Here is a 72089-nt window from a genome sequence, read left to right on the forward strand (position 1 = left end):
CAATGGATTTCAGCTGCTTTTTGATTCAGTGACCAGATTTTACACTTGACATCAAGTTGTACCCTTTTACATTACCCAACTGATTATCATACAAAATTAAATTGTGATCCTCTCATGCAGCCAATAACTGAACTTTCATTACACACTATTGTCAACACCACCTAAGTTTATTCTCATTGCAAATGAGCCCACATTGAAGTTGTTTCCACTTAGCACAGTTTTGTTCATAGTTTTTGAGAAAGAGGGAGTCACACAGCCAGTCCATGTTATTTTTTATTTAATAGAAGAGGAATATATATAAATTTTATCTTTTAAAAGGTGATGTCTGTTCAAGATAGTAAGCCTATGACAGTAACCAATTTGTTATTTGCGTTTAGCAAATAATAGGCTCCTTGGATTGTACCTATAATAAGAATAAACTGTATATAGGCTATACATATAATTCACTGCAGTTTTCAGGTGAAATGAACATTAGTACCAGTAAAATACCAACAACTTTTATTCTTTTTCAAACAAATTATGACTACAGGATCATATTTTTTATAAATAAAGGCTTATTTTCATGCAGTTAATTGCACAGTTCTATGTCATGACATCAAAAGCATTTATTAATTTGTATATCTATATCTATCTATCTATCTATCTATCTATCTATCTATCTATCTATCTATCTATCTATATATATATATATATATATATATATATATATATATATATTTGATATATATATATATATATATATTTGATATACATCACAACCAGCTCCATATGTGTTATCTATCCATGTCTTTTCTGACATCGTAAACTTGCTCGGTAGCTCACCTGGTATAGCATTGCACTTGCCATGTGAATCACTTGAGTACGAGTCCATTTTGAAAAGAATATCCTGGAATATGTTTCCAATTTTTAAGTCTAACAGGTTAATTTACTTTTTTTTTTCATAAAAATACCCAAAAATGGTCAGGGAAATGCTATTACAATCCTGTTAATTGTTTTATTTAGGGAATTCAAGAGCTCAGTCAGTGCCATTTGTTTTAGTTTAGGAGTGGAAATGGGTCTTTCATTTTAAAACACAATTAATTTCATTTAAACAAGTGAAAGTGATTGCACTCAATCTACTCTACAGCAGTGCACCTCAGTAGATTCTGACTGCAGAAGACATCTGACTGAGCGTTTCTGTAAACACTGAGTCATTGTATCGATCACCGTCATATGCTCTTTGCGATTGTGCGTCAAAGCCCAGCATGAGTCCTCAGAGGAGTCATGATCTCATGATTTCCTCCCCAGGGTGAGTTCAGCTTTTAGATCCTGGCTGTCAGGTCTTATACCATTAACTTCTCATTCATGTATGAAGTAATGCTTCCTTATTTAGGTCGTAATTTTCTTTTTTTTTTTTTCAATGTAGAAAATGAATAAGAATCAATCTCTTAAGTGCTGTCTGTTGGAATGAAGAATCTAATTAGATGTCTTTGTGAAGTGTTAGTTCCAAGCCATTGAAGACAGTTCAGCTCCAGAAAGCTCAGCACACCGCATAATAAATACAGAAAATATAATGATTTAATTACTCTAGATAAAAGCTCATACTTCCTAAAGTAAGAACCAATAGTAAACAGCTGTCTCACTTTTATGTGGGGTGTATCAGCATCTTTTTCACAAAAAAAAAAAAAATGAAAATAAATATGTTTAATTGTACTGAATGTAAAAAATCAGTACTTGCACTACTTAATATTAATTAAATAAAAAACAACTTATTTGCACTGAAAAGTACACTTAAATGACTGTTAAAAAAAAAAAAAAACCTTAAGTACCCTTTTAAGTGTACTTTGTAATAACGACAAATAAAAAAACAATACTGATAACTGCTTTAATAATCGTTTGATGTATTGACTAACACACATAAGCACATGTACTGTACTTCAGTTTAATTTGAACTGTAGTGTTATTTGATATTACAATTAAAGCTAATATATTTTAAATGTACTAAACCTCAACTTCATCATTAGAAAATGACATTTCAAGTAAATACGTTTGGAATTTGTAAACCATTAATGTCTGGCAGTAGAATGGGCTGTGCATTTTCACTATATTTCAAAGACAATAGAGATATTTATGAAATTACATATAAAGAAGTGCATTTAATATAAATTTAAACCATAATACCTTTTCATTTAATTCCAATTACAATGCAGTTAAGTGTCCAAAAATATTGCATTCAGTTCACACTTACATATTTTCTTTAATTAAATATTTTCATATACTATTTTCATAATTCTCTTTTTAAATGCTAAAATTTACTTCTTTTCACAAGTGTTGAACCATGAGTATTTGTCATTGTTATTAATTGTATACATTTTTTTGTGTGTGTATCAAAATTCAAGAATTAATAACGTGTGTGTGTGTGTGTGTGTATGTGTGTGTGTGTTCTCTGAGAGGAACAGAGATGTGGCACAGGGTAGTCAAGCTTGAAGGAAACAGGAAATGACATGGAAACATTGCTCCTCAAAGCATTTAAGTGGCTAAATGCTACATGGCACTTGGAGTTGCTTAGGCGTGAAGAATTTTATTTGTTTGTGTTAGTGTGGTGAGTTTGAACAAGGGTTGTGTTACAGGTGCACACAAACACATGTGGGGGCAGCTTCTAGCCCTCCATCCTCTGTTTTAAAGCGATAGTTCATCCAAAAACGACATGACGGTGAGTAAATGATGACAGAATTTTCATTTTTGGGTGAACTATCCCTTTAAGTCCTGACTCAATGATCTATTAATTATTAATTTAATTAATTAATTAGACATTAGATTATTTTCACCCTTTATTGACCATTGTAACTGCAGAATAGGACAAAATCATTACATTTCTAATTCTTTTCATACTGTAGTAAATTTATTCAGCTCTTTATTATGAATATAAATTCATATTGTATTTTCTTTCCCATATAAAGAGAGCTAAGACAGAAAGCTAACCCCCCTGAGAAACAAACTTCAAATCAGTACATCATTTACAGTCCTGCAGAGTTACCATAACTTCCACCTTGAGAGAGACAGAGATTGAAGAGAAAGCTCCATCACGCCTCAGGGTGTGACAGGTTTTGTCCTTGATAGGTTCTAAGACAGAGAGCACACTGAAAGTTCCACCTCGCCCTCGTCTGCTTCTTTACTTCATCTGCATTTATCATCCTTTCAGAAGCTGACCTCACGTACAAATTCCAGATGTCATTGATCAGAGAAGTTCCTGCAGCCCAAACACGGTCACTTATACTGGTTACCATCACTGTTTTTCCTTCTGATCTGACCCTATATAATAAATCAGAGCTTCAAAATATTCTTTAACCTATCCAGCTCAGCAGAGACTTTATCCAAAACTAATTTATTTTAAAAACAATCACTTACAAATTGCCCTGTACGCGTGCAGTTTTAGTTACTAACAACCCATTTCTCTGGTATAGAAGTCTAAAACATGCATCAGCCTCTGCTTTAGGTCTTCTGAGAGTTTACTAGGTCAGCAAACAGAGATGATGGATGTTTTACATCTGATTTACTGTCAGCTGGCTTGTGGTTTGTTGCTGAGAGAACATATGCTAGCATTACCATTACATATAAAGACAGGGCGGGTTTCCACAGTTATTAACATCATGAATCTACAACTAAATTTGATATATTTTCATAAAAAAATTACATATATAACACTGTTTTATTACACCTTGGAATTAAATTACACAAACTCTATTATGAGAGTGTTTTTAATACAATGACTGAGAGAGTGATGGTAATATGACATCTTCTGACCACCGTAATCAATCTCTCTTTATTTTTTTATTATTATAATTCTTCTTTTGGAAAGTTGGTTTACACCATGGCTGTCTAAATATAAAAAGAAGTTATAGTATACTGTATACTCTGCACTAAAAATATTTTTCATTACTGAAGGAGATTTCTGAGAAAGAAGAAAATAGTACATATGTAGAGTTTGGTTCCAAAACGCGATAAATGGCATTAAAAAAAATAAAAATAAATTGAGTTTCCACCAACATCACTATTGTATCTGGTCGGTTTTGAAGTTTTAATTTGATGCGATATTTGCAGGGTTATTAGGTCGTGTTTTCCCACTTTTTTTTCCAAAAAGTTACAAATTCCAGTTTCCCTTTTTTTACAGAATGCGATATCCGCTCAACCAATCACAGCGCACCATTCCACGCACTGTAAATAGTAACAACCAATCACAGCGCACCATTCCGCGCACTCTAGACAGTAATGGCAGCGCTTGAATGTGTTTAATAGTAAATCTCCATCACGTGCTTTCAGATGGAAATTATTCAGATGCATTTAATACACATAGCCGTGGATCACTGACAAGCTATGCTATATTGCGTTCATTGGAGGAATTGCATTCGATTATGAACGTGATATTGCATAGCTTTTGTATTGTTTTTATTAATGTCATTTATTTTTTGTTAAGACAACACATAGCACTAGTCAACTAAATGAATGTAACATGGCAAAGATGAATGCACTTTAGGAAGTTGAATATAAGGGAAATGTCATTTTGGAACTTATGTGGTCTAATGTGATATTGTTATTCATGTTCTTGTTCATGATGAAATTTTATTTTATTTCTGTAATTAATTTATAGCATTAACAAGATTCCCACTGAATTCATTTTGGGAGCGATGACTGATAAACGTATTTTTAGTCCAGTGCCAGAGTCATATGATGTTTATTCTTCAGTACAATAAAAAAATACGTCATATTGATTCAATGGATTTATTGCATTTTGAAAAAAAAAAAAAAAGTATTTCATAGTCAAATTTCATAAATCTTTGAAAATCAAAACCTGGATTTGAAATTGTTATGTTATAATAAACTAAAGATGCTATGTGAAAGTTTGAAACAGAAGATAGTGGTTTTCATCTTGCCAGAAATTACATTAATTAAAATTAATTTTTACTAAAATTAATAAAAAATGATTTATTGAGTTTTGGAACCAAACTCTTCATATATTGTTACCACTGACCTTTTATTTTGTTGTTTGTGTTAACAACTAACTAAATATGTTACCTTCAAATTCATTTTATTTAAAGTCATGAAACTGTTAGCACCTGTTTTAAATGACACATTTCTGAGTGAAACATGAACAAATGTAGGGTGGACGTTATATGGAACCAGGTGGATTGTAAGGGCGAGGTAATGGTTCGAAAAGTACCCTGACTTTACTTTTTGATACAAGATTACTCCTTTGAAAAAGAAGTATGATTACTTGTATCGAATGTGCACTTGCAACTTTCTTTAACATCTTTATTTTCAACTAATTGCATTTAATGTACATTTACATATGATTGGAACTGTTTGCAAATAAGTTTTCGAAAACGTTACATTCAATTCACACTTACGTATAATGCAGACATTTTTGGCAATGCTCTGCAAGAAGGTGGTGTAAAGCAACAGAACTTTCTCTTGTAGTGTTTATGCTTCACTGAGTCTAAAACAGCTGAAACTGAGGCATCTGTCCTATTCACCTAAAAGAAAACATGCTGTAGATAATTATAACAACATCTGCCTTTAGGACTTTTATGAACAGATAAATTTGAGCTGTGCAACACTCTTTTGAATGAGTTGTCTACAGTACAGTCTCACTAATGCAGTCATACTGAACAATACTGTATAATGACCCTGTATATGACTCAAAATGGATCCATTATAATATCCACTCATGTATTCCTGTTGGGTTTGGAATAGTTCAGCAAATAGTGACACCAAATGGTCACTGTTAATTATTATATAAAATAGAGGTGTGTAACTTCACTGTAGGATCATCAAGGATCCGTTTATCCAAAATTACTATTCTGTCATCATTTGCTCAACTTCATGTTGTTCCAAACCTGTTTGACTTCCTTTCTTTTATGAAAATAAAAGAAGACATCTAATAGTATTGTGAGTTTAAAACAACATGAGGTTGAGTAGATAATAATAGTATTCATTTGATGTCATTTTCTCCTCAGGCATTAAGAGACTGTAGGTGTCAGTACAGTTCTGGGTCTCCAGTCTTGTGTTGTGGTCTTTCGGAGTGAGTTACAGGGCCTCAGGTGGGCCAGACAGGATTAAGTTATCCCTGTAATTCCAGGAGATTAGATCACAGCTGGACCAGCAGAGGTATATCAGGACACGGACAGTTTGGGGTGAACAGCATATCCATATTCAGTTGCCCTTTACCAAGAAAAGTTGCACACAGACGCACACATTTGCAAAAATCAAAATAATTCATTTCCGCTCATGGGACCAGATGCCATCTGACCGAACTTGCCATTTTCAAGCCATTTCGCCTAAACTGCCACTTGGCTCGATTACTTTAGAGAGCAGTTTGATTTGTGCCGTAGACTTTACCCAGCTCACTGGAGCTCAAATCAGTGTCCCTTGTGTGTTAAGAATACATACACTTCCCAGGAAGCATCAGGCGATCCGGTGGAGTGAAAATCAGTGGTTTAGAACATTGAAATAGCTGTGACATGGTTTCTATTTGCCCCTTTGCATGTCTGTGAGACAAGTGCACAGCCCAAACTCAACAATGTCCTTTTGTGAGCCTGAAAAGGGTTTCCTGCGGGTAACCTGGCTGTCCTTGCAAATGTGGGACCCCATGTTCTTAGATATGTTTGGTAAATTACAGTAAACACAGTTCTGCTCATAAGTTTACACCCCCTTGCAGAATATGCAAGAAGCTAATGATTTTAACTACATAATAGAGATCATAACATTTGATATGTATTTACAAACTTATTTGCTGTCCTGAAGAAGCAGTATCACACCTTCACTGGAGTTCAAGAAGAAAACGCAATGCATTGAATATTTCTCCCCAAAATGAATAACATTATTCTAAATAATAATAATAATAATAATGTTTGGACTTTTTGGAATGTTAAGCACCTTTTTTTTTCAAGGTTTTCTTTTTTCTTTTATTTTTATTTTTTTTAGAACAAAAAAAAAATTACTTTCATTGAGAGCCTTAAAAGGATATTGCAACCAAAATTAAAAAATTCTGTCATCATTATTTAGTTCTTCTAATCTACAATGTTGTTCTGGGTCCCACTGACTTTCATTGGATGGACATTAACAGATGAAAATTACTACTAACAATAATACATGATCATCTTTTGTGTTCCACAGAAGAAAGAAAGGTGAAAAAATTATAACATTTTTAGGTGCACTGTCCCTTTTGAGCCAAGTTTTGAACCCTTTTTCTGAGAAATTACACACAGAAATACCAAAACATAGGATAAGTGCCTGTATTTATAGGACTTTTGCAATATGTATGTTTCAAAACGGCTTTGCAGCAAATGCATGTACAGCATGTAAATGTAGCTTCATGGCAGTGACATGTTCTAAAATAACTGCATCAGTGAAACAGGAAGTGAATCTGTTTACCATTTACAATTCAGTCAGCGCCTTCAGTGACAAGCAGACGGTTGACTGATTTTAACCAGCTATTCTTCAAATCCCAATGACTGGCTAGTTGGTGGAGGAAGAGATCCAGACTGCCCACCTCATGCTCTTCTCGTCTGTCATACAGTATGATCCGGTGGACGTGCGATCACTCATCATTTTCCTCATTTGCATATACACTCGCTCATTACATTCCACTCTCTCTCTCCCATCCAGTTCCTTCCTCATTTACCCTTCTTACATATTCTCAGCTCTAACTGACCACATTATTTGCTCCTCTAATAGATTTTTTATTTATTTATCTATTTATTTATTTTCTGAGGTGGATTGCAGGTCTTGTAGAACGTTGATTGTTCGGCTTGTTAAATTGATGGCCTGTTGTTCAGTTGAAGGTTTTCACAGGAAGTACATGGCAGTACAGCAAGATCACTTACCTTTTTAAAGCTGAAACAATCTCTGTCCTCCACCATCAGTCTCATGGAAAGTGCAAGTTTAAATGGCTAAGGAAATAAATGCATAATTGAGAGGCTCTCCAATCATTCAGAGGCTGATTGCTGAGTACCACTGTAATTCACACTCTCAACTTCCTACTAAATTATAAAATAATAATAATAATAATAATAATAATAATACTGAGCAGCTCCTCAGCTCAACACACTTCAGTGTGATGGTATTAAATATGGTTTAAGAACAAAAATGTTTTCTACTGCACAGATAATTCATCACCGTTTCCTGTCATCTACAGGTGTTTAGTATCAGATCAACAGTTAGTGATGATGTGTATGTGTGTTTGTGATGGAGGAAGTCTGTCTTCCCTTGATTCGCCTCATCTCCCTCTACTGCTCCCCAGATGTCCCTTCCTTTAATTATCAGACATGCCAAGGAAAAAAATATTGTTGGTTGGAAAGAAGACACCCCAATTTACCTGTTGCAGTGGATGCATGAGGACAATATCCTCTGTTTTGAAGTAAAATTAGCACTTTGGGATGCCTGCGAGATGCACCTGAGGCTACTTCCTGTCTCCATGGCTTTTCTCATTTAGCAAGCTTGTAGATAAAGAGAAACTCTGTGGGCTTTTGGGGGAACAGAGCATAGAGTCTTCTTGTTTTTGCTTATTGTTGAGTGCACTTGCCTTGAGCTCTCTCTGAACTCTACTGAGCCTCTGAAACAAACACCGTCATTGTTCACGTCAAGCACTGAAAAAACTGAGATGATGTTGGTCTGCTGGTGTAAACATCAGATGTAGGATTTTTTCCAGAGGCACGCTCATTAATACACACCCAATCGTGGACATGTGCATCTTCCAATTATTTATATAAGGAAATATATATATATATATATATATATATATATATATATATATATATATATATATATATATATATATATATATTTTTTTTTTTTTTTTTTTTTTTTTTTTTTTTTTTTCGGGTCAAATATATTTGTAATAATTTATATGCTGAGATCAGCATGGTTGAAAGAAATATATTTTCCAAATTCAACATGTATATTGTTTAGTATTTATGAAAATGTTAAAAAGTAGTAAAAGATTTAAGTTGAAAATAAAAAACAAATAAACAAACAATAGCTCTTATGTTGAAAATGTATTTGTTTTAGTTTTAAAATATATCACGATATTCAAAAACATACCAAGAAAAGAAATAAATTATATCTGAACCACATTTATATGAACCAGGGTTATTATATAACTAAAATTAAATCCATTAAAAAATGTGTTACTTAGCTAATTTAACATTTTCTAGCTTTATGATATTATCTAGCTTAAATTGATGTAGTAAAATAGCTAAAACTGAAATAAAAGACATATGGAGAAAATGTAAAAATAATATCTAATTCATATATATATATATATATATTCACTATAATCATTTTTGTTAATATTTATGTAAATCGAAATCGTACTAAAATTAATTATATGAATGAAATAATAATATTAAAATAACACTACTACACACACACACACACACATTGTAAAATAAACAATAAAAACATAAAGAAATTTAATAAATTACATTTGCTGAATGGGTTTTCTTGAATTCTGAATCTCATTATGATTCTCTACAGTGATTCACGCTGCACTCAGATTAGCCAAGATTTCACAGACACTGTAATAATATAAGTCATATATTTTCATATGAGCTAAAATTTCCCCAATACTAAATTATTTGGGCTATGCTGTCTACATCAATTTGATATTGTTCTTTCTCTCACTTATCTTAATTTTAAGAGAAACATCTGCATGTTGCATAACTGCATAAGCCTGAGATTTGAAAGAGCAGACTTTGAGCAATATCAGTATCCTGTGGGTTATTCTTCAACAGTTTGCCTGAAAAACAAATAACACGGTTAGACATGTTTATGGCTCACATGAAGGTATAGTTTCTTGAAATACAACCATAAACACCAACTCTGCGATCTGACTGGAAGACAGTGTAATTATGCAAATGATGCAAAATGAAAATGCTGATCTTGAAGGCTGGCTGAAGTGTGTCTAGTCAGAAGAAGTATTTGCTTTGTTTCAGTTTTTTCCCATGAGCCCCTGAAATAATCAAGGCTAGTGATCGCTGACTGACGGCTCTGTTGTCAGCACATCCACCAGCTCTGGTTTTTAATAGGTGTGGGTTCGACTTACACACGGCAGCATCTTATCAGGACACTATGACCCTCATTCTGCTGCCGTCCGTCAAAGCTTTGATACTAGCATGTGGCTAGAGCCCTTCTCTGAACCTAATCTGCTTTACTCTTCTCACTGACGGATACCTGCATCCAAACAATATCTGGTGACACGTCAGTGTCTGCTCTCTATTCTGCGTGTTTGCTGTTTCCTCCCAACACTCAATGACAACAGCGAGTCCTTCGACATTGTTGTCCTTCCCCCATAGCTGAATATCACTCTTCACGGTGGTTTGAAGGTCATAAGTTGCTTGTAGTTATCTGAATGCTCAATTAATGATAATATGCTTCTTAAAGGGGGATGGAATAAGCTGAGAAGATGACTTTATAAAGACCCAACATGAAACCATTAGCTTTAATAGCATCTCAGCATGTCCTTGTGGATAAAAGACGTCGACATGAGTCGGTCATGCAAGTGTCCATGAAACACGGCCCTCTAGAGAGAGTTTGAAGTAGCAGCTGTTGGAGTGATGAAGGATTATAATCTAAATCTGCAAGGACGATTCATGTCGGATCCATTGGTCATCCTGGTGTTGCTATACTGATTACAGTTTTTCCATTACATTTTACATTTTGGCCATTTAAATATGAGCAACTGCACCAAACTGCAATTTTTTGCTCAAATTGTGCCTATTAGATTATTGTAATTTTTTGAATCTCTCTCTTTCTTGAGTTTGGGAGCTCTGTATTCTCCTTCATCGTTCTATTTGAGCAATAAAGGCATGACGAATCAAATGTGATACTCAACAAAAACAATGCAAACTTTTTTATATGTGGTCTACATTTTGTCCAAAGATTCTTTCAACTATTCCATATTGTTTCATATGCCAGGCTTTACTTGATCAAACAGCTGAATAATTATATAAAACCTACAACTCTCCTTCCAAACAACCCCAATGTTAGCAAAGGTAGCTTATCTCAGTGGAAATAGAGAGTCATCTGGGGAACATAAGAATAACATTAAAGCAATTTTATGATAACAATAACAGAGCATTGCTAATACAGCAATAAACTTAAAAGCACACTGCATACATGATCCTCAATTAGTGGGCAGTTTATACAGTAATTGACAAATTTTTCACTAAAGGCACCACATTAACAATTTGTTAACGGCTGAGAACCTCCTTTGAGAACTGTGCGATGTAGCATGCGTGAGAGTGTGATGTAATATTGCATTTGTTTTGCATAGGCTTGTTTTTGCCTGACATTCTGTAGATGAGATGATATTGTAAGTTATTTTCCATCTTTACTTCCATCACCTGGAGATATTTCAGTGCCTCTGCCAAAAGAAAGCAATTATTTTGTTGTTTAACTTCGTATTAGCTGGCTTCAGCTGTTGTATTTGATCAATTTCAACAATGCCTCTCCACTACTCGGATGTGGATGTGTAAATGTCACACCACAACATGCATATGTAGACCTGTTCTGTTCCTCGGTTTGACAGTGGTGTGTATAAAAGATTGAAGAATTTGCATTTGGACGTCGAGCCACAATTCACGAGCAAACAGAATTCCTTTGCTTCATTTAATTTGTGTAATGAAAAGCTTCTGAAGTGGATGAAAAGACGACACGAATATTCAAAGAGAGGAAATTGCAATAACAGTAATTAGCATTTTGGTCTCAAACACAATTGAGTCTCTGTAATAGCAAAAGTAATGCTTATTTTTGCTCCTTCCAGGCAAGTACGGTATACAACAACAACAACAACAACAAAAGTTTAATTATGAGATATAAAATCAGATTTACGAGAGTTTATCTCAATATTACGATATTTTAACTAATAATTATTAGAAGTTTTCCCAATTTTGAGATACTAAGTCATTATTATAAGACAATTTCTCATTAGGATAAGGTACTTTATCATAATGAGAAAGTTCAACCATTATTATGAGAATGTTTCTCATTCTGTTGACAGTCATTATTATGAGAAGGTTTCTTAACATAATGAGATATTAAGTCACATATGATATTTATCAACTTTTTGTGTGACTTTCATAAAGACTACATCCATTAATTTAATCAATTCCATTTTTAAACTAAATTAACTTAATTGTGTGTAAAAGTTTTTTTTTCTGCTAGAGAAACTTCAAGAAGTTAGTTCTTGGAATGGAGGAAAAGGCAAATATCTGAATCTTGACACTGCACATGGCTCCCTGACATTTCTGCCAGTGTTATTGGCATAAAAAGTGCACATCCCAGTCAGTCAACTCTGTGTTGCACTGTGGTTCTTCAGAGGTCAACAAACATTGATTTTGTGCTTCATTTGAGTTGGGAAGTGCACTTGCATGTGGTATTTTTCAGCACATGAGAAAAAAACTAACAAAAAGATGTATTTTTTAAGCTTCAGAAAGTGCGTGCTCCTTTTATTAAGTGAGAGGCAGTGCACAGCCAAATCAAGAAGAAAACAGAGATTGGATATCATTGTGATTCACCATATAGCTTCTAATGACACAGTCTGGCAACAATGAATAAAACACAAGTCAAAGAAAATAGTCAAGGCTGATCTATAGTGAAATGTCAAGCAGAACATTGTGACATTTGTAAAGTGACTTCAGATGTTGTATCTGATTCAACTTTTGAGTATGTCAGCACACACTGCTGGCATCATTGCGAGCCTGTCCTGTCATTAGTCCCATCGAGAGAAATTTCCTCCTCACAGGTTGTCAGATTAGACACATGGCTTAAAACAAAAGGCGATGGAACCTATAGCATGAGCTCCAGGAATAGAGAGCTGCATAGAGAGAAAAAAAAGAGCCCAGAAGATGAACGGCAAGTTTTCTGTTTGTGCCAGTGGTGTGAGTGAAGCCGCTGTGATTGTGGGAGGTAGAGGACACACAGTGAGGGACCTGCACTGCTGGGCAGTCAATCTTAACAGTGCAACACCATTTTTCCACACTCAGCATGGCATCTTAACACCAAAAAATACCTCTCACAGACACAAATACACACATTACTCACAATAGCCAAGAGATTACACAAGACCTTCACACTGCCTACCAACAAAATATCACACACATACACAGCAACATACACACACTGTTCTGACAGACAGCAGGGTCTATTAATCTGTCTTGCTCCTGGATGTTCACTCCAGTGGTTGAATACCTTTTCTGTAAACTTAACCCCCAAGGAGATTTATAAAACCTTGGTCAAGTTATACTTTTGAAGTAGTTAAATTTTTTGGATTTGTTCCCAAGTTTAGAGACTTGACTTGGGCCTGGTCTTGACCTTTACCAAGGTGCAAAGTGAATCAGACTTTATGCCAATAGTCTTATTAATCTTGGTTATTACATGACTCTGTGGAATGCTTGATTCTGATTGGCAAGTCACGACATTCTGAGGTATGTTATCCCTTGATAACAGCCGGTAAAAGCTAATAACACAGGCTCATCTGGGTAAAAGTCGGCGCAGTACACTTGCTCTAAACATTTTTTTCTTGGTGGAAGCTTTGCGTTTGTTTAGCTAATAAAATATTAAAACTCAATTCATAATGGTGTACAATTTATTAATTATGTAATCTTGGTATTGGGACTCTCTCTCGTTTCAGACAAACGCAGCTACTGCTATTTTGCTACGATTGTTTTGTACGCTGTAATGGATTATAAGATAACTAACAAACTGGTAAGGTTTTAGAACATTTTTATCTTAATTCTTTTATTGCCTTAAGTTTGAGTGATGTGGAGAGACACAGAGGAGACTGTTGACAAAGGAATTGTTGAATGAAGTTATTTTTGTTTTATTTGTATACAGAAAGTATTGTTGTCGCTTCATAACGTTACGTTTGAACCACTGATGGCAAATGGAATATTCTGACGACGTATTTTATACTTTTCCTGGACCTTGACTATGTTATTTACTTGGCAGTCTATGGGACAGTCTCAAGCCTCCCAGTTTTCATCCAAAATATATTAAATTGTGTTTCGAAGACGAACAAAGCTTTTATGGGTAAGTGATTAATGGCAAAATATTCATTTTGGGGTGGAGTATCCCTTTAAAGACATTTATAATGGTTCAAAACATTTCTGTTTAGTAAACACAGTTTTTTTAAACATTGTATTAATCAAATAATTGTGGAAAGCAAAAAAAAAGTAAAAAATTATTTTCAAATCAGTATATTAGAATGATTTCTGAAGGATCATGTGACACTGAACACAGGAGTAAGCATGCTGAAAATGTAGCTTTGCATTACAGGAATAAATTACATTTTGTATAATATATTGCAGTAGAAAACATTTCTATAACGTTATTACTGTTTTTAATGTAATTGAATTATAATAAATGCAGCCTTGGTGACTATAATAGACTTCTTTCAAAATCATAATAATAAAACAAAAAGATCTTACCAACCCCAAACTTTTGAACAGCTATTTATTTTTCTTTTCAGTATATAGATTAAACTAATATTAAAAAAAGCTCAATTCTTAAATGAATATGGAGCTGATGTTATTTAGAACGTACTTTACTGATTATGTTATTTGTCATGTCACCCTCAACACTGAGTGATAAATTACTTTCTGGCTCCAGCTTTTAATCTGCATCAGTGTCTGCTTTGACCTTTAGGAAGACATAACAGAGCTGCTTCTTTCTCTGTGTGTTAAATATACCTCCTGTCCTCCGTTTGTTCCAGCGAGAGATTGAGACTGTTGTGCATTGGCACAAAGACTGATTTTGGCAGAGTCTGATTGCTTAGTACGTCTGATTGTTTGGCCTGATTGCACTTCTAACCATTTAAAATGAATATCTCAGACCACTAGAGGTTTCTATTTCTATTTAATATATACATAGGCTTAAATCAGTGCAGCTATATGCTGTGTATTTTCCAAATTGGGAAGAATTTTAAGGTGTAAAAGGGAATATCTACATGTCTGCACTTATATTGAAAATACAAATCATCTTCTATGATTACATGCTTTAGGATCCTTGTTTGGTGGGCAGCCAGTCTGTCGTCTATCCAGTCTGATTAACAGGACACTGGGGTGCTCAATCAAGCAGTTTGTGAGCAATCACAACCACTTACCCTCTTTTTTTCCAGCAGGACAGTCTACTGACGGACTTTCACTCACAGTTCGGACATCTCCCTGTGGAGATCTCCGCATTGCAATTCATATTACCATCTCTCCATCAACAATTAGTGCCGGTATTTCCAGTAAAAAACAAACAAAAAAAACCCTTAGGAGCAGCTCTGAAACTATTAGGATATTAAGCATTTTATCAAGGGAAAACCTGTCATGATTCTGCCCTCGTGTCCTTGATTTTTCCTAGTCTTGAGGCAGGATCATGGCAGACCCGTGTTTGGGTGTACAAGCACATGGCCTTGTCTTTGGGCCATGTGCTTGTGTTGTCTCGTTCCCTTGCCCCACCCCCTTGTTATCCTAGTCGTGTCGTGATTGCTATCTGTGCCACCTGTCGTGTCTTAATTATTCCCCTATTTAGATCTCCTAGTGTGCTCTGTCTTGCGTCGGTTCATTGTTCAACTTATGTGTTCCTACCTGTCAGCCTCCTGAGATATCTTGTCCTTGAAACCCCTCAAAGAAGTCTTTTGTCTAGCAGTGAGTGTTTATTTGTAGTTCGTGTTCTCTTGTTTAGAGTCCTTGTTTACCTTGTCTACTCAGTTTTTGTTAAATTATTTAGTGTCTACCCTAGCCCTTGTTTTCCCCCTCGTGGGTTTTGTTTTTCCCCTTTTTGTATATAATAAATCCTCTGTGTAACCCGATTCTGGTCTGCACTTGAGTTCCTCCCTTGCCAACCCTGACAAAGCCATCAGTGTCAGCAAGATGATGTTTCAATCAGGATCAGAGCACCAGGTGCCTTCTGAGAAGTGGTTTTTATTTATTTATTTATTTTTTATAAATATTATGTTATATTTGCATGTGCCCCTCTTCTAGCAGCTCAATATCTTCCCATGTCTAATTACAGTTACGTTTTGATAAAACAGGCTCTGTGTCATATATATTTGATTGAGCTCCACCGAGCATCTCCAGCAAGTTGCCCCAGTGTGGTGGCTGTTCTCTGTTAGGGCTGGGTGGCAGAGTGTTTCAGGACTTATGCCTGGATCCTGGATCAGATGAGTGTGACCTTGCTGTGGGATTAGCCCATAGTGGCCAGCTTCAGTGACACTGAAACAGTCTTATCCACCCATCTGCTTTGCTGAGCTGAATAACTCATTAACCATGTCTCACAAAGCAAAATGAGTGTAATATTTTATTTATTTAGAGATTTATAATTGCTGTATTTATGATACAGCCTCCTTTGATGTACAGTTTGAGACCACCAGTGAAAATTATGTTATTCTGTATTCCTCTCACACGCATGTTAGGTGTTTGTGTTTTATAAGGGCTCTGCATAGACATAATGACTTTTATACTGTACAAACTATATATTCTATTAGCTAATCCTACCCCCCCCCCCCCAAAAAACAAAAAAAAGTTTCCCATGCCTACAATTAATTTGATGCCTATTTATTAGTACTTATAAAGCATAAATACTGCATGACCATATTCTACATCCCTTGTCATGATCCGTGTTCTTACTTTCTCTGTCCCCCTCTTGTGGTCATCCTACACACTCTTTCTCTACACGATCACTTTAACTTCATTAGTCCCACCTGTTCCCACTTACCCAATCATTCCACCTGTTTCCCCTTTTCCCCTGATTCCTCCTGCTATTTCTACCTCCGCTTTCTCTAACCCTTTTGTCAGTTTATTCCTAGCGATCAATGCTGAAGACACATCTCTTACCCGCTGTATCAAGTGTTGTCCTGTCCTGTCTCGTCCTAAGCGGTTTGTCTGGAAGTCATTCCCCTTCAACGCTCCTTACTGTGCTCTACCAACTCAGACGCTGTGGTCCTGAACAGACACGGTATCCAGCCTACGGTACCCACGCTCTCTGCAGGCTTCGCCTCTCGCCGTATCCTCTGTCGGAATCTCCCACTGCACCTGGCTCGGCTGCCGCTCATCTCGAATCTCAGTAACCTGTTTACTTTTGTTAAAGCTCAGGATTTACGAGCGAAGATTTCTGTTTGAATGATACCTCTGTCTCCGGAGTGAATTATGTTTTCCAATTGATTCTTTGACTGTCTCATTTACATTAAAAGACCGTGATTGAGAGTCTCGCCTTTTGGTCCACTTTCTCTACTATAACAGAATAAACTGAACAGTTATAGACCAGGCGAGCAGCAATCCCTTTCAATCGGCGGTCGAGCTCCAGGGTAATATGTTAGGCAGACACGAGCAGGAGATATCCACCTCTCGCAAGGCTGTCGACTCCCTTGCCAACCAGATGGCTGACCTCTCTCATCGGGTGCATCAGATTCGTCATGAGCCACCCAACACTGAGATCCGTGAGGTGCCTGAACCGCAAATCAACAATCCCCCTGTCTACTCTGGTGAGCCAACTCAATGCCGCTCCTTTCTCACCCAGTGCGAGGTAGTTTTTTTGTTTCAGCCTGCTACTTATGTTTAGGACTGGGCCAAGGTGGCCTACGTTATCTCCCTCCTCGCGGGACGAGCACGGGAACGGGGAGCGGCAAACTGTGAGTCGCAGAGTGGTTGCGTCACTGACTTTACTCTCTTCAAGTGAGAGATGATCCGTGTCTTTGACCGGTTGGCCCACAGAGAAGAGGCCTCACGACTCCTTTCTTCCCTTTGCCAGAGTAGGCGCTCTGTTACCGACTTCTCCATAGAATTTTGCACCCTGTCCACATCCTGTGGGTGGAACGAACCGGCTCTGGTTGCACGCTTCCTGGAGGTATTAAATCCTGATCTCAAGGACAAGAACTTCATGCGCGAGGTACCTGCTCGCCTTGATACTCTTGATGCTCGAACGTGAGGCACTGGCGAATTACCTGTCCGATTCCCTCAATGCTGGTACGATTTCGCCTTCCTCATCACCTGCCGGAGCAGGGGGTTTTTTTGTCAAAAAGAAAGACGGTTCGTAGCGTCCCTGTATCGATTATCGAGGGCTGAACGAGATCACTGTCAAGAATCGTTATCCCTTGCCTTTAATGTCGTCGGTCTTCGAGATCCTACAGGGGGCTAGGATTTTCACCAAACTTGATCTTCGTAACGCTTATCATTTAGTCCATATCAAAGAAGGTGATGAGTGGAAAACCACCTTTAACACACCCCTCGGTTACGTTGAATAAAGGGTCCTCCCCTTAAGTTTAGTCAATGCCCCCACCATGTTCCAGGCCCTTATTAACGACGTCCTACGAGATATGCTTAATATTTTTGTTTTGGTCTATCTCGATGACATTCTTATTTTCTCTCCCTCACTCCAAATTCATGTCCAAAACGTTCGGCGTGTCCTCCAACGTTTGTTGGAGAATCTACTTTTTGTCAAAGCTGAGAAATGCTTGTTTCATGTACCGTCAGTCACATTTTTGGGCTCAATCATTTCAGCAGAGGGAGTCAGTATGGATCCGGCAAAGGTACGCGCGGTCAGCGAGTGGCCCGTTCCTGACTCTCGGGTTGTGCTCCAACGCTTTCTTGGTTTTGCAAACTCTTACCGTAATTTCATACGTAACTTTAGCCAAGTCGCCGCACCCCTTACTGCTCTAACTTCTGTGAAGTAGCGCTTCAGATGGTCAGAGGCGGCCCAGGTGGCTTTTGACCAGCTTAAAATGCTTTTTACCTCCGCTCCTATCTTACACTCTCCCAACGTCTCGAAACAATTTATTGTCGAGGTCGACGCTTCGGAGGTCGGGGACAGGGCTGTTCTTTCCCAGCGCTCCTCCACGGATGGGAAAGTACATCCCTGTGCCTTTTATTCTCATCGTCTCACGCCCGCTGAACGTAACTATGATATAGGCAACCGCGAACTACAAGCTGTCCGGTTGGCACTCGGTGAGTGGAGACATTGGTTGGAGGGCTCCTCTGCTCCTTTCGTCATTTGGACTGACCATCGTAATCTCGAGTACATATGTTCAGCTAAAAGACTCAACACTCGCCAAGCCCGCTGGGCTCTATTTTTTACGCGTTTCGACTTCTTCATTTCCTATTGTCTGGGTTCTAAGAATGCCAAGGCTGATGCCCTTTCTCGCCTCAATGACCCCCTCTCTGCAGCCGAGATCCCAGAGGTTATTATTCCTGGGCAGAGTATGCGCACAATTCCCTCCCGTTCTCGATCATTGTAGGCGCACTTGGAGGAGGGTAAGAAATGCACTTCTTCGCTTTAACGCCCGCATGCGCATCACTGCCAATAGGTGCCGAATTAAGAGCCCACATTACGTTTGTGGCCAGCGAGTGTGGCTTTCCACCGCTAATTTTATTAAGAACATTAACCCTGTTGCGGTACGGCTTCGCCTTCCATCCCATCTCCGTCGCGTTCATCCAGTTTTCCATGTTTCACATATTAAGCCCGTCGTTCGTGCGCCCTCTTGTCCGGTCTGTCCTCCTGTTCAAATTAATGATTTCCCTGCCTACAGGGTTCATCACATCCTTGACACGCGTCGCCGGGGTCATGGTCACCAGTACTTAGTCGATTGGGAGGGGTATGGGCCAGAGGAGAGAAGCTGGGTCCCCTCCCGGGACATCTTGGACCCTTCGCTCATGGATGATTTCCTTCGGTCTTGCCAGTCCTCCTCCTTTGGAGCACCAGGAGGTGCTCGTTGAGGGAAGGGGTACTGTCATGATCCGGTTTCTTCCTTTCTCTGTCCCCCTCTTGTGGTCATCCTACACACTCTTTCTCTACACCATCACTTTAACTTCATTAGTCCCAGCTGTTCCCACTTACCCAATCATTCCACCTGATTCCCCTTTTCCCCTGATTCCTCCTGCTATTTCTACCTCCGCTTTCTCTAACCCTTTTGTCATTTTATTCCTAGCGATCAATGCTGAAGACGCATCTCTTACCTGCTGTATTAAGTGTTGTCCTGTCCTGTCTCATCCTAAGCAGTTTGTCTGGAAGTCATTCCCCTTCAACGCTCCTTACTGTGCTCCACCAACTCAGACGCTGTGATCCTGAATGGACGCGGTATCAAGCCTACGGTACCTACGCTCTCTGCAGGCTTTGCCTCTCCCCGTACCCTCTGTCGGAATCTCCCACTGCACCTGGCTTGGCTGCCGCTCATCTCGAATCCCAGTAACCTGTTTACTTTTGTTAAAGCTCAGGGTTTATGAGCAAAGATTTCTGTTTGACTGATACCTCTGTCTCCGGAGTGAATTTATGTTTCCCATTTGATCCCATTGTCTCATTTACATTAAAATACCGTGATTAACTAAAGGTTAACTGAAAACACAAAGAGGTTTAGTTTGTTTACATCACACATATGTATATATAGATGCCCTATGTGCTGCTATACATAAGCCATCCCCCATACTGGAAAGGTCAAAGACGGTGACCGTGATTTTCCCAGAGTACATGTTCCTGGAATAACATTCCAATTAACCAATCAGAATTTAAGGATAACTTTTCAAGAAATATCTGTTTTAGGCTTACAATCAGGAATAGGTGCTTCTACGCCCTTTGTAACTCAGCTATCATTTTCACACTGATTTTAGGAATAAATTACGGGTAAGGTTAGTTTTAGAGGTAGAGAATGAGTTTAGTCTATATTTCTGGACAGTAATGTTGATCCAGGATCAACAAAATATGTTTATTAAACTAACTATTATGTTCATTAGGGGTAAGATGCAATAAAAAAGAATAGAGATGCTCATTAAGCCATCAGACCGAATATGAAACCAAACAAAACCCCATAAATTGAAGGTTTAAATGTATTTAAGCGATGAGGAGAAACAGTCACTAAGTGATACTGGGCTTTATAGAGACCCAAGGCCCAAAACAACAACCAGAACCAATCAAGTAAATAAATCAATATAATTAACCTAACAAAATAAATAGATAAAATAAAAATATGAAGAAAATTACCTAACTACTCTCAACATAAACAGAGAACAAATTCAGACGAAAGGGCAGGTCTCTCCTACACTGACCATGAATTAAGTATAAAACAGACACTGAAAAGGATCTTTAGTCTGTCGGCTGACAGGGAGTCTAGAACAACGCAAATGGCCCAAAGTCACATCTGGATAGTGAAAAATATGTTTTAAAAGGATCACCAGCTGAGTATTCAATAACCGCTGACAAGAGGCACCGCAATTGTCAAATCAGCTGATCTAATAACTAAAAGACACACAAAGAGAATAGGAAAACTTACAAACAATTACAAAATACAACAAAACCACATAACGTAATGCTAACACAATACAACCATACAAAGCTGTTAGCTAAAAAAAAAAGGTTAAAAAGGTTGTTACGCTACACGGATTTACTATTGTAATGACACTTAATTATGCATAATTATTTGTAAGTGACCCTAAACCAAACCCTAATCCTAACCCTAACCCTAACCATATACATTAGTAAATGTATGTAGTTAATTAATATTACTCAGTACTTAAAGGTGTAATTACACTGTAAAAAGGACACCTTAAAATAAAGTTTTACCAAAAACTGTAATATTGTGTTAAAACATATTAAAAACACAAACGAAACACGTTTTTACTTGTCAAGGTTTATCCAGTTTTTTTTTAGGAGTTGAAATATCTAGCATGCTCGCTTTTGGCCCGACAGTAGAAATGCATGTGATATATATATATATATATATATATATATATATATATATATATATATATATATATATATATATATATATATATATATATATATATATATATATATATACATACATAGTGTTACTTATAGTTTAATTTGTGTTTTAAACTGGACTAGGAGAAAGTATTTTAACATAGAAAAAAAACATTCCCTAATTATTCATGAAAAACAAACCCTTTGCATATTAATAATGTTTGCAGTTACATGTTGCCTCAGAAGTGATTATGATAAATGTAAATGTACTACATTGAGTACTACATTATCAATCCAGTGCAGCTACTCATGCAAAGTACCAATTTCCCTCCAGATAACCAAAGGGTTTGTCTTCAGATGTTTCCATTTTAATCAAATCCTTAAACATACTCATTTCCCATCTTACACAGAAAGATTTGTAACCAGTTTTCCTTTTTTTATTTTGCCCGCAGCAATAATGAAAAATATAGAGGCCACTGCTGTTTCCAAGAGCAGATACACTTGATCCAAAGGCAGCAACAACACCCATCCTGTCAGAGAACAAGTCACTTTCTGGCCTCTTTCATCGACAGTCGGCTGGCTAATGGTAAAGTTTGCTTGTATTAGCAGAATAGTTATCAAAGCGTTCCCTCTAACTGAGCATTGTGTGAGCATTGTTCGGACCAGCTCCCAGCGGACCCGTGGTTTGACAGCTCCCATGAATCGTCAGACTGCGGCTTCGGGCCTCATGGCTTTAAACTGCCTCTTCTTACAGAAATAATCTACCTCCCCTCTAGAGACCCCCTCAGCAGACACTGCTAAATTGTATGGGGCCCTGTACAGCCTGCACTCTTTAAAAACGAGTTCATGGAATATTTAAAAATATCTTTGTTGCAGATGTAGCACCTCTACCGTTTTCTCGGATGCTTGAATAAAGGAGGTTCCCGAGGCACTTTGCTGCTCTAAATAACATCTTAAAATATTTAAAGTCTTAACACATGTGATGGTTACATTAGGGATGTGTCGAGAACGAGAAGCCTCCAACACGTTTGAGTTCGAAACCTCTTAATTCATCTTGCTGGGCATTTATGATGCCTGCTAGCATTTGGCTGTCATGCATTTTGTCCCAGTAAATTGTCATGCCATTTAAGTCGTCTTTAATAATGCTTAATACCGCTTTTCTCGCTGAGCTGACGTGAAAGGCTGTCTTGTTGTGAGGTTGGTATAGGTAGCTTAAGAGCAATTAAGCTTGTCAGGGTGTTGTTTGAATACAGTTAGGCCTGAATGTCTGCAGTCTTGGGATGAATATGTCACAAGTTGAGCTGCTTTATGGAATCAATCAAAATAAAGCAAAGCCACCATGTCGCATAGATACTAGGCTATGTATATTCTCTCAGCTTGATGCTAATAATCTCGCAGCTTGATGTTAATAGCAATATTAATATTAAGTTTTCTACTGCAGTCTTGTGCTATTTTTGTCCATTGGTGCCACTCCAGCTTATGTACACAATCTGAAGGTGAGAGTTCCTCACAATCAGTAAGATAATGTGTGGAATATTGCATGCTTTTGACATTAAGATAAGAAAGAAACCAATGATGAAAATCACAGCTTATCAATATTGCTTGGTTTTAATTACCGAGTAAGCTATGATTCATGCATCTCTACACAGTTGACAATGGATAAATTTGAACATCATGGATTCCAGATGATGCACTCTTTTTTACAGGCATTAGTAAAATGTGTTTACTCCTTGTGTCAATTCTCTCTGAAAACCTTAGTTTCAGGTTATGTCTTAATTGGTCTTGTCTTTTCATGGGTAACTCTTAACCACTGCTTTTGACATCATTGATGATCCATTTCTGCTGAGCACATGGGAAAAGTTTTGTAGTTGAATGCTTTCACGTTGTACTCATTTGGAAGGGAAACAGCTTGTGAAATCTGCTGATATTCATCATCAATATGGTTTCACACATGGGGGGCCATGTTGGAAACGTCTGTGGAGAGATTTGATTTATCTATAAAAGGAGAGTTGATGGATGTTATTTGTGTCTTATTGTGGAAAACTGTATGATGTACATTTTCATTTAGATTTAATAGTGGATTTTTGAAGTGATATAATAAAGTATCAAAAAGCTCACAATCTTTAAAAATACCTAATGTTACTGACATTTTGAAAATGAAAAGTTGGTTTTAATTCTCTCTTAGACTTTTTTTCTCAGTAAAACTGAAATAAACCTGATCAAAGTTATGTGAAACATGCTATAGTTTTCCCTTACATTAATTTCACATGACAGTATTTTTAAGGTGCTATCTAATGTAGTAACACATTTATAAAACTGCAAAGGTCCAGTTGACGAAATTTAATATGAGTTGATTTAATGTGTTAATTTAGTGTGATTAATTATTTAATGAAATGCTCTAAAATTAATGCAATTAATGTGTGGTGATAAAAAAAAGGAATTAATCAAGCCTCTTGTAAGTAAATTCCATAAAGAAGAATTTTCCTACCATGTGAGCAATTTGTAAAATCCAAAGTGCATATCACCCAGCTGGTAAAATATATATTTATTAATATAATAATAATAATAATAATAATAATAATAATAATAATAAATTATGTTGTGTGTGTGTGTGTGTTTGTGTGTATATATATATATATATAATATTTTATGTATTATTTAATTTTTCAATATTTTACTTTAATTTTTATTTTTATATTATTTAAGATTAATTCGAATTTTTACAAATTAAAAATGTACTACTACTGCTATTTATATACTGTAAATAATAATAATAATAATAATAATAATAATAATAATAATAATAATAATAATCAGGGAAGAAATACTGGTAATTTTCTGCTAGGACATTATCCAGTAATTTTACGGACATTTCTGTTAACCCTAAAACATAACATTCAAAATGCAGGTAAAACACCTGTAAAGAATAAAGAACATGCTTTCATATTAGTACAGTTTATTGTGCCATTTAAAAAAAAAAATATTAATAATAATATTCTCTTAAAATGTCACACATATCAATTCACATTATATCATTTGCATACAATGATTTTTGATAACTGATAATGATAATTAAGGTACGGTTATGATTCACGGTGCAGAGAGATATACTTTGCGACTTCAGATAAAGGCATAACCTCAAAGCATTTGAAGAATTCTTCTTCCAATATTTCTCAGAGTAAAGAGAAAGCAGACCTGTCTTCTGCTTCACTGAAGGAGGTCTTGAAAGAAATAACTTGTGTTTCCTCACCTCCACTCACTCTATACTGACTAACATATACCTCTAATGAAAATTCTTTAGATGGCTTCATTTTATTTCTGTTTGTGTGCACAGAAGCTTTAACAAGCCTCTATCTCACCCTTCCACAAACACTCTCTGTCTTTCTGTCCCTGGGGTCCTTTTCAAAGGCAGAGAGAGAGAGAAAGGAAAGGATAGAGGGGGGGGGGGGGATTGAAGATGTTGGAGCCTTCAATATTTGAGAACATTATGAATACTGTTTACATGTAAACATAAGGATAACACGATAATTTATTCATATGTAAACAGATTTAAGTGCTACAACAGCCACACAGCAGCAATAATGTCAAAAGACTTTAGATACATCAGTCATGGTTGTATTCTAGTTTCAAGTTAAGGAACCAAACAGTGAATGCCTTCTTTAGCTATATACAGTAGAAATGCCTATTTAATTCAAATACTGTGGATTTAATTTTGATTAAGCTTACTTCAAGGTAACAGTAATTGGCAGATATGAAACAGAATGGATTCTCACTTGATCAAGCTCAGAGTTCTCTATTCCTCTGTATTTATGTATGAACTTAATGCATTCTTGAAATGAACTCAAGTTGAACTCTGTATTCAGTCCATTCATTACCACATGAACCACACATTGAAAATCAGCTAAACTCTTATTTCTTCACAAGAGCATCCAATTGTTTTATATATATATATATATATATATATATATATATATATATATATATATATATATATATATATATATATATATATAAGATTAAAACTCGTTTAAAGTAATGCAAAAATAATTGAAAAAAGCAACAAAAAGGTGCTTTTGAACAGTTATATGTGTTTATGCAACTATTGACTACTTTATTTTGATGGTCCCTGTCAGACTCTGTTCCATGTTTTGTGTGTTTTCTTGTTCCCATCGTGTTCTTTCCAGGTGTTCCCCCGTTTGCATTGATTTAATTCCAGGTGTTTCCTATGTTGTTTCATTAATCCCATGTGTGTCTAGTCTGTAATCCCATTTGTCTACAGTATGTGTATAAAGTGTTCCCTGTTTTGAGTTCCCTGTCGGCTGTTAAATGTCTTTAAAGTTCCTGTGTCTCCTTGCCCCTCAATCCCAGTGTAGTGTGACAGAACAGCCTAAAACAAAAATGGCGCCTTTTCTCCCCATTTTTCCCCATTGTTTAAAATGTTTTGGTTTCCCCACTCGTTCTTACCCGCATCAAATGGAGGAATGAGCGAAATTCTTCGCCATTGCTCACACAAGCCCCAACTCGATCGACTTCACGGGGGCATTCTTGCCACTCGCCTCCCACACCAGCTCCCTCGAAGGGGAAACCCTTGTGACGTTGTTCTGGATCAGCTGGAAGAAAGCAATAGATCGGTGTCTGGAGAGCCTCCGTTCCCGATCCGGGACCCAATGTGGCAAGCCGAAAGGATGTTAATGTGGCAAACCCAACGAACATTAATGCGGCAAGCCCCAGAGCTCACCCATCAAGAAGAGGAAACTAGCGATGAGAAGGGTGTCGGCCCAGGCCCCAGAGTTCACTCCAGTGTTAGCCCAGGCTGCATAGTTCGCTCCAGTGTCAGCCCAGCCCCAGAGCATAGCCCAGGATGGCTCCTGATCCCCTGCTCTGCCATGGCCTCCCAATTCCCCTGATCCGGTCCAGTGTCTGTCCTGAAGAACATCCAGAGTGCCCACCCCCACCCCCCCATTGGATATTAAACTGCGTGAGGACACGCCTTCCACAGGGGGGCATTATGTCAGATTCTGTTCCATGTTTTGTGTGTGTTCCTGTCCCCATTTTTTCTTTCCAGTTGTTCCTCTGGTTCCAGGAGTTTCCTATGTTTTACTGATCCCAGGAACACCTACATTCCCAAAAGTTATTAATAATTCACTGTAGTATATCTGCTTATGACTTTAAAGATATTCCATGTTTTATGAATTCCTCTGAAATTATGAGCTCTGAGTTGGGCTGACAGTCCCTGCTGCCGGAAAAGACCTCCATTAGAGGAGAGCGGTCCATTAACAAGGTCATGTATGCAATGCGCCTGCTCTGTCACATTAGTCTTCTGCCAAAGCACATTATTAATCAGTCTGCATGGTGCGTGATGCTATAACTCTGTGTTGTGGTTTCTCTTTACCCAAACGGCTTTCAGTTCTCTGAACTGCAGTAGCTGGAAATAGGTGAAATACAGATGGCTGTAAAATAACATAGCCTGTAAAAGAGAACAAAACAGGGCTTTAATATTGGTGTTGTAGTCAATAAACCCTCTTCAGATGCGGTGCCTTAAACTTTGCAGTTGTCATGAAAATCAGGGTGATTTTTTTTTTTTTTGGTGACATATATGATGCTTACTACAACCCCATTTCTGCCCCAGAATTTGAATATACCCTTTCTACATGCCTCACAAATGCATCATTGCCATGTGTCTATTATAAGTGTAAATGCTGGAGGTCTAATGACATGTGTTAATCGCTCTCAACATGTTTCTCGCTGTGCAACTTACTAAGTGGAACTATCGTCTAAAAATGACAGAAAGGCCAGATTTAATCATGCTGCCATGCAAAGCCTTTGCAGAATGCATAAATCTGCCGATTGCAGAATGTCATTCTGCTGTTATCTCTATTACAGCATCTCTATTATGCTTTTTTTCCATCATAAAGTTTGCTGAACATCCAATGAGGAATTATATATATTTTTTAAATGCAGCTGTCAAAGTAAGTGTTGTCTTATACATGCTTATCGTGCAAACATCTGGTTGTGTAATGTGTTATCTTGCTGACATTACACTATCTAATCCACTGGTGCATTATTAATGTTACAGAATAATAATAAAATTAATTTAAGAATAGTCTGACAGAGCTGTTATCTAACAGTTTTCTGTGGACTCGTTCAGTTGTGTGATTTTATATATATATTGTATGTATGTGGACCTACCTTACTAGTGGACCATGAGGGGCACAGGTTAAAGGCACTTTGTCCTTCCCTACAGCCTCTCTAAAAATGTGCCCCATCATTTCAGAGTTACAGATTTAACAAGACAAGCTGGATTGACTGTGACATCTCCATTGCCTGAAGAATATGTGTCATTGCCTGTAAGGGTCATCCATGTTTCTGTCATCCATGTTCATAAAGGGAGAATGGAAAGCATCTAGAACATACCGTTTATTCAAGACTGACATCTATGATTTATATAATAATTGGATCATGTCACGTTGACTGCATATAATTCTGCATTACACTAGTACAGATTACTAGGCAAAAACTTGTACACTTTTAATGTTTTAAGTTTGCTAACTTAAACCATCGTGGCACTGTCATAATGTGCACATTAATGTCTTCAACAAGCTAGAGGGCAGTACTGAGCCACAGCCAATGAAGTTGCAAGAAAATGTTGAGTGAGTAGGAAGCAGGGATTTAAAGTTTGGGTGGTTAGTCATAACCATAGACTGTATAAAAACAGGTTGTAACGATATTGAAACTCCATATACATCGGGAAGAAGGAGGCGGGAACCGGCGCACAATCAAAACCTTTTAATATTCAAAAATAAATACAAAACAGCGCACCAGCCCCTCGCGGACGACTGGTGCGCACCAAATAAAAAGCAAACATAAAATAATGTCCCAGGCCTGGTCCTCTCTCGTCCTTCACTATAGTCGCTCCAGTTTTATATCCTTCCATCTCCTACGTGGGACTCGATACCGGCGGTGAGGTGCAGGTGCAGCTCATCTTCAATCACTACACCTGGCCTCACTCCTCGTTCCCACGCCCATTCGCCACACAGGTCATGACTGATGCATTGCTAATATTTCATTATTATATAGTAGATGTTTTATTAATGACTCATTCTGGGGGGCTATGTTCTTTGTCTGCTATCATTAACGTCACAGTTCAGGAAAGTGAGTGGCTGTGTCAGAAAAAAAAACAAAAACATTTACATGTAACCTTAATATTTTATTTACACAAGCATACAGCTATAAAGTAGAACATTATCAGACAGTATGGGATTTAATTTCCAGTAACTAAGCTAAGCTATGCTTACAAATGTGCAAATCTTATGTGAAATGGTTTGTCTTTGCCTGTAAAGATAATTTTCACATAGTCTGTGAGACATGTGGGGAGTGAAGGATCAGACTAGAAAATACTTTACAGTACATCTAAAATACTACAGTGTTTTTAAAAAATATATATGGGATGTCCAACATTTGTGTATAATCAATCATTATATTTATTAAATTATTGGACATTTGACTAATTCAAATAAAACACTCGTACTCTTTTTGCCACTGTTGAGAGACTGACAAAAGTGTGCTTAACTGCTTAGAAGCAGATCTCTTAGAAGTGGTGAACTCCTCACTATTTTCTGGGACATTTCCAAACTCCCTAAAAACTGCAGTTGTTAAGCCCCTCCTGAAAAAGAGCATCTTGATAACATAATTTTAAGCAATTTTAGACCAATATCTAATCTTCCTTTTATAGCAAAATTATAGAAAAGGTAATTTTTAATCAGCTGAACAAATACTTAAACTCAAATGGATACTTAGACAATTTTCAATTTGGTTTTCGACCGCATCACAGCATAGAGACAGCACTCATTAAGATAATGAATGATATTCATTCTAAATTGTGACTCTGGCAAAATATCGGTGCTGGTATTGCTAGATCTCAGTGCTGCGTTTGACACTGTCGATCATAACATACTACTAGAGAGACTGGAAAACTGGGTCGGGCTTTCTGGGATGGATCTCAAATGGTTCAGGTCATACATAGAAGGGAGAGGCTATTATGTGAGTATAGGAGAGCATAAGGGCCCTTACATAGTCAACGCGAGAAACACAAGCAAGCAACGCGAGCGACGCGCTCCCTTTCATAGTCTAAACAGTGGACGCAAGCGTCACGGGTGATGCGTGTATGCAATACACCGCTCACGCAACAGGGGGTAGTAGAGTCGGGGTGATATTAGTAGAGTCGGGTCGCGTGATATTCAGATCACAATGGCATTCTGTTGCTGATTTTACATCGGCAGCAACAAAGGCAACGCAGAGATAAATGTGGATGAATACGTATGGATACGTATAAGTTCGCATAATTTTTCCTCTTCGCCCACCATTGTATTCAAACCTTCTTCTTCTGTAAACACAATATACTTGAATTAATGTACAATACTTGCAATGTCGCCCCCCACCGACAACGAATAGTATTGCGTGCTTCGGCGCGTCGCGTATCAAAAACTAGGACGATACATTTGGCTACACACTGATGCAAAATGGCGGCCGAAGCGTAACGATGCGTAGCCTCGGGACGCGTATGCGTACAGATGCGTTGACTATGAAACGGCCCTATGTCTAAGTGGACGTCCATGACATGCGGAGTTCCACAAGGGTCAATTCTCGCACAGCTCTTGTTTAGCCTGTATATGCTCCCACTAAGTCAAATAATGAGAAGGAACCAAATTGCATATCACAGCTATGCTGATGATACCCAGATTTACCTAGCCTTATCTCCAAATGACTACAGCTCCACTGACTCCCTCTGCCAATGCATTGATGAAATTAATAGTTGGATGTGCCAGAACTTTCTTCAGTTAAACAAATAAAAAACTGAAGTCATTGCATTTGGAAACAAAGATGAAGGTTTCAAGGTGAATGCATACCTTGACTCTAGGGGTCAAACAACTAAAAATCAAGTCAGGAATCTTGGAGTGATTCTGACAGACCTTAGTTTCAGTAGTCATGTCAAAGCAATAACTAAATCAGAATACTATCATTTAAAAAACATTGCAAGAATTAGATGTGACGTTTTAACTCAAGACTTGGAGAAACTTGTTCATGCCTTTATCACCAGCAGGGTGGACTATTGTAATGGGCTCCTCACCGGCCTTCCCAAAAAGACCATTAGACAGCTGCAACTCATCCAGAACGCTGCTGACAGGATTCTGACTAGAACCAGAAAATCTGAGCATATCACACCAGTCCTCAGGTCCTTACACTGGTTTCCAGTTGCATTTAGGATTGATTTTAAAGTACTTGTACTAGTATATATGTCACTAAATGATGTAGGACCGAAATATTTTGCAAATATACTCACTGAATATAAACCGAAAATATAACAGAGCACTCAGATCATTAGGATCGAGTCAGTTAGAAATAACAAGGGTTCACACAAAACAAGCGTAGTCTGCCTGGAATCAGCTTCCAGAAGAGATCAGATGTGCTTAAACACTATACTTCATAAGTGTACTGTAATTCTTAAAAGCATGGCAAACGATTATTAAAACATCACAATACTTGAAATGCACTTAAAAGTGTACTTAAATGTGTTAAAAAAAATTTAAGCACTCTTGGCATTTTATTTAATAAATATTATATTACAGGTGCTGGTCATATAATTAGAATATCAACAAAAAGTTGATTTATTTAAGTAATTCCCTTCAAAAAGTCAAACTTGTATATTATATTCATGCATTACACACAAACTGATATATTTCAAACAACTAAGGAAAATCCCAAATTCAGCATCTTAGAAAATTAGAATATTGTGAAAAGGTTCAATATTGAAGACACCTGGTGTCACACTCTAAACAGTTAATTAACTCAAAACACCTGCAAAGCCTTTTAATGATCTCACAGTCTAGTTGTAGGCTGCACAATCATGGGGAAGACTGCTGTCTTGACAGTTGTCCAAAAGACGACTACTGACACCTTGCACAAGGAGGGCAAGACACGAAAGATCATTACAAAAGAGGGTGGCTTTTCACAGAGCTCTGTGTCCAAGCACATTAATAGAGAGGCAAAGGGAAGGAAAAGATGTGGTAGAAAAAAGTGTACAAGCAATAAGGATAACCACACCCTGGAGGAGATTGTGAAACAAAGCCTATTCAAAAATGTGGCGGAGATTCACAAGGAGTGGACTGCAGCTGGAGTCACTGTTTCAAGAACCACTACGCAGAGACATATGCAAGACATGGGTTTCAGCTTCGCATTCCTTGTGTCAAGCCACTCTTGAACAACAGACAGCGTCAGAAGCGTCTCGCTTCAAGGACTGGACTGCTGCTGAGTGGTCCAAAGTTATGTTCTCTGATGAAAGTAAATTTAGCATTTCCTTTGAAAATCAGGGTCCCAGAGTCCGGAGGAAGAGAGGAGATGCACACAATCCACGTTGCTTGAGGTCCAGTGTAAAGTTCACACAGTCAGTGATGGTTTGAGGTGCCATTATGTCATCTGCTGGTGTTGGTCCACTGTGTTTTCTGAGGTCCAAGGTCAACACAGTCGTATACCAGGAAGTTTTAGAGCTTCCTGCTGCTGACCAACTTCATGGAGATGCAGATTTAATTTTCCAACAGGACTTGGCACCTGCACACAGTGCCAAAGCTACCAGTACCTGGCTTAAGGACCATGGTATCCCTGTTCTTAATTGGCCAGCAAACTCGCCTGATCTTAACCCCATAGTCTATGGGGTATTGTGAAGAGGAAGATGCGATATGCCAGACCCAACAATGCAGAAGAGCTGAAGACCACTATCAGAGAAACCTGGGCTCACATAACACCTGAGCAGTGCCACAGACTGATCGACTCCATGCCACGCCGCATTGCTGCAGTCATTCAGGCAAAAGGAGCCCCAACTAAGTATTGAGTGCTTTACATGCTTATCCTTTTCATTTTCATACATTTTAGTTGGTCAAGATTAATAAAAATCCTTTCTTTGTTTTGGTCTTAAGTTATATTCAAATTTTCAGAGATACTGAATTTGGGATTTTCCTTAGTTGTAAGTTCAAATCATCAAAATTAAAAGAAATAAACATTTGAAATATATTAGTCTGTGTATAATGAATGAATATAATATATAAGTTTCACTATTTGAATGGATTTTGTGAAATAAATAAACTTTTTGATGATATTCTAATCATATGACCAGCACCTGTATTTACAAGTGCAGTAAAAAAAAAAAAAAAAATGTTAAGTGCTGAATGTTGACATGCTGTCAAGAATATAGAACTTTTGCACTGATGCTGATTTTTTGAAACTTTTTTGTAGTTTGTAGCTTCAGTTGGAGTAGAGGAAGATCACAACAGAAAACAAGAAGCTGAATAGCATGGGAAGAATGATTTTGACATGCTGATTTGTTCAGTTTTAAATAGGGACTATGACTGATGTGTGAGTTCCTCATTACGTGAATAATCTTGTACAGGGGTTATCTTGAGCTTGTCTGTTGTGACCAGCAGCTGTATCCAGTCAGTTTCAATCAGTCATATGAGCATCCTCTGTAATGCGGCATGTATTCTTCAGTGCAGTGTGGATTTATGCATGTTAGATGTAGGGAGGGATTACAGATAGACGTGGGGCACGGCTTTACAGGGTCAGGGAGCTTTGCCAGATGTTGAATAAATCCTCCTACAAAACCCAAAGCGCAGCCTCCAAGACATAAAACAGTCTTTAGATTTATAACGACATACAAAAGAGACCTTAGAAATATATTCAACATATGCTTAAGGTTCATTTTTAGAGGTTAATAACATCTAAAATTTGTGATTAAATGTTTCACCCTACATAAAGTTTCACAAAATAAAGTATGATAATTTCATCTTTATAAACAAAAGATATCAGGTTTTAACTATTTTTGTGTGGATACACATCATTAACTTTTAGAAAGTATAATGGGTAAGACACAGAGTAACTTCTGGTAAGAAACATAGCAATACAATTTACATCAGATATAAATGATTTAGAATGCTTTTTAAATGAGTTATTAGTCATTTGAAACCTCTTTATAAACCTTTTACAAAGGGAACCTTAATGTAAAGTTTTTCCAAACTACTTTTATCTTACTGTAAAGGACAGTTAAAAAATCTAAAGAAGGCTTTTCACAACAAAAAGCTGTTTGTGGAATGAAAGGATTACAGGGAGGTTAAGTGTTCATGGATGCTAATAAAAAATCGTAGTTTTTAAGAGTGTAGAGGAATTATCTTGGTAACCAGAAATTATTCCACCTAAAACTGTAGTCTTTCAACAAATGACACACATTTGTTTTGAGCAGAAAAATGTAATTAATACTCTTTAACAAAAAAATAAAATAATAAGCTAGACATTTCTGCTTTGAAACCCAGTAGTTATCCATTAAAATAGTGTTATTGTAAAAGTGATTTGTTTCGATGTTATTAAGATCTACAAGTGGTGGCACCGGCACCCCCGTCGACCCCAGGAGGTTAAAGTAAAGTGAACATCTGTGAACCATTCATTAATGAGTTATAAACATTAATAACCTATGAAAGTGAACGTTAATGTAAAATGGACACAATAATCAGTTTATTATTATATAGATTATTGTTACACACAGAAGAGATGGCATTAGTTATGGCTGGTTATTCACTAACACCACCTATAATTCCTGCCGGACCTGAAACTCGAGCCCACAACCTTCAGGTTACAAGTCCACCTCTCTAACCATTGGGCCATGACTTATAATACTTGAAAAGCAGTCAAGTATTATAACTAAGCATAACATCTATACAACAAAAATATTGGATAAATGCAAGGTGCAATATTTTTGATTTTCAGAATGAAACAGTGTATAACAAATAAGGCAAAAGAAGGCACAAATGTAAAATTATCAGAAATTATATAACAATTTATGTGAACTTTCACAAGTATCTAATTTTGATAATTAATATGTAATATATCATTTATTTATATAACATTTTCACGTTTAGGTTTGTGTTTGTCTGCTTAGAGATGATTATTTTTTATATATTATTGCATTCTGTTGTATTTGTATTTTGCATATCTGTTGTGTTTTGTTCCCTTTTCCTTTGGTTCTTGTGCATTAAAGCCCTGAGTTGTAGTCTTTGGTTTAATTTAGTTAGTTTTGCTCATTAATGTTGTTTTAAGTTTAAGTTTTGTGTACTTATAGTGCATCACAATAAAATACAGTTCACCAGAAAAAAAAAAAAAAAAAAAAACGCTATTCTGCATGTGCATTTATAATTTGTGTGTCCACTTGGTGAACTTTCGCAAGTTATTAACATTTACAACTCATTCATAAAGGGAAACTTAATGTAAAGTGTTACCAATAGTTCTCTTAAGAACTGTTCACTATAAATAGTCTATTTGGACAGAACCTCACACAGTTAAGGTGGTAGTAAGCAATTTTATCACACTAGACTCAATGCCTTGCCTCATAGACCATGTATTACTGTATATTTGTCTTTGTTATTATCAGTCAGTCAATTATCTGAAGGATTATTAGTCAAAATTATTTTCTCTGGCAACTTACAGCCCAGAAAAACACTTAAAAAATAGAGCTTAAAAGCACTGAACAAACTGCCCAGTCAGTTTTTGGCCGTCTCCTTTCTACAACATACTATGCTGTGTTTATAATTTGTATTCACTGAGAACAGCAGTAACATTAAAATAGTTTTATCACCGGGTTTTATTGCATGTAAGGACTTAAGCAGTGAAATTTAATTCCATTGTTGGAGAGACTTTACAGCTCCCCAGTGCAACTCAAACCAATTAACTGTCTAAAATGGCATAAGTTATTGCAGGACAGACGTGCCGTTTATTATTTGCATATTCACCCCAATGAAATGTATGTCCTTTGGTCTGAACTAAATGACTGAGCATTTCCTATTTGCCTTGCTGCCAGAGTCCCTGTATCTGTGTGCATTTAAACACAGTTATCACTTCAACAGCCTTTCTAGAGAGAGAGAGATGCATAGAAACAATTTTCACTCAGATATTGCCAGTATATTTCACATATAATTACAAAGAAATAGAAAGTAATTTAATTAAATGGGGAATTATTATTAATTAGAAAGACTAAAATACTTTTTTCTTATAAAACATATTTTGTATGGATGAACTCTTTTTGACTTTTGACCAGTAAGCAAGCACTCTAGCAGCCATCCTGAACACTATCAGTCACTTAGCAGCATAATAAAAATACAACCTGTCCTCCAACCAATACGCTTGTATAGGTCGTTTGTCCAAATCCCTGAAATACGACCCATCAGAGCGTATACTACAATTGCACCCCTATCGGCAAAAGGTCGTTTTCATATTAATGTTTTGTACTCTTTTATTTGCCCTCTGGTTTGCATTTGGGGTAGTTAAGCTGGTAGAATATTGCATTATACCTTGATATGTAATCATGCTATCATGGGTTCGATCCTAGGAATGGACGTGCACGAAAATATATATGCTCAATAAACCATAATTTATGTGAGGGTTAGGTTTAGGGATGGGGTTAGGTGTGGTCATTCGAACGAATAAGCCACCTACAGTAGTAAAATATGTAGGAAATACTGTGAGATCAGTGTAAAACGCCCACACATTGCATTTAAATAAACGTGCGTTTTGATTGGTAATGACGTTATACGTCCATTCATGACGACAGACGCAATGCGATACTGTCATTATTTTTACGCTCGCTAGAGGGCGCTTAACTTTAAAACGTAAATATAGGTCGTAATAAGGTGCTTGCACAAACAACCTATATGCTCGTTTTTTTTGTTGGAGGACAGGCTCAAATTTTCATGCCCAATATTTGTGTGTTGAGTGAACAGGCTTTTAGAAACATAAAATATTTTAGAGATATTCAGTATTAAGCATTTTATTAGGGATTGCTGCTCATTTTTTTCTTATGTTTGTGATGAAATAAGTTCAAACAGTTCTCTAGACTTTATTCCACCTCCCCGTGTCTCCCGGTTTTAAACAGAAACGTGTTCTGTGTGAATGGACCCTAAAGTGTGAATCTCTCACTGCACTTTTTCGCTAAACATCTACAATGTGTATGTCCTCGAGGTGTGTTCTGGGTTCAATGCAAGTTAAAGCTGAATTTTCTGTTCCACTTGCCTGTCTGTCACAAGAAAGAATTGTAAAAAATAATGATTCTTGAACACTCCCATCACTCTTTGACAAACAGTTCTTTGATGCCAGTTTATTGTGTCACTGCCTTAAGAACAAGAGCAGCCAAACTGACAGGATCATGACACACAGGCCCTCTGTACACCCCTGGTATTAAGATGTGTTTTTGTCAAAAGTGGACAACACTAAATACAGGTGTAAACAGGGTCTGAAAAGTTTTGAGCTTGTCCATGTCAGACCACTTCCAGAAAAAAGCATGAAACGTCCTGAAAGCGTTTGAACAGCAACAACGTTCAACAATTTATTCTCTTCCCTTGCTGTCTATGGAGGGTCAAAAAGCTCTCTGATTGTGCTCCGAAGATGTACAAAAATCTTATTTGTGTGTTGAGTGAACAGGCTTTTAGAAACATAAAATATTTTAGAGATATTCAGTTTTAAGCATTTTATTAGGGATTGCTGCTCATTTTTTTCTTATGTTTGTGTGGTATATCTCCAATCACTCCTAAACGGCAGGTGTAAACTAATTCAACTGTGATTCACTACTTTCCACGTCAGTCAAGCAGTCCTTCCTTTCTAATTGGGCTGTTGTTGACTAGAAGTTTCAGACTTTCTGCTATGAGTCAAAGGTCTGGCTATTTGGGATCAATCAGCCCCTTGTGACCCTGTAGTTGTGATAAATCTTAAAGTGGATGGAGATGAGTGCTCTTCCATGTCATTTTTGGCACTTCATTTATCTTTTTTTTTGCTCATATGTCCCATTATAGAATGTCTTGTAATTCAAGGGTTTACATTGTCTGTAATAAGTCCCATGGTCTGAGACTTTGAAAACTCATATGAACCCATATGAAGCACGCTTTAGACCCATATAAATGGCCCATGACTGGTTCTGTTGTCATGTCTTTAGCAGTGACCAGGTGAGGGTGGCAATTCTATTCAGCCTTTTCAGCAGATCACTGGAATTTAGTGCTCTGTTGCCCTTTATGACCTGTTTTTAATGCTTATTAAACAAGGTGCCTGTGCTATTAAGAGTGGAAAATGAGTGCTAATGGCAGTGCTGCCGGCAGCGCCCGCCTCCTCAATGCCATCTCACATTTATGAGCAGCGCTATATTACAGCCCTAATTCAGATGGCCATGCATCACTGGCCCCAAAAATGTTTTCATCTATTTTTTTTTTTCCAATCTCAAACCCGCAGCGAGAGAATCTGGAGAGAGGTGGTTTGTCCAAGCATGCAAAGTTTCAAGTCTAACCTTGAATTTTATACACATTCAAAAATCCGAAAGACAAGTCTCTAATCTCTCTGAATTTAGTTTTACCCAGTGAGAACGGGTTATGGGGGGAATAATATATCTGGCCTTGAACTGATACAGGAGTGGGTGCAGTTAGAGTTGAAGGTCCAGCAGTGACAAAAGAGGAAATGACATCATGCTCTGGGTTGATGGAGAGAATGGAAATGTGGCTGTGATGTGTCGGTAAATCAAGATTTGAGAGTGACAGTGGTGATTTTTTTTTTTTTTACCTAATTCTTTCTTCAGGTATTAGGGCCCTGAGGACAAACACCAGATTGAAAAGCACTGTTAAATAATAGAACATACATCATTTTTGTTCAGCCACAAGTTATGGATTTATGACAGTGTGGTTACAGCCATGCCTATAGACCGCCCACAGTCCATTTGCTGATTTCTGCATACATACTGCATACAAAAATAACAAGTTATTGTTAGCTTTGAGTGCTATTTTTACAGTGTTTTCAGAACAATAGTTTGCAGAGACTATTTGTGCCAATGTTTGTCCGATTTATTAAATACATTTGAATAAATGTCTATCTATTTAAGTTGTGGCATTATTTACACCACACTAAACAACTGTGCCCCTAATTAAGATTTGTATTTTTTCTAAAGTTAGTGTATAGGCTACTTGTTTAACAAGAAAACAAAAGTCACTGAAGGGCTTGAGAAGAAATATGAGACATATGAGGAAAATGAAGAAGAACAAAGAATAAAACAAGGTAAATATAATATAAACAGAATTTTTTTTGTATCAAGCTGCAGTACTGTCAAATTATGAAGAAAGTGTGAAAAAAGTGAATTAATTAGTTATTTGCATCATGTGAGCTGTTAAAATCCATCACATGAGCTTTGCTGGAAATAGTATTTTGAATTACATTTAGATTTTTCTTTACATTTTTGGCTAATTAAATAAATAATTTTGAGTGTGAAATATTTACTTCACTTCACTCAACTGGTTCCAGTGTTGCCCATGAACAAAAACCTTAAAAAGAATACAAACCCAGACAGGGAGCAAATCTTACTTATTTCAGTCCACCACATGCCACTGGTCTCTGCATATCAAACACATACATCATCTTTTAGGATACGCTGAGGATTTTCTGTCAGATGAATAGTATTGATAGGTCTCTGATATAGTGAGAAATTGACATCCAGTATGCTGCTGCTTAACCCCATGCCCTCTGACCCCTGACCTCTGCCGATGGAACAGTGACTCCAGAATTATACGGGTAGTACCTGAGCAGTGAGTCACAGTGCTCACCCCTCTCCTTCTCCTATGCAGTGCCTTCTAATGAACAGCTCTTCTTTGTGGTGTTATTTGTCTGAGCCAAACTCAAAAGTGCCAGGGTCTACAATGAAATATGCATAACTGCATTACTTCCAGGCAATCGGGTATCCACACAGGCGCTTATAATTATACAGCAGGCAGGCACGGAGCTCGTCATCGTCAACACAGAAGCACAAAGCAAGAGATTACTGTATAGTTGGATCTGCATGAGATCTTTAATCTTTTCAGTGCCAGCTTGGTGTCACACAAAGGTGAGGTGTGCTGAATGCATGCACTCGCTGTATGATGCCATTAATAGATGCAGGCAATTCAAATGCAAATACTGGCAAGCGAGAAACGTTAAAGGTTAGCCTGATCCGTCTGAGGTTCCTACGCTTCAGTAACTGATACATGTTCATTCTGCAACACAGGATGTGTAAGAGGTTCATTTGCATTCCGCTGTGCGGCTCCTCCTTTGTTTTTTTTTACATTTACTTTTATGGATTTGGCAGACGCTTTTAACCAAAACTATTAACATTGTATTCACAGTGCATGTTTTTTTCAGTTGTGTGGCTTAGCTAGCACCATGCATTGCTGTTTAAGCTACAGGAATGTTGCCTTCCATGTATTTTTCACACTTTGTTCTAAAAATGCAGCACTCAAGTTAAATAAGTTCAAACAGTTCTCTAGACTTGTTTTATTCCACCTCCCCGTGTCTCCCGGTTTTAAACAGAAACGTGTTCTGTGTGAATGGACCCTAAAGTGTGAATCTCTCACTGCAGTTTTTCGCTAAACATCTACAATGTGTATGTCCTCAAGGTGTGTTCTGGGTTCAATGCAAGTTAAAGCTGAATTTTCTGTTCCACTTGCCTGTCTGTCACAAGAAAGAATTGTAAATAATAATGATTCTTGAACACTCCCATCACTCTTTGACAAACAGTTATTTGATGCCAGTTTATTGTGTCACTGCCTCAAGAACAAGAGCAGCCAAACTGACAGGATCATGACACATTTTTGTCAAAAGTGGACAACTAAATACAGGTGTAAACAGGGTCTGAAAAGTTTTGAGCTTGTCCATGTCGGACCACTTCCAGAAAAAAGCGTGAAACACCCTGAAAGCGTTTGAACAGCATCTTACTCTTCTATATCAGTCTTCTACACATGTTCATGAGAGTTCCACGACACATGCATGTGATGCTGCTGACACAGAAGCCAGGAGCCTGCATCAGCAGCACCACACACATGCATTGTGAGAAGACAGTTTTTGAATAAAGTCTTTCTTTCCACGCAAAAAGTATTCTTGTAGCTTCATAAAATTAAGACTGAACCACTGATGTCACATGGAATATTTTAACAATGTCTTTACTACCTTTCCGGGCCTTGAATGTGTCAGTTGCCTTGCTGTCTATGAAGGGTCAGAAAGCTCTCAGATTGTGCTCCGAAGATGTACAAACATCTTATACGTTTGGAACTATATTAATGATAATAAAATAAATTTTTTTGGGGGGGTGAACTATCCCTTTGAATCATGCGTGCGTGTGTGTGTGCTTGCGTGCTTGCGTGTGTGCGTGTGTGTGTAAGGTGCTAGCAACATCAATTTCATGGGTTTTATTCCCAGAAAATGCATGAAATGCATATCTTGACTGCAATTAAAGTCACTTTAGATAAATGCATCTTCCATATGTCATTAGCCAGGTATCCATCCAAAGTTGTGAATTTAATTAATGCACAGAATATCGCAATATTGGAATATCGCATAAAACGTTTGCAAATAAGCTCCAACGAGTCAAAGAAAACAAAATCGTCACTTCCTGATGAACTGGCACTAAGTATCACAGAGAAAAGTATAAAGCTACTGAATATAATAATTTTCATATATAATTAATTACTAGCAGACAAAACACAATAAATGCTGTCATTGTTCTGGGAGACAATAATATAGAAATACTTTGACTACAAACTTTGCTCAGACATTTCAGAAGGACCATAAAAATATTTCAGACATCTGCAACAAGATCAGTCTGCTAGTTAGTCAAGGTAAGCCATTCTATCGCGCAAATTCACATGTAATTGTTTGATGCGCATGGAGGAATTTATTCACTAAATGCATTTCCATCTCAAGTCAAAAACCACCTCGAGAGTCTCCAACACTCAGGTATGATGAGATGCTTAATAATGTGCATAAAAACAGGGTGATGGAAACATAGCTAATGATGGAATGCACTTGATATAGTTAAGCATAGACGTCTAATTGTAATTGGCCATGAAGAGTCTGTGAATAAGAAACTACCGGCCTCTTATAGCAACTCCTTCAGTATTTGAAAGACAAATCCAGCCTGCTGTGAGCCATCATCCTGATGTGCAGATATCACCACAAAGCGTCGGTCTTTAGAAAGCTGCAGTCTAAATACAGCATCTCATGTATGACAGTGGATGAATTACATATCAAACAGAATGACAGTGTCATATGGTCCATTTCTTCTGTTCATTACTCACGAGTCGTCTCCTCTATTCATGTATGCTGCCTGACGCACAAGAGAAAGCCAGTGTGTATCTTCAGAGCCAACACCGACAAACTGAGATAAAGAGGTATTCATAGGTAATAATGCTCTAAATCTCTATAAATGCCTGGGCTTAGACTCCTTGATAATTGGCAGATGCAAAAGCATCATATCGGATTCAAAAGAACGTCTACACTAATTCAAGTCAAATTTTATGAAATGCAAGTAGTTATTTACTGAAAATCTGCTCCAGCTCTATGATCGTTCTTAAAGTTAAGATAACATCTTTCATTTTCATCTTAAGATATTATAAAACTTAAGAAGTTTTTAAGTGTAACTTCATACACACTTTATTTAAATACATCCAGACTCCAGTTCTGAGGCCAAATGTCAGCGTGCCCTAAAGTTCAGGTCACTGATTAAATGAACTGTTAACAGCAGTGGTCAAGTTTAAACTTTTTTTTAGACAAAATATACATTCCTAACATATTATCACTTGTAAGAGGGTCATCCGTAGCCTTTTTGACTAGAGGATGAGAAGAAAGTGGAGTTGAGCTGAATTAGTCTGGAAGGCCTTTGTCTGCAGCCTGACATTCAGACCTCCACATCAGACATCATTTAAAACTTGTTTATCAAGAACGCCTGAGATGAATGCGTACTACCTTCCACACTAGATGAATTATTCATCTCATTCATTTCTTCATCCAGCACTGAAACATTCTAAAAGTTGTGCGAAATATCTACAAGGGCTGCTCATTGACTGATCTGCGCCTTTGAAGATCTCACTGTCCCGGCTTTAAAAACTCTTTTCAAACGATGTCTTCTTGATATGCGGGAGACAACAGAAACACTTGAGAGGTGTTTGCTGTCCCTGAGGCAAGAACAAAAAGTTTCCCCATTACCATTTTAAGTCTGCAAATGATTATATCTGTTCCTAACTGTTCCTGACAGCAGTTTGTGAAGGTAGAAATGATGTAACTTATTTGGTGTTAGCTTTATATTGGAGCTGAACCTACTGAAACATAAACATGAACTCTTCAGCTCTATATAAGCTTGGTGTCAATTGTAAATTTGGAAGGAAAGGTTACTAGGTACACTCTAAAAATATATATTTAGGCATAAATATAAGTTTTAATGGTATGTGTGGTATATGTGTCTAAAATGCATATAAAATTGCCATTTATTTGGACTGCACAGTTTTAACATAAACAAAGAGTTGATGGCGGCCATTGACTTCAATGTTTTATGTTAAAACTCTGTAATCCAAATGGATAGAAATAATGTATGCAATTTATGTATTTATTTTTGTTTTTAGTTCGAGTTTGAAATAATTCTTAAAAAATTAATAACATTTTTTTGTTCACACAATTTCTTTAAAATAATATAAAGCTAATTACCTGCTGGTATGTTATTATTATTATTAGTATTATTATTATTATTATTTAGTTATTTATTTTTTCGAAAACTTGAATTAATTAAAATAATTCCAGTGAAGTAGTACTTTACATTATTAATACTCTTCAGTATCATCATATTATGTAATGATATTATAATTTACTCCTGTTTGTCAGAATCGGTCACCAGGTGACTCATAAAACATCTGCTCTCTACGTCAATGGTTTTTTCAATCTTCTTTTTGATTGTGCTACAGGGACAGATGCTGAACTCAATTTATAAAGATACATTTTCTTGCTAAAACATGACCTCAGGGTAGAGCTAATTTTTTTTAAATGAATACATTTCAAGAGAGAGTGGGAACCCAATTAAGAGGGTCATATCATACATTTTTGATTTATTATTTTTTTTCTCTGAGATCCAATTAAAATGTTAGTCAAGGTTTTTGCACCAGCAACTGTTTATTTTCATTCATTTTAATTAACCCTCAGTCTGACCCTGACAATTAAATAAACTTTTTTTTCCCGTGATTAATATTAATATTATTTAAACATCTCTGTTAAATGAAAAAACAGCCCTTTTCTACAAATGTGTCCGTCCTACACCATAAAATTATTTTCATATTGTATTCTTAATTATTCTTATTGTAAAATGCTACTGTAAAACAATGGTCACAAATTAGATAGTACAACAAACACTACTAAAAATGCATAAAAACTTTATAAATTATAATACAGCACCAAAACATTTTAATAATGAGTAGCTTTATTTTTTTCTTTTTGTAATTCCCATTGGTCTCAGTGACGTTATTTATTTATTTATTTATTTATTGCTCATCCGAGCTAGTACTAAATAAGTACCAGGGACCAGGTACTGTACTCCCCCAAAAGTGAAACATACTGAGCCATACCGTGCTGTACCATGCAGTGCAAAAACATTTTTAAATGTTAGTCAAGATGTAAAAAAATGACTTTTCACATCATTCAAGTCAAATCAAGTCATCTTTATAGGTGTATAGAGCTTTATTCAATACTGGTTGTGTCAAAGCAGCTTTACAGTGTTAAATGTATCAGCATAAAAGTAGTACAACAAACACTTTAAAATTAATAATTCATTATCGGTATCAAGGGATTCACCCACCTGCACTGCATATAATTTGACAAACACTCATGTAGGTTCTGCTATGATCCAGCAAATATCAAATGTGTTCTTTGTAATTGGGTCAAGGACTCCCCCCTCATGTAGAGTTACCCCAGAGGAAGTGTGTGAGGCTCCAAAGAATTGCTTCTATGTTCAGCACTTAACACAGGCCTTTATTCAAGCAAAAGTACCAGAGGACAAGAGACAAAAGGCACACCATAACCTAACCTTCCCTCCAGATGCTCTCGGCTTTCAGCGATTTAAGAGGCTGGGAGATGTTAAGGGCATTATATCAAAATGTGCTCCAACACAGAGCAGCTGCTATTGTCAATACGCTTGACTACTTGATATTAAATTGTCTCAGATAAAACATTGTATAATGTCTTGGTGCCTTTCCATGCCTAAGGTGCATCATGTGGTCATGTTTAGCAACAGACAAACCACTCATAAGTGTTTACCTCAATAATGCTCAACAAAGACATATAACAGAGTAACATTAACTGAAGTGATAAAGAGACATCTATTATTTACTTCTAAAATAGATACTATTAGGAATAAAATTGTAACCATTCAGCTTCCAGAATTCATAGATCCTCCTTTGACTATTATTAATTTCTCATTGTCATTAGGATATGTCCCCAAAACCTTCAAACTGGCTGTTTGTTTTAAGCCTCTCATCGAAAAACCACAACTTGACCCCAAAGAACTATTTAATTATAGACTAGTCTTGCAGCAGCAAGAGTTCTTACTAGAACCAGGAAGTATGACCATATTAGCCCAGTCCTGTCAACACTGCACTGGCTCCCTATCAAACAATGCATACATTTTAAAATTTTGCTTATTACTTATAAAGCCCTGAATGGTTAAGCACCTCGGTATTTGAATGAGCTCTTGTTACACTATAATCCCCCACGTCCACTGCGTTCTCAAAACTCTCAAAAATACCTAGAATGTCAAAATCAACTGTGGGCGGCAGATCCTTTTCCTATTTGGCGCCTAAACTCTGGAATAACCTACCTAACATTGTCCGGGAGGCAGACACACTCTTGCAGTTTAAATCTAGATTAAAGACCCATCTCTTTAACCTGGCTTACACATCACACATTAATATGCTTCTAATATCCAAATCCGTTAAAGGATTTTTAGGCTGCATTGATTAGGTAAACTGGAACCAGGAGTACTTCCCATAACACCAAATGTACTTGCTACATCATTAGAAGAATGGCATCTACGCTAATATTAGTCTGTTACTCTCTTGTTCCGAGGTCACCATAGCCACCAGATCCAGTCTGTATCCAGATCAGAGGGTCACTGCAGTCCCCCGGATCCAGTACGTATCCAGACCAGATGGTGGATCAGCACCTAGAAAGGACCTCTACATCCCTGAAAGACAGCGGAGACCAGGACAACTAGAGCCCCAGATACAGATCCCCTGTAAAGACCTTGTCTCAGACGACCACCGGGACAAGACCACAGGAAACAGCTGATTCTTCTGCACAATCCTGCACAATTTGGTTCCTTGCCGCTGTCGCCTCTGGCTTGCTTAGTTGGGGTCACTTCATCTACAGCGATATCGTTGAATTGATTGCAAATGATTGCACAGATACTAATTAAACTGAACTGAGATGACATCACTGGATTCAAAGATGAACTGCTTTTAACTGTCATTTTGCATTACTGACACACTGTTTTCCTGATGAATGTTGTTCAGTTACTTTGATGCCATATTTTTTTTGTTTAAAGCGATATATAAATAAAGGTTACTTGACTTGACTTGACCATTTGTGGTGTATTTCAGAAGACTTAATACAGCCAGAATAATTTATGGGGTGACATTTCCATGAGCATTTATTAAAACAGGTTGCATACTCACCACATGCAGCATTTGTAAATGTTATTAACCTCATAAATATGCAAACAAGTGTGTTAACCCAGGGTTTGCAAATGCGCAGTGTGATATCTTGAACCCTGTCTACATACACTAGGAATAACAACTAACCCATGATAAACTATTAGCAGTGTGAAACATGAAACAAGACACATGTAGCCTACTTCAGATTGTATTTACCCAGGTTTTAGTATGTAACACAATGTGAAAGAAGCAAGATCACACTAGATTGTGTGAAAGTGTATTAGTGCAGAAACTTTGTTGGTTTCCTTTTTCCAACTCAGTGATTCAGTTTTTTTTTTTTTTTTTTTTTTTTTTCGACATGGTGGATACAACTGTAAATACAACTGGGTTTAACAAAAACTGTATCTTTCTTTAGGCTGCAAAGCATCAAAATGTGATTATTTTAAAGGGGGCTGATCCTTTTCTATACCCACTGTAGGTCTATATCAGAAGTGGCCAACGTCGGTCCTGGAGAGCAACAGTCCTGCAGAGTTTAGCTCCAACCTTGATTAAAACTCACCTTCCTGCTGCTTTTAGTAACCCTTAGACCTTGATTAGCTTGTACAGGTGTGTTTGATTAGGGTTCGAGCTGAAATCTGCAGGACAGTGGCCCTCCAGATTTTTTGTGTTGTTGAAGTAAGTCTCGTGTTTACAGAGGTTGCATTTATTTAATAAAAGTAAAAAAAAAAAATACAGTGATATTATGAAATATTATTTACAATTGAAATAGAATGCCTAATGGTATTTCATACACTCTGACTTATTTGCATTTCTAAAGAGTTGGATTCTCATGCTAAACACGGCCAAAGTAAAAATAAAAAAATGTGTATGATGAGTACTTGCATGCCAAAGACACTCAGGGTTCGTATAAGTTTCGGAAAGTATGGCCCTTCATGACATCATAAAGGAGGGAATTCCTCATACTCGCACGTCTCCCGGATGAGCACACACAGCAACCAGAGCGAGAAAAAGAGCACGCCTGTCAACATGCTTCATTCCTTTTAGGCCAGTTATACACTGTATGAAATTTTAGTCTAATTCTTACTTGGGCGGAATTTCAACTTTGCTGTGCCTCTTTTGACATGCAATGTACAGTGGGTAACTGTGACGGTGGATTAAGGAAAGTCTGGAAGCAGATGCGAGTTAACAGTTTTAATGGGCTGAGAGGAATACAAAGACACAAATAAACAAAGAGGCTAAGAAGACGACACTCCGTCGTGGTGGTGAGGAGGTGAGGAATCCAGATGATGGGGGAGAGAAGGTGAGTAGTCCGGATGACGACGGTGAGTAGGCAGCAAGAGAGGATGGCACGGGAACTGCGGGGAATAGAGCCGAAGGTAAGTGTCCATGGCTGAGTGAACGTGCGGAGAGTGGATGAGGTTCTGGGAAAACACAGACATCCAACGCATACAACACTAAAGCCAGACGAACTGGGTAACCACATCAAACATGAAACAACGATCTCACAAACACAAGACGTGAGACAAGCCAATATATAGTGGATGAGTAATGAGTGACAGCTGCTGCTGATGACAATTAACGGAGACGCCCAAAAGGTAATCAGTGCAGACACGAAACACACAGATTTCACCACAAAGTGCAAACACCCCGAAATCACGGTTTACCAACCGTGACAGTAACTGGAGGGGATTAGCCTTCTCCTGATACCATGATGACATGGCATGTGGCTTGGACGGAAGCGATGGAGGCTACACATTTCCAGGTGGGGGGTCTCAAGTCCCTATCCTCTCGGTGGCTGGGAAAGCATAGTTGTCATCTCTGGATCCGATTCAGGCTTTGCCACCATCCCACAAGGGTTCAAGCTGAAATCTGCAGGACAGTGGCCCTCCAGATTTTTTGTGTTGTTGAAGTAAGTCTCGTGTTTACAGAGGTTGCATTTATTTAATAAAAGTAAAAAAAAAAAAATACAGTGATATTATGAAATATTATATACAATTGAAATAGAATGCCTAATGGTATTTCATACACTCTGACTTATTTGCATTTCTAAAGAGTTGGATTCTCATGCTAAACATGGCCAAAGTAAAAATAAAAAAAATGTGTATGATGAGTACTTGCATGCCAAAGACACTCAGGGTTCGTATAAGTTTCGGAAAGTCTCAAGTCTTTATTTTGCACGTATAGTATGAGCAGTCAAGTTGCAGCTCGATGAATGGACTGTATAGTGTGAACACATAAATCCTGAGACTTGGCCTGACATCTCATGTGATTTGCTCGTACAGTGAGAGATGGTATTTAACAAAAATTTTGCTGAAATCGCAGAGTGTATGCCTGCCTTACAGAAGTCATTGACAGAGGTGCACAGAACTTTCTCAAGAAAGATTTGTTATCCTTGTGGCGTGGATGACACAGAAGAGTGCCTTGGCCTGGGGGACCCGTAGGAATGCCATAGTCTGTAAGGCGGAAGCAGCTTCCCCCGCGAATGCCTACAAGCCCAGGAAGCATCGGGTCTCTCCTCCAGGAGGAGGTGGAATTAGGACACAATTGCATTGCTACCGACCGCTATACTGGGCGAATCGCTGAATACCCCTTCGCTGCACCACCAACGAGGGTGGTGAGAAAGGAGGAGCCCAACTGGCTGGTTTCTGGCAGTAAAAGGTGCCGCCCATGACCCGGTGAGCTCATCATGCACTTCCATGAAGAAAGGCACCAGATGGAGGTCTCCACTCGAGCCCTATCCTCTCGGTGGCTGGGAAAGCATAGTTGTCATCTCTGGATCCGATTCAGGTGTGCTGTTACTTATGTCTAGAAGTGTTTCTTTTCCGCCTCCTACTGGACATTTAAGGTACTGCATTTTGTTTGCCGTTTACTTTCGGTTTCTCTCAGTGAATGCAGTCGGGAAGAACGTTCATACAGTTCCTATGGGCTATTGATTCCATCGTTAAAACCTTGGAAATATATGTCTGTAAGTGCTAAGTTTTATACTAAATAGTGCTTTAAGTGTTGTGTAGATTAAAGTAAAGTGTAGATCAGTAGTATTGTTGTATTTGTTATATACAGATATGATTTGCATCATTGGTTCGATACTTTGTTTTAGCATACTGCTAATTTCTCTTCTGTTTGTATAGAATCTCATTTGATTATAATTTCTTGGCATGTACAAAACCGAACTGTATTGTTAACTGGATGTGTATGTAAAGGTGTACATAATGTTCATACATATTTATTCTTGTTTGTAGTTTTACATAAAAGAAGTGAGAAGAACAATCACCAGTAAAGTCACTAAAGTTACGAAGACTGCTTTCTGGAGTTCTTTTCTGAAATTGTACGCTATCTGTTAAGCCTTTGCCCAAGCAACGCAATTGGTCAGAACAGAATAGTAAAAAGACATTGACACAGCGGGTTAAAACAGCGGAATTACACGACCATTGTTACATTGCATTGCACATCTCTTCAGCAGCAAGTATGGAGTCACACTGTGATGAGAAAGAAACCTCTCAGGCCTTTGAGATTAGATCACAAGCTTCTAGCTGGAAATCATCACAAAGATCAAGTCGGTCATCAGCCAGTGCGGCAGCGACTCGGGCGAGAGCTAAAGCAGAAGCAGCTCGAGCTAAAGCTTCGTATGCAGAAAGAGAAGCAGCTATGATGAGGAAAAAAGCAGAAGTAGAAGCAGATCTATACTTGCTACAATCTCATAAAGAAGCGACTGCAGCATCCGCTGAAGCGGCAATTTATGAAGCAGCAGCTGACATTGAGGAAGGAAATATAGCGGAATTGGACCATGAGACACACTCAGTTCGTACTCAGCGTACTAAGGAGTATGTTCAGAAGCATGCAGTGGAACAAAATCAGCAGCAGTATTCTGGTACTCCGATTCTACAGTCATCCTTAAAGAATGCTGAACCTCTTCTGTGTGAAGCAACAGTAACATCTCCACATGTATATCAACCTTATGGAATGGAGGGATTAAAAATAAAACAGGAGACAATGGATAACCAGAGAGATCATGGACATCTCTCTGCTTTTCAAACATCTCCAGCTCCCAGCATTAAAGCTCCCATGTTTAGCCTACCATATACATCTGATTTAGCAAACTACATGGTAAGAAAAGAGATGGTGAGTTCTGGTCTTGTGAAGTTCGATGATCATCCTGAGAACTACTGGGCTTGGAAATCATCTTTCCAAGATGTCACAAAAGACCTTGGACTAACAGCCAGAGAAGAGCTCGACCTTCTTACAAAATGGCTCGGCCCAGAGTCATCAATGCAAGCCAAACGGATCAGATCGGTTTATGCACATTTTCCTATAGCAGGTGTCCGTATGCTTTGGCAGCGATTGGAAGAGTGTTATGGTTGCCCAGAAGTAATTGAGAATGCGCTGTTGAGAAAACTGGAAGAGTTTCCAAAGATTTCTAACAGGGATGGACAAAGACTCAGAGAGTTAGGAGACATGCTTATGGAACTGGAATCTGCAAAGTCAGGCGGACATTTACCTGGATTAGCAATTCTTGACACTGCTAGGGGAGTAAATCCCATCATTGAGAAACTTCCCTTTAATCTACAGGAAAGATGGATCACTCATGGTGCTAAATATAAAGAGGATTATCGTGTCGCATTTCCCCCATTTGGCTTCTTTGTCAAATTCATTTGCGACCAAGCAAGAATAAGAAATGATCCCAGTTTTTTGCTATCTATGCAGTGCTATCTCAAACAGGAGAAATTTCCACGGGTAAGCAACAAAATACCTGTGTCAGTGAGGAAAACTGAAGTGCTAACCACAGTTCCTAATTCTAAAGCCAATCAACCTCCAGATCCTGGTAAACAATGTCCAATTCACAATAAGCCACATCCGTTGTCAAAGTGCCGTGGGTTTAGAGGAAAACCCCTGGATGAAAGAAAAATGTACCTCAAAGAGCAGTCTATCTGCTTCAGGTGTTGCAATTCCACTAAACACATAGCAAAGGAATGTGCAGCAGCTGTTAAATGTAGAGAGTGTAACAGTGATCGCCATGTCTCTGCAATGCACCCAGGATCAGCTCCATGGGCAGTGGAATCTCCAGTAACACAGCAAGAGCAGGGCGGGGAGCCTGAAGGTGATATATTATCTGAGGTTACTTCTAAGTGCACAGAAATCTGTGGCAAAGCTCTTAGACCTAGATCATGCTCAAAAATCTGTTTGGTGGATGTTTACCCATCTAACTCCCCTGGAAAGGCTAAGAGGATGTATGTTGTTCTGGATGACCAGAGTAACCGGTCTCTAGCAAAGTCTGACTTTTTCGAGCTGTTTGGGATCAATGGAGATTCTTTTCCCTATACTCTTCGTACATGTGCAGGCACAACAAAGACAATGGGAAGAAGAGCAGATAATTTCATTGTTAGTTCACTGGATGGGAAAACTCAAGTGTCACTTCCCACACTCTTAGAATGCAACATGTTGCCGGAAGATCGCGACGAAATTCCTACTCCTGCAGTTGCACAATACTTCTCTCATCTCAAGCCAATGGCTGACAAAATACCACCTTATGATGCAAACGCTCCCATTCTTCTTCTTTTTGGAAGGGACATTCTAAGTGTGCATAAGGTTCGAGAACAGTGTAATGGACCTGGTAACCTGCCATATGCTCAGCGTCTTGACTTAGGCTGGGTCATTGTGGGAGAGGTTTGTATGGGAGGAGTACACAAATCCGAGACTGCAAATGTTTTCAGAACAAACATATGGCAAAATGGACGGACATCTTTTTTCACACCCTGCTCAAAAGGAATTCAGATCAAAGAACAGTTTGGTACTCCAAATGATCAATACCAATTCTGCTGTCCTGTCTCAAGCTGTTTCACGGATCACCTGGGTGATAACGTCTTTCAGAGGACTCCTGAGGATGATAAGCTTTCACTGTCTGTTGAGGATAACATCTTCCTTGAGGTTATGAACAGAGAAATGTACATGGATGAGTCAAACCACTGGGTAGCTCCCTTACCATTCCGTTTACCTCGCAGCCCACTGCCGAACAACCGAGACCAGGCAATGAAACGTCTTAATGTCCTCCAGCGCACCTTACAAAGGAAACCCGAGATGGCCAAACACTTTGTGGAGTTTATGCGAAACTTGTTCATCAACCAACATGCAGAAATAGCTCCCCCACTGCAGCCTGATGAAGAATGCTGGTATTTACCAATATTTGGTGTGTACCACCCTCTGAAACCTGGGAAGATTAGGGTCGTCTTTGATTCTAGTGCACAGTATGAAGGCGTCTCGTTGAATAGCATTCTTCTTCGTGGACCAGATCTAAACAACAAGCTCCTGGGGGTCTTGATGCGATTTCGTAGGGAGCAGATTGCAGTTACAGCTGATGTAGAACAGATGTTTTACTGCTTCAAGGTCAGGGAAGATCACCAAAACTTTCTGAGGTTTCTGTGGTTCAAGGATAATGACCTATCCAAAGAAATCACAGAGTACCGAATGACAGTTCATGTTTTCGGTAACAGCCCGTCGCCAGCTGTGGCAATCTTTGGGATGAGACGAGCAGCTGAGTTTGGAGAAGACGAGCATGGAAGAGAAGCCAAGCACTTTGTCCATAAAAATTTTTATGTGGACGACGGCCTGATCTCTGTATCCAGTGCCGCTGAAGCCATCAGTCTACTGAAAAACACCAAAAACATGTTAGCTGAGTCAAACATCAAGCTTCACAAGATTTCATCAAACAGCCATCAAGTAATGGAAGCATTCCCTCCATCTGAAAGAGCAAATGACCTGAAGGATCTGGATTTGAGTGTCGATCCTCTTCCTCTCCAAAGAAGTTTAGGGTTGAGCTGGAACTTAGAGACTGACTGTTTCACTTTTCAGGTGTCTACAGTAGTTAAACCATTCACACGACGGGGCATACTTTCAACAGTTAACAGTCTCTATGATCCTTTGGGATTTGTTGCACCTGTCACCATGCAGGGTAAGGCCTTAGTAAGAGAGCTGTCATCAGAGCAGTTTGACTGGGACACGCCACTCCCATCTGATAAAGAAGCCCAGTGGAAAGCATGGACAGATTCATTAGCAGATCTCAAGGAAGTCCAGATTCACAGACCCTATGTTCCAGTCTCGATTTCCAACACTTCCAAGAGAGAGATAATCATTTTTGCTGATGCCTCTACATTAGCCATAGCAGCGGTTGCCTACCTGAGGGTTGTAACTACAGACGGTCAGTGTCACATTGGGTTTGTTATGGCCAAATCAAAGTTGGCACCATACCCTGCTCACACAGTGCCACGTCTAGAGTTGTGTGCGGCAGTTCTTGCTGTCGAGCTGGCAGGATTGATTAAAGAAGAGCTGGATGTGGATCTAACTGCAGTAAAGTTCTACACAGACAGTAGAATCGTTTTAGGATACATCTACAATACTTCCCGGCGATTCTATGTGTATGTTGCTAATCGAGTGGCCCAAATTAGACATTCCACAAAGCCAGAACAGTGGCATCACATTGATTCAGACCTCAATCCGGCAGATCTCGGCACCAGATTCATTCCAGCAGCTATCCTACCTCAAACTAATTGGTTCTATGGTCCAGGATTCCTCCATCACCCTATTCTCAGGGAAACTCCTGAAAATGAATCATTTGAGCTTGTAGAGCCAGAGAAGGATCAGGACATTCGCCCACATGTAGTAACCTTTGCCACGCAGACAACAGAACAGTCTCTGGGATCACACAGATTCGAACGCTTCTCTGAGTGGAGATCTCTTGTAAGAAGTATAGCCATGCTGGGCCATGTTGCAAAATCATTTTCTCAAGACAGAAATACCGGGGATTGCGAAGGATGGCATTGGTGCAATAAATGTCTCCAGTCTGAGCGCACACAAGCAAAGACTTCTATTATTAAATGTGTGCAGCAAGAGCACTATAAAGATGAATTCAAGAGTTTGGAGAAAGGTGAAGAAATCTCACAGCAAAGTGCTCTGAAGAGACTATCTCCCTTTGTAGACACTGAAGGACTTATTCGAGTGGGAGGTCGCTTACAATCAGCAGAACTGTCTGAACAGGAAAAACACCCACTAATAATTCCAGCAAGTCAACACGTAGCCACGTTGTTGGTCAGATACTACCATGATCGAGTGGCACATCAAGGACGACATCTAACTGCCGGTGCAGTACGTTCAGCAGGTCTCTGGATTGTAAAAGGAACTAAACTAATCAACCGTGTGATTCATCAATGCGTTCTCTGTAGGAAGTTAAGAGGTAGACTCGAAGAACAGAGAATGTCAGATTTACCTATGGACAGAGTGAAAGTGGATCCTCCATTCACTCATGTGGGTCTGGATGTTTTTGGGCCATGGAACATAATATCACGCCGCACTAGGGGTGGCAGTGCTGAAAGTAAAAGATGGGTTGTCATTTTCTCTTGCTTAAGTACAAGGGCTGTTCATTTGGAAGTCATTGAGTCCATGTCAACCTCAAGCTTCATTAATGCCCTCAGACGGTTTTTGGCAGTTCGCGGACCAGTCAAACACTTCAGATCCGACAGAGGAACAAATTTCATCGGAGCCTGTCGAGAACTGAAAATCAATGCAGATGATCCAGAACTAAAAGGTTACTTGCAGGAGCAAGGTTGCGTATGGACATTTAATGCTCCCCACTCTTCCCATATGGGGGGAGCTTGGGAAAGAATGATCCACATAGCACGGAATATTCTGGATGCATTGCTGCTAAAAACCGGCCTTTCCCGTCTTACCCATGAGGTTTTGACTACTCTCATGTCCGAAGTCATGGCAATAATGAATGCTAGACCTTTACTTCCTATTTCTTCTGATCCAGACACATTGGAAGTTCTGTCCCCTGCCATGCTCCTCAATCAAAAGGCTAGCACTGTACCAGCACCTCTTGGGGACTTTGACATTAAGGACCTCTACAAGAAAGAATGGCGACAAGTTCAGTGTCTGGCGGATGCTTTTTGGAAAGCTTGGAGGAGAGACTATCTTGCAACATTGCAAGTACGGAGGAAATGGACTGAGAAAAGACGGAACCTCGAGGAAGGTGATGTTGTCTTGCTTAAAGATTCCAAAGTGAAACGTAGTGAGTGGCCAATTGGACTCATTGTGAAAACCATACCCAGCAGTGATGATAATGTGAGGAAGGTGGAGGTAAAGATAGTTAGAGAAGGATCTGCTAAGGTATACCTAAGGCCTGTCTCTGAAGTAGTACTACTCCTGCCTGGGACGTCACAGAAGGATCCATAATGGTATAATAATTTATTATACCAGGCGGGGAGTGTGCTGTTACTTATGTCTAGAAGTGTTTCTTTTCCGCCTCCTACTGGACATTTAAGGTACTGCACTTTGTTTGCCGTTTACTTTCGGTTTCTCTCAGTGAATGCAGTCGGGAAGAACGTTCATACAGTTCCTATGGGCTATTGATTCCATCGTTAAAACCTTGGAAATATATGTCTGTAAGTGCTAAGTTTTATACTAAATAGTGCTTTAAGTGTTGTGTAGATTAAAGTAAAGTGTAGATCAGTAGTATTGTTGTATTTGTTATATACAGATATGATTTGCATCATTGGTTCGATACTTTGTTTTAGCATACTGCTAATTTCTCTTCTGTTTGTATAGAATCTCATTTGATTATAATTTCTTGGCATGTACAAAACCGAACTGTATTGTTAACTGGATGTGTATGTAAAGGTGTACATAATGTTCATACATATTTATTCTTGTTTGTAGTTTTACATAAAAGAAGTGAGAAGAACAATCACCAGTAAAGTCACTAAAGTTACGAAGACTGCTTTCTGGAGTTCTTTTCTGAAATTGTACGCTATCTGTTAAGCCTTTGCCCAAGCAACGCAATTGGTCAGAACAGAATATCAGGCTTTGCCACCATCCCACAAAGTGGCAACCACCTCAGTGTGTTAAATGCCCAGGTAGTGATCGTGACCATCACCCGGTGCCAGATAACGACCGCACCCAGAAAAGCACGGGTGAAACGACATCCTTATAAGGACGATCCATCATCTTTACAAAGTTCCACCCATTGAGCTCTTTTAGAGGGCTTTTACACTGGGCTCATTTGCTGCGGTAGGAGCCCGAGCACGATTGTTCCCTTCGCTGCCCGCAGCATTGGTCTGCTTTCACACTCAATAGTTGTATCAAACCCACGGGTGTTTCTGCAGTCACCTTACGCACATGGAAAGCGTCTGGAGAACACAACGCGACTGAGCATAGTTGTCATTTTTTGGTTATTTTTGACTTTTAGGAGTGTGTGGAACCAACCTCTGCTCTCTCGGGTGTTGAGGAAACAATGATATTGACAGTGTTACGCATGCGTGGGATACTTTACTTTACTTTACTTAAGTGCGAACCCAAGTCGGTGTTGCTTGAACATTCACGCGAACTGCGCCACATTTCGGGAGCAACCGAACTCAGACCACCTTCTCCAGGTAGTCTCGGGTTCGGCACCCCAGTGCGCACCAGGGTCCGATGACAGAGTTCACATTAGTGGTTTTTCATGCGAACTGTGCCCCGTTCCGCACTAAACTGCCAGTGTGAAAGCCCTCTTAGAGAAAATAGTTATTTAGGAAATGCTTGACATGGAAAGTGCAGTTTGAAATGCTCATGCTGTCATCAGCGGCAGCTGGATGAAATAATTGCATGCCGATGTGAATTGACTCGTTTAGTTTACACTCTAAGTAGATTGGTCTATCGAAGTGATATCCCAATTCATCGGTCAAAGATCTGATGAAGAGAGAGACGGACCAAAAGGCACAACTAATAAAACATTTGGGGTGAGTAAAACAACAACAAAAAATACTTTCATTCTTTTATCTAAATGTGATAGTCAAGAGATTTATAATGTTACAATTGTTTCAAATAAATGTTGTTGTTTTTTATTATTAATAACTGTGTACCAATATTGACTGAGAAATTTAAACATATTAATTTAAAAATATTATAAAATAGAAAACAGTTATTTTAAATAGAAATAACATTTGAGTAGCTATTGACTGTAATTGAAATAATGTAATACATTTTTTATTAAATAAATGCAGCCTTGCTGACTGTATGAGATGTATTTTTCATCTGTATTTTTTCTACTCAGTATTAGAGTAATATTTGATGCATAAACTTGCATAAAGTTTGTAAACCACTTTTCAATTTAATTTGTAAATCACTTTTCACAATTAATATAATTCAAAAATACAATTACATGATTGCATTTTGCATGTGTAGTAAACCCTTTCCCTTGACTTTACAGACAAGGTTAAGGAGTTTAAGTTGCACATTAATTTGACTATTAACAATTATAATACTTAATACCATTAAATAGTTTTCTTTTCTCTCAATACAATAAAGAAGGCGAGTGAAACCCCAACTGCTCATAATGTGCCCTGAGCATGTACATTTGCCATTTAAACCAGCACACTTGTCTTGTAATGTTACTGCTTATTGAGAGTGACACTGACAGTGGGGTGAAGTATCCAAGAACATCTTTTATGCTTAAATCTGATGTAATGTTTCAAAAAATAACATCATATTGCATGGTTCGTTTTTGTGGCAGAACAATGACAATGACAATCATATGTTAGGAAACACAACTAAGGATTTATTCTGAGCCAAAATGTGGATTGCTCTTGGCAGGAAAAATCAGGCACCTGACCTCAATCCAAATGTACATGTTTTGACCTGCAAACATTCAGCATTTGAGGATTGCAGGCAGCCCTCAGGAGCTCACTGAATGTAAAATATAAATCAAATTAAAAACTGAGTATGGCTACTGTTTTTAAAATTATTTTATATTCTAAAATGTGTCCATTATTGGGGAAACCAGGGCTAGATGTCACAATGGGGAAGTTGTCTCAAGGTATCTGTATATTATACAGTATGTCATAATGTGATTTATATCTCATTCCATAAAGATACCACAGACATTTCTAAATATGAATCTCTCTAGATTATGTCTACTGCCTCTCTACCCTTACGAAAGGAAAATATATTTACCAATATATTTCTTAAAATATATTGTGATATATTGTAATATATTATTTTCCCTTTTTATTTTCTAATATTTAATATATTTGAATACATTTAATAATATATTGATGATACATATATTATATAATACATTGCAAAATATACAAATGATTGCCGCTTTCAATATATTCCAATTTATTGGAAAAAATAAATATATATAAGAATATATGCCTAATATACTGCAATATATTTTTGTTTCATAAGGGTACGCATGGTCATCACTTTAATTCCCAGGACCTGGGACAATATTTTTCCTCAGCAGGGTAAGATACATTTAAGTAGGTCCCCTTCATAACCCGGGACCATTCCTGTGAAAAAGAATGCAACTCCTGTCTAAAACTCAGAGTGAAAAGCAGCTGATACTGGAATGTCCTTAACATATCCTTAAACAAACTTCTGCATTTCCCATTAAATTTACACATTTAGGTGGAGGATACAGTGAAGTTTCTGGAACATTCAGATAAGGATTCTAATTTTGCAAGCCAGTGCACTTTGTGTTGGCCACTAATGGCTAATGGAGTAAATAATTACAGAAGCAGCTTGCGATAAATCTGATTAGGCTTCTTCTCTGAGCTAAAGAAAGCTACGGGAAGACTGTTTTGCTGTAATTATATAGACTGCAGCATAATATTAATCCATGAGTCTTTTCGGGAAAGTCCAATCTGTCCAGAGCATTAGATTATTAATGTGTGAAAAAAAAAAAATGTATATAATTGGGATGAATCGTTATGACCTTTACCCTTAATAGATAGTGTGGTGGAAGCACAGATATATGTAGTTATATTAAAAGGTAGATTCTGAATAATTGCCACAGCAGGAATTGCAGATGCAAAGTTTAAGAAATGGAAATTCATTTATTTTGCAGTTTTTCTATAGCATATTATAGGTAAATCTTGCACTTTTCTCTTCTCCTTGAGTATAATGTGGTGTTCTATTTCAGTTCCAAATGGTCAGTGACTTCAAATTTGAAAAATTCAATATATAATAAAATCTTTTGTTATGTTATTAATAGCTATTAGGTTATTTTTGAAACTGATTAATCATAGTAATTAATTAAGTTGAGGCAGAAAGGCATGGATGATGCACTTATTTAACCAAAAAATTAAGTGTGATATTTTGGATACTTGTGCTTTTATTACGTAGAAGCAGGGGCTACTGAGATGTTGGATGTCAAACTAGACATCTTAAATTCATATTTAATGTTGTGTTCCTGTAGCTCAATTGGTAGAGCACTGCAGTTCGATTCCCCGTGAACACATGATAGGTAAAAATTGATAGCCTGAATGCACTGTAAGTCGCTTTGGATAAAAGTGTCTGCTAAATTTTAAATTAAATTGCTAAAATTTAATTTAATTTAATTTAATTTAATTTAATTTAATTTAATTTAATTTAATTTAATTTAATTTAATTCCTCATGTTTTCATTGTCTCTTGCTTTGTTCTGTGTAACTTGATGTCGGTGAATCTTGTCAAGTCAATCTGCTTGTTTTCTTTAATAAACTGCACTTGGGTTCATCAAACCTGCCAACAGTGGACTGATTAATTTAACACAAATATTGATTTTAATAGCGTTTAAATTAGCAAGATGCTAAGCTGACAATGGCATACTTCACTAAGCATGTAAATAATATAAATGTGACAAATAGAGATAACTCTAACAAATGTAAAAACAATGCAGTTCTTTCGATTTATTCCCCCTAAAAAAACCTGAAAAATATTATCAGCTCTTTTCAACATTAAAAATAATAATAATAATAATAATAATGATGATGATAATAAATGGGGTTTATTTGGTAGAAAATAAGATTGTTAAAAGGATTTCTGAAGGATTGTGTGACTAGAGAAAGGATGCCAAAAAATTTGAAAGTCAGCTTTGATTGTTCCTAATAAACTGTTTAACTGCTCCCCCAAGTGGATATTAAATTATGTTGTGGGATAATTAAATATATTCTTAATAAACTACAAACATAAAATTATATACTTTTATTTTGTTCTCACATTCTTTCTTGTAAGTCCTCCCTCAGAGTGGCACAGTTGAATGAGAGGCTCATTATGCAGCTCATTATGCAGGCCTTTGTCTTCTCAGGTGTAAATCACAATGATATTCATGATAGTTGACGCCTACTCGCATATGACTTTTACCAACAAAAAGTGTTTTAGAAAATTTAAATCAATATATTGTTTTCTGTGAGTGAGTAAACAAGATGATTTTCACATCATTCAGAAAGAAAAATTCTAGGCTACAAGCTCCAGTTCTCAACTTTTCCGGCAACCAATTTTATGTATGTGTTTTATTGCCTTATTCAAGTGATTTAACATTTTTAGTTTTTCAATAACCATGCATAACATTTTTTTTCTCAAAAATACAATCATGTACATGCATGCATTTCACATATTATTATAGCCCAGTTTGTGCTGATTACAGTGATATTAGACTTTACCCATTTAGATATTTATAAGAAACTGAAAAAAGCACAAATGTCAGGGCATGACAAAACTTCTCAAGGCCCCAAAAATACCCTTAGACTCCAGAGGGTTAAAATGAAGGCAAAGGCACACTAATGTGAAAAGGTTTCACATTCCATTGCACAAAATTGTACGGAGAACATCTTGGTTACGTATGTAACCCTCGTTCCCTGAAGGAGGGAATGGAGACGTTACAATCTCGCCCAAGAACCCAATCACCTTTGAGTGGTACAAAACGAGCCAATGGTACACAAAGTACCTTGGTCTGCAGGATTTGCATCACGAGCTCCGCCCCGCAGAGCGGGTATATAAGGAGCAACGCGCGCAACTCGCATTCAAGTCTTCGCTGAGGAGCCGAGCCAGTGATCCGGCCATTCAGCGGAAAAGCAATGTGGCAAGGGACGTAATCTCTCCGTTCCCTCATTCAGGAAACGAGGGTTACATACGTAACCAAGACGTTCCCTTTCAGTTGGTCACGTTCAACGTTACTAATGGGGTCCCTAACAAAACTCCACATGGCTGTCTTCCACATGGAAGTTTCGGTGGCAGGCTGGAGTCATGGTCACTTGGAGCGTGCCCTGTTGCCATGCCCATCTGGGGACTTGGCCGTGAAGCCAGTGCTGAACCGGTCTCATATGGAGTAACCCGAGGGGTATGACCGATACCGCAGACGTCATATGCCCCAGGAGCATCTGAAACAGTTTAAGTGGAACCGCTCTCTTGTCCTCGAATTGTCTCAGGCAATTCAGCAGTGATTGTGCTCGCTCGTTCGTAAGCCGCGCGGACATGGCGACCGATTCTATTTCCATACCGAGAAAAGAGATCCTCTGCACAGGGGAGAGCTTGCTCTTATCCCAGTTATGCCTGCTACTCGAAAGCAAACCAAAGAAACGGTCTGTGTCGAGGAAGAATGGAGACATGGCTTTGCATGGAAACTGGCAAGGGGAGAGGAGAACGAGAGCGGCGAGGAAGCATGTCGCAAACTGTCATTCGTGGCCTCTTGGGACCCGGAGGTAGAGGAAACAGCTCTTTTAGTGAAGGTTTGGGTACCACCGGCCACAGGGCCAGTAGCGGAACAAAAAGAAAATGAGAACAAAGGATTCTCCCCTGGCCCTCCTCGGGGGAAAGAGTGGTCCTGCTACCATCTCCTGACAAAGCTGACGTCTCCAACTCCGGGTCGCCCGTCTCAGGAAAGCCGCTTGGCCTGGCTTTTGGCAGGCTTAGGGGAAGAGACGGGTTGCGCCACCATTCTGCGGCCATCTCCTCACTGCGGCCGGGGTGAAGGCTGCTGCTGTGGCCGAGCGGGAGTGGAGGAGGGCGCAAGTGGGCGCCCTCGGCTACGAGCAGGCTGAGGCAACTGCGCCAGTGGTGGGGTGGAGGCAGCAGTGGGCCGCCGGGGCAGGATGTGTTTGATGGTCTCAGACTGCTTCTGGGTGGCAGAGAACTGCTGGGCAAAGCTCTCTTCCGTGTCGGCAAAGAGGCCATCCTGGGAGACCAGGGAGTTGAGGAGCTGAGCCCGATCAGACTCCCTCATGTCTGCCAGGTTTAGCCATAGGTGGCGCTCCAGGACCACCAAAGTGGACATCACCTGACCCAAGGAGCGTGCAGTGACCTTCGTGGCCCAGAGAGCGAGGTCGGTAGCAGTGCGCGCCTCCTGCAAAACCCCTGGGTCAGCACTGCCCTCGTGCAGCTGCCAATGCAGCTTGGCCTGATAGACATGAAGTGAGGACATGACATGCAGGGCAGAAGTGGCCTGGCCCGCAGCTCTGTAAGCCTTGGCCACAAGCGTGGACGAGAACTTACAGGCTTTGGAGGGCAGCTTGGGACCACCATGCCAAGCGGAGGCTCCACAGGGGAAATCCCAGATATCGAGGGCAGTGAAGGTGGAAGAAGTACCAGAATGGTTTCAAGCAGTTAAAGGTGCCTTCCATGAACTGGTTACTTCCTGGTGCACTACCGGGAAGAAAGGAACCAGAGGGGGGTGCTAAAATAACTTCCGTCCTTCGGATGAGACGTTAAACCGAGGTCCTGACTCTCTGTGGTCATTAAAAATCCCAGGATGTATTTCGTAAAGAGTAGAGGTGTGACCTCGGCATCCTGGCTAAATTCGCCCATTGACCTCTGACCATCATGGCCTCCTAACAATCCCCATATCCGCTGATTGGCTTCATCACTCTGTCTCTTCTCCACCAGTAAGCTGGTGTGTGGTGGGCGTTCTGGCGCACTATGGCTGCCGTCGCATCATCCAGGTGGATGCTGCACACTGGTGGTGGATGAGGAGATAACCCTTGACTATGTAAGCGCTTTGAGTGTCTAGAAAAGCGCTATATAAATGTAAAGAATTAGAACGAGGTGTGGCAGAGGGGACTCTATACCTCTTAAGTTAATCGAGTCTTGATCTCAATGCCGAGATGGTCATTTTCCCGCAATGAGAACAGGAGCCATCCACAAACGCGTTCTCAGCGTGCTGGAAGCCCAGACACGTGACACAGTGATCGTGGCCGTCACGAGGAGCGATGTATTGACCGCACCCAGAAACACACGGGCGAAATTACATCTTTAAAAAGACGCAAATCGGGCCGTATCTCTTTTGTGAAAGAAATTTGCTCTTTCAGAGGTGTTGAAGCGTTCAGGGGAACGCGGGAGCTGTCGCAGGAAACCCAGACGAACCACTGAATCGCGCCGTCACACCAACACCAGTGACACTTGCTTGTAGCACTCCGGTGAAAGCAGCAAGCGATGTGCTCGGCTCTGAAGCAAAAGCTTGAATGTGAGTTGCTCCCGTTGCTCCTTATATACCCACTCTGCGGGGCGGAGCTAGCAATGCAAATCCCGCAGACCAAGGTACTTTGTGTACCATTGGCTCGTTTTGTACCACTTGAAGGTGATTGGGCTCTCGGGCGAGATCCCATTCGTAACGTCGAACGTGACCGACTGAAAGGGAACTCTGACCTGCAAATTTGTATGTTGAGAAGGCACATGATTAATAACAGATAATGCCACAGTAGTGACCGCAGCTATAGACCATGTAGACCTCTGCCCCTTTTCAGAACTGTGCTTGTTGTCTTCTGTCTTCCAGTTGTATTTCCACAGCTAGTAAAGATAAGGCTTATACATTTATAAAATAACTGCTCGTTTTAATATCATTCCGGTCTAGTGACATCAGCTTCAAACATTACAATGGACATGATAACTTTAACGTTAACTCTACAATAAGTAAATCCACTTCACCAGCTAATTATTCTTCAACAGTGATGCTATAAAGTTACCACAAAAGCGTCAAAGACAACATTCTGAAGATGGCAGTGCGCTTGATTCTCTGGTGCATAGGCTTCAGGATTTAGAACCTCTCTGAATGATTTCTAAACCAATTTTTTATTTTTTTTCGCCATCTTGGATGGATTTTCTTTACTGACTTCTTGCAGTGTATTATGGGATTACTTTCTCCCTGAAGCTTAAATATAATGATTTAGAATGTTTTACTAAAAAGTTCCTTTACTGCACTTTACACTGGTAGTGTGTCTGTCAAATGGATAAATTCAATCATTTTGGAGATTTTGATTGTGAATTTCTTTATTCTATTCTTTTTTTCTCTGTTTGTGTGACGTATGTTCTAAGATTCAAATATACATGTATGTGATTTTTATGCATGACTAGTTCTGAAACATACAATGTATTTCTGTGAAAGATTTCAGTATTTAAAGCATAAAGGGAAAATTATGATAAACACTAAGATAACAAAAGTTATAGTTAGAATTAGTGTATCTACAGGCAGAGAGGGAAATGAGAGATGTAGTAAAAGGGCACAGAAGAGCGCTTCTAACCCTTGCACAAGCCTGAAGGCACCTCAACCTTTTATTTTTCTGTATGTAAGAAATTGTAGTCCTGGCAGGGGAAAATGGAGAGGGAGCAGCAAGCTCCTGTCTCTCAGCTCTCTCGATGCTGCTGTGTTGTTTGCAGGGACTTGTGGGTGAAGAGGGAACAATGCAATTTAGCGTTGGAGTGGACTCAAAAGAGTTGCTTCCGCCCCACAGACTTTCAGTAAGTGCATCAGTCCGAGTACCTGCTGGTTAACTGACATAGGAGAGAGTCACGGAGAAACAGTCCCAATTCTCCTACTTCAGCCGCCTCTGGGTCAGCAGGGACAGAGAAACACAGAAATGTGTAAACTATAGTCTTATGTCCTTCACAGTGTAGCTTTCAGTCATGCTAAAAATAGACAGAAGAATGTTAAAATTATGTAACTTTGAAAAGGCATCTCTTTGGAATCCACCTCAGCTTGAACAAATGATTTTGGGAGCCAAACTACAGTTTTGTATTTATGATTGCTGGCTTTTTTTAAATAGATGCACTAGTCTTCTGTAAAGTTACTCAACTGGGGCTGTTTTTACCATTAACATATAAAAGTCTCACTTACACTCTCTCATACATATTTGTTCATAAACTTCATTTGTATCCACACACTCCTACACACTCATCCATATTATGTTCCAGTCTTTCTCCATCTTTAAATGCAGTTTTATTGCATGAATTTACCATATGCATGTAAATTGACAGCACTGTACACTATGTAAGTGTGAAAATGTACACTTTACCATACTTTTAAAAGAGTATAAATATCGTTGTCAATGAACCTTTATCACGATAAACTATGATAAACTAAACAATGACTATAATTAAATGTATAATGCAATATTGTTGACGAATAAAAACGAGACTAAATGTGGTTTACAAAATAAAAACTATGCTAAAATGTCTCTTTATTTTCTTTGACCAAAATGAGACAAAACAAAATGTTATAAAATTATTTTGTCTCGTTTAGTCGCGTTATTATTATTATTATTATTTTGCAGTATTTGTGTATCCTGTGTCTCACTTGAGGGGCTGCATCAGGTCGCACTGCGCAGAAGCAGGCGACGTCAATTCCTCAAGCCCCACTCATGGCATTATTCAGAAGACGACAACAAACAAAGTTGACACAGAGAAAGGGACAGATGTGTGTATTTCTAACATGTTTGGCTGGTAAAATAAATGTTGAAAATTCAAATCAGAGCATCTTCCTTGTCTGGAATTAATGTATCCTTGAGTCTATAAGGAAACAATAATATAATAAGATAACATTGTTTGAAATGTTTTTGTTTAAAACAAATGATTGGTTTCTTCTATACTGCTAGGTACTTATACTATATTGACTTGGTTAAATAGAACTGCATTACTAAAAAGAGACTAAAATAAAATTTTCACTTGCTAAAACTAGACTAAATGTCATCAGTTTTCGTTGACTAAAACTAGACGAAAATGGAATCGCTGACTAATTCTGACTAAAATAAGACTAAAATGCTCAGATTTTAGTTGACTAAAAAGTGTATGAACGTGACTAAAACTAATAAAAACTAAAATGACAGCTTCACACAAAGACTAGACTAAAACTAAAATTAAAACAGTACGCCAAAAACAACACTAGTCAGGTCAAAGTGTCTGAATAATTTTTTCACTGTATAAATCAATTTTGGGTATAATATGTCTCAATTTACTTTATTTTGCTATGTTTCCTTACATAAATTAACTATACCCACTATGTCTTGCACGCACTAGTACAAATAAATAAATAATAATAATATCTGGTATCTGAATCATTTTTGGTTTAACTGTATATTGTGGTTTCACCAATGGCACTAAGTGGCCCATTCTTGGCCGTATAAACCTGGAAAGTAGACAGACTTTATGCTGATAAGTCTTACTAGGCAAGACTTCCTCTCTATCAGTGAGAAGAGTCAAACACTTCAGGAGCCTAATAAAGGTAAATTTAAGGAAGAGGGTCATTTTGACCCGATGATGGCTGTCATGTGGCCTTGAGTAGAGGTCCAATTTATTCCAATGACCTATTGCAGAGTCTCAAGAAGCAGAAACAGCCTCTTGATTGTCCAAAAAATAAATAAATGAAGCATAGATTTCACACTTTTCCTGTGCTCTCAGCTGGGCAACAGTACTGGCCTTGTGGTTACTTGACGTTTTCCTTTTATGCTTATAACCTTATATAATCTTCTTTGGAATTATAAATGTAGCAGTGGATTTAGGCAATGATTTCATTGTGCCCTGAAAAGGGTCTTTTTATTTTCCTCTCTTTTGTTTACATCCACCTTTTTTGTGACATTTCAAAAAGTAGCTGCTGATTTTCAAACTTTTTCTTCCAGATTATTGTGTATGTTCCCTTTTGGCATTATCATACGCAAATTCAGCAATTCATAGAGATCTCAAGTGCATATTCTGTTGTAATTGAGCTCTGAAATTGCCACAGAGCTCTTTGAATATGAACTGATCTATCTGTTTTAGAATCGCAGACGCTTAATCATTGCTGATTGTGATGCAGAAACACTTCTAGACAAAGCGTTGTATTTCTCCTCTAGTGTGCTATATCGCCACATATACAACCTTCTGTTTTGGTTGTTCACTTCTCTCATTATTATTTATTAATTATTATTTGGAAAGCAGTGAAGCACGGGGGTTTCACGACTATTATTAATGGGCTGTGTTCTGGGCCATCAATCTCACATTCTTCTAAAGTGTATTATGTTAATGCTGCGTCCAAGTAAAACATCTCATGCTGAATTGTTGTGCTCTGTTATACGTATCCAAACAAGAAAAACGTCTGTTAGTTTCCAGATATTTTATGATTGTTGTAGCTTGATGAGCTGATTAAAATCCTCACCCTACATTTGAATAGTTGACCCATTTTCTTATTAAAGATGCATTGGTAAGCATTAAGTATGGTTTAGTCATACATTGAGAAGTAAATCTGATCGCATAGAGTTGTCTTGTCCAATATGTTTATCATGGAGCATATTATTGCATGAGGGTAGAGAAAAAATAAAGAAAAAATAATGGATAGTTTGCCACAATCTGACCAAGAATAAATGATGAAATATGTCTGCTGCTATATTTGTCTAGATGTTTATGTACTGTTAATTGATTCAAATGATTAATCACAATAAATCTGCCAAAATGTGGGCAATTGTATTGCATGTTAATAAGAAATATTTAAAATTCTGCACTATTTAATATATTTGGGACATCGTTACTCTTTTGAATAGAAAGTCAGATGTTCATTCTTCCATCATTCTCAAATTATGCTGAATGACACAATCCCCACATTTTACACAAAACTTGAATGAAATAAATGCAAGATGTAATGTAAGATAGTATGTAATAGATTTTTCCACAAAACAGCCCATTAGTGTTTTTTATTTTATTTATTGTGTGTTTCACATTATATCACATACTTCATGAATTCAATATGTATGTATGTACTACAATGTAAAATAGAATTTTAAAAAGAGAAAAATTTACAAGAAAATGCTATATTTTTTTCTATTCAAAAATGTTTAATTCAATGTGCATTGCCATTTCTTGGTAATTGACTAAGAAATTTGTAAGCCATTTCTGATTTAAAATGTAAAAACCAAGCACTCCCCCTTTTTTCAGTGTTTGTAAGACAGTTAATGAATTTAATACTGTGTTGCCTGAGGCCGAGTCTATAGGGTTATGATAGCCTTAAAACTGCACTTTAGGAAGGTCAAATATTCAGTGTGTGGGGAAAGGCAGATAAACAAGTCTTTGTCACCAGATAAATATATGCAGATAATTAATGTGTGTCCACTGGGAGGGTATAGGATGATTTCACATCATGTAGAAAAAGAACGTCACTTCCTGTTTGCTGTTGACGGCTGTACTGCGTTTGAGCTCCGTCACTATATTCTTTTCATTGACTATTTTTAACTTAAAAATCTATTTTATACATCATTGTTTCCGTTTATATAACGCGTGAATATATCCTCTATTGTATTCTACAACAAAAACAATCAGAGCGCCTCGCTATCACTAGTTTTATTTTGATCTCCCGGGTCCGCTATTAGCTTTTAGCCAGTTAGCATCAGCAAGCGTGTTTGCTGCTAACTGCGCTTACATTGCTAATACTCTATTCTCACACATTACCACTGCTGTACTCACTGTTACTTGCTTTAATGGCGGATGAATGTCTCCACTCTGTGCAGCTCGAGCTCGAGGCCGTGGGGAAGCAGATTCGCGACCTGGAACAGAGGCAGGCCCAGCTGAGAGAGCGGAGAGCCGCGCTGGAATCATCCCGGGCTGACGCTCACAAGTCAAGGGTAAGTATACAGCGTGCTGTTAACAGTCCCACCACGTCTACTCCGTGTGTTTCTCTGCGCAGGCCCGGTGCACCCAGGACGCGATCTTCCCAGATGTCCTTCACTGCGACGCCGGGACACCACGGACCCTGGGTGCATCCACAGCGGAGGACGCGAGCTGGGTCCCGGGCGACTACTTCTCCCCCTCCTGCCTTCGAGCTCTCCATCCAGAACCGCTTCGCTCCCCTCCGCGAGACAGGACGCGACGCTGTGATCATCGGAGACTCCATCGTCCGACACGTAAGTGCTACGTTAGCCGAAGGTAAAGTGCACACTCATTGTTTGCCTGGTGCTCGTGTTCTCGATGTTTCTGCGCAGATACCCGCGATCCTGAAGGACGGCGAGAGCCCCAGAGCGGTCGTGCTTCACGCCGGGGTTAACGACACCATGCTGCGGCAGACGGAGACGCTGAAGAGGGACTTCAGGAGCCTGATCGAGACGGTTCGCAGCACGATGCCCACGGCGACGATCGTCGTGTCAGGACCACTGCCCACGTATCGACGAGGACATGAAAGGTTCAGTAGACTTTTTGCTTTAAATGAATGGTTGTTGTCATGGTGTAAAGAACAGAAACTGCTATTTGTTAATAACTGGAATCTTTTCTGGGAGCGTCCTAGACTGTTTCGCGCTGATGGATTACACCCCAGCAGAATTGGAGTGGAGCTTCTCTCTGACAACATCTCCAGGACACTTCGCTCCATGTGACTAGTAAGACAATTCTCAAATAACCATTATGATGAGTTTTGTTCTAACCGCTTAAATGCTAAAGGTACTTGCGCTGTAAAACCTATTAAGACTGTGTCTGTTCCCCGAATAGTGAGGTCAAAATATAAATATAATGTAGGATCTAGAAAAAATCTTATCGTAATTAAACCAGAAAAATGTAAAGTAAATGAACAAAAAAAATGTTTAAAGTTTGGGCTCATAAATATTAGATCACTCGCACCAAAAGCAGTTATTGTAAATGAAATGATCACAGATAATAGTTTTGATTTACTCTGCTTGACTGAAACCTGGCTAAAACCAAATGATTATTTTGGTCTAAATGAGTCTACTCCACCAAACTACTGTTATAAGCATGAGCCCCGTCAGACTGGTCGTGGCGGGGGTGTTGCAACAATATATAGTGATATTCTCAATGTTACCCAGAAAACAGGATACAGGTTTAACTCATTTGAAATACTTCTGCTAAATGTTACTCTGTCAGACATGCAAAAGAAATCTAATGTATCTCTTGCTCTGGCTACTGTGTATAGACCACCAGGGCCGTATACAGAATTCCTGAAAGAATTTGCAGATTTCCTCTCAGACCTTCTAGTTACAGTTGATAAGGCGCTAATCATGGGAGATTTTAATATTCACGTTGATAATGCAAATGATACATTAGGACTTGCGTTTACTGACCTAATAAACTCCTTTGGAGTCAAGCAAAATGTCACCGGGCCCACTCATCGTTTTAATCATACACTAGATTTAATTATATCGCATGGAATCGATCTTACTGCTATAGATATTCTACCTCAAAGTGATGATATTACAGACCATTTCCTTGTATCGTGCATGCTGCGTATAACTGATATTAACTATATGTCGCAGCGTTACCGTCTGGGCAGAACTATTGTTCCAGCCACCAAAGAAAGATTTGCAAATAACCTGCCTGATCTATCTCAACTGCTAATTGTACCCAAAAATACACACGAATTAGACGAAATTACTGACAACATGGGCACTATTTTCTCTAATACATTAGAAGCTGTTGCCCCAATCAAATTGAAAAAAGTTAGAGAAAAACGTACTGTACCATGGTATAACAGTAATACTCACTCTCTCAAGAAATTAACTCGTAGTCTTTAACGCAAATGGAGAAAAACTAACTTAGAAGTTTTTAGAATTGCATGGAAAAACAGTATGTCCAGCTATAGACAGGCTCTAAAAACTGCTAGGGCAGAGCATATCCACAAACTCATAGAAAATAACCAAAACAATCCTAGGTTTTTATTTAGCACAGTGGCTAAGTTAACAAATTACCAGATGCCACCTGATTCAAATATTCCACCAACGTTAAATAGTAATGACTTTATGAATTTCTTCACTGATAAAATAGATAAAATTAGAAATACAATAGCGAATGTATATTCTACAGCGTCTAACACTTCAGTTTCATCCATCGCACCCAAAGATAAACTGCAGTGCTTTACAACCATAGGACAGGAAGAGCTAAATAAACTTATCACTGTATCTAAACCAACAACATGTTTATTAGATCCTGTATCCTCAAAATTACTGAAAGAGCTGTTACCTGTAGCAGAAGAAACGCTTCTCAATATCATAAACTCGTCGTTAACTTTAGGACACGTCCCAAAACCATTCAAGCTGGCGGTTATCAAGCCTCTTATTAAGAAACCAAAACTAGATCCTAGAGTACTGGCAAATTATAGGCCTATCTCAAATCTTCCATTTATGTCTAAAATTTTAGAGAAAGTTGTGTCTGCTTAATTGAGCACCTTCCTGCATAAAAATGATATGTATGAAGAATTTCAGTCAGGTTTTAGGCCCCACCATAGCACAGAAACTGCACTTGTTAAAATTACAAATGACCTGCTCCTTGCGTCAGACCAAGGCTGCATCTCATTTCTAGTCTTACTTGATCTTAGTGCTGCGTTCGACACCATAGATCATGACATACTCATAGATCGATTACAAAACTATACAGGTATTCAAGGGCAGGCTCTAAGATGGTTTAGATCCTACCTGTCCGATCGCTACCATTTTGTTTACTTAAATGGGGAGTCATCTCATTTATCATCAGTAAAATATGGAGTGCCAGAAGGATCCGTCCTAGGTCCCCTTCTATTTTCAATATATATGTTGCCCCTTGGTAATATTATTAGAAAATACGGAATTAGCTTCCACTGTTATGCTGATGATACTCAGCTATATATCTCAACGAGACCAGATGAAACTTCCCAATTATCTAAGCTAACAGAGTGTGTTAAAAATATAAAAGATTGGATGACACACAATTTTCTCCAATTAAATTCGGATAAGACAGAGATACTAATTATTGGACCAAAAAACACTACACAGAATCTTGTAGATTACAATCTGCAACTAGACGGATGTACTGTTACTTCCTCTACAGTCAG

General features: G+C 38.3%; 2 protein-coding genes across 3 annotated transcripts in view; both read left to right on the forward strand.

Annotated features, from left to right (window-relative positions):
- Positions 1-51125: 51125 nt before the first annotated feature.
- On the forward strand, positions 51126-56199 carry LOC127940462 (uncharacterized). Its single transcript, XM_052536140.1, has 2 exons — positions 51126-55696; positions 55971-56199. The coding sequence occupies exon 1, from the start codon at positions 51171-51173 to the stop codon at positions 55485-55487; it is 4317 nt and encodes a 1438-aa protein (XP_052392100.1). The 5' UTR covers positions 51126-51170; the 3' UTR covers positions 55488-55696; positions 55971-56199.
- A 12332-nt stretch (positions 56200-68531) lies between these two features.
- The window catches only part of LOC127940780 (uncharacterized), a 4653-nt gene continuing 1095 nt past the window's right edge, over positions 68532-72089 (forward strand). The window contains exons 1-2 of one of the 2 annotated variants that reach the window (XM_052536163.1): positions 68532-69183; positions 69262-69651. In XM_052536163.1, coding sequence (XP_052392123.1) covers positions 68761-69183; positions 69262-69648 — 810 coding nt within the window. In that variant the 5' untranslated portion in view covers positions 68532-68760 and the 3' untranslated portion in view covers positions 69649-69651. Of the gene's footprint in view, positions 69652-72089 lie in introns of both variants that reach the window. The other variant, XM_052536162.1, reaches the window with a different exon arrangement.

The sequence above is a fragment of the Carassius gibelio genome, chromosome A3 (assembly GCF_023724105.1).
Source record: "Carassius gibelio isolate Cgi1373 ecotype wild population from Czech Republic chromosome A3, carGib1.2-hapl.c, whole genome shotgun sequence".
Lineage (NCBI taxonomy): Eukaryota > Metazoa > Chordata > Actinopteri > Cypriniformes > Cyprinidae > Carassius > Carassius gibelio.

Coding starts and splice junctions, on each gene's coding strand:
- LOC127940462 (XM_052536140.1), top strand. CDS start 51,171: ATGTACCTCAAAGAGCAGTCTATCTGCTTCAGGTGTTGCAATTCCACT.